Raw genomic sequence first — 71457 nt, forward strand, 5'->3', positions numbered from 1 at the left:
TTGTGATAATTTTGTGTTAATTTATGTAAATTAGTATTTTAATTTATTCATCTATGATTACTAACCTTTTTTAGTTGAAGCACTAATAGAAATGTGCTTTTACTAGCAGACTATAACAATATAAAGCCTATTTCTACTGTTTCCAATGGTAATTTGTGATAATTTCGTGTTAATTTATGCAAATTAGTATTTAAATTTATTCATCTGTGATTACTTACCTTTTTTTTAGTTGAAGCAATAATAGATATGTGCTTTTACTAGCAGACTTTAACAATATAAAGCCTACTTCTACTGCTTCCAATGGTAATTTGTGATAATTTGGCGGCCATTTTGTTTATGCTAATTATCTAAAATTGCTCAATACTGACAGAGATCCAGTAACTATTTTTTTCACTTTGGTTATCTTGACTAGCAAAATCCGGTTTAAAAAAAACTTAAGACCCTAACACAAGGTTCAGGACAAAAAGTGGATTTGGCTGCCGGACTACGCGTTGGATGCGCAGCCAACATGCTCAGGGGTTTTCCTTCGCGTATCGTTGGTGGTCCTGCAGACACTGCTGGCGAACGAAACTTGGCATACCCTTTCGCTGCATTAGAGTCCCAGCATGGCGGAAAACAAACACCCGATCCATATCACAACGCAATGTCAAGCGTCAGACGGCTCCATGCCTCTCGCTCCGTGTGAGCGGGTATATCATAATCATATTACATACCCAACAAATCATGACACGTCATCGATACCGCCAGACCTTCTGTCGCTGACACAAACAATTATTTGCTTACCGGCTTGAACTTTCTTTTATGCTCCCCGCTGAAGCTTTTAACAGAAACAGGAAGTATTATTCCTCTTATTATCGACATACCAAAACTATTTTTTCTAAGAAACAGCTACGGTTATTGATTTTAGCCACACTAATTCATTGAGGTGATGGTCTTGTCGCAAACGATTCTAAAGCATGTGCATTACAAGCTGCACGAATGTTAGGTAAGATATTGTAAGAGAGAGAGAGAGAGAGAGAGAGAGAGAGAGAGAGAGAGAGAGAGAGAGCCAGCCAGCCAGCCAGCCAGCCAGACAGACAGCAGGCAAACAGACAAACATAAGACAGACAGAAATTGGGACAGACAGACAGAGACAGACAGAGCTCGAGTGACAAACACGTCAAGAGATACACAGACCGACGTACAGACAGTCAGAGAGATATACCGACAGAAAGACAGACAGAAAGACAGTTTGACAGACAAGAGACAGACAGACAGACAGAACTTCCGTGAAATTTTCGTCGCAATAGCTACAACATAAGGAGAAAATATTAACTACAGTGACCCTACCAACAGGTCACGTAACTCAGTAAAGTTGGTTTTGTCTCAGCAGTCAGCTTTGATGCTATAATTTCTCGACAGTCTACATGGAAGCAGGATTAATAAACTGTCACATGTGGTTTGGCTTAACAAAATGAAGCAATGAAATGTTTCACCTCCTTGTACTTAGAAGCGTGTTTCTTGTTACCATTGATTAAAGACCCCCTCAACGTTGATAGGCGTCCATGTTTTATGAGAACGAGACACATGTCACATGTTTATACGTTTTAGACAAGGAGAAAGTTTTGCTTGATTTCTGTTTCACAGTAGCTATTTCTTCAACTCCGACCAAACACATGAGACAAAATATAAAATGTCCGTGGTATATGTCATCGTGTAATTTGTTGAACATGTCCACAATGACGTGTGCACATTTAGCCCCAGGACGCTGAGTTGGACTTGTGGGCCATTTCAAAATATCTTATAGTTTTCTTTGTACTTTGGGGTAAATAGTTTGCAACCCCTCAAGTTATAGTTACAAGTTATAGTTACGCCAACTTTAAGCCACGTCAAACGATTGCAATGCATGTTCATTTCGGGATTAGGTCTAGCGAATTCGTACTTCGTCCTATTGCGCAAGACGTTGAACTCGTTTACGGTGCGGAACGATGGATTCCAACAGTCGTCTTGCTCGCATATTTGCCCGGCGCATACCGGCTCCAGATGCTGAGTTAACTCTTCGCTGAGTTCGAAATAAATGGTATAGAAACAATACTATTATCCCTGCCCCCTTGGTGCCAAGTCCGGACGTGTAACTGTTTATTCAAAATTACTAGGTATGAGTCAATTGTCATTCTGATATCTGTCACGAATCGGTCTAAATTTGTTAACAGGGCTATTATTATGCGTTCTATTTCTGAGTGCGCAGTTATAGATTTGGCATGCTGACGGAAATAGCTGGTACACTCGAAATATGAATAAATACGAGCAAGGATGTACTTGCGCCCATATCACCCGCATGGTGCTTGATTAGTTCTATTTGGTAACCGAGATACCGTAGACAGTATCAATAACTGTACAGTAAAGTACGCCACTGCACTACATCCACACACCCGGCTATACATAAAACTGACCACAGCAATAGGTGAGTAATGCCGCCAATTCATTATCGATTGCATTATTCTTATAAAATCGTTGACCAGTCCAGCCTGAGTATACAGTATCCAATGTAGTAGAACAAGTCGGTCTACGAGCGTTACCTCTAACTGCTACAATACAGCCTGACTACAAATTTTCGGACACTGAAAATCTTAAAATTTTTCGATTTTATCTCCTCATTTTCAAAGCCGACTGAGCAAACACAATTATCGCAGTATATTTTTTCCAATAAAAAATGACAGTTTACATTTTCGCGTAGAAAGAGGGCAGGGAAGGGCGGCCATTTTGAATTTCAAGTACAACTCCGATACAAAAGTTTGCACACGACGACTTATTATATACTTGTATTCCTGGATGAGTGACCCGTGATTGTTTTCGCTTTAATCTAAAAGAGAATAGTTTAAAACTTTCATAGGCATGATCTTTCAATCAAATAGTCACTTTATCTCTGCCTTCTACCGGTGAGCTTGTTTTGACCCCGTGACTGATCAAGACATTTCAACGATAATTGTCGCCCCTTGACTTTAATCGTCGCGACAGCATGTCTGTTTGTCTGTATTGCGATTAGCTCTGTCAATGATATTAGAATTCTCTGTGATCTTACATTGGCACTGTGGGAATTATTAACGCACTTAACACGTTAAACGCACTGTCTGGGAAAAACAGCTGGCTAAAAATATTTGCTTTTGAACTGCAACAATTTTAAAATTCACAATCCATTACATTCAAAAATTGCATTTACTTATATACCATCACAAGCCGAGTCGTAGACTACCTGCCAAGCCAGGGGAACCCCTCCGTGGGTTTCATGGCTCATGTATTTCATTCAAAAGTCCTCTGTGTAACTTATATTTTTCCCGTTTTCCTATACGTGATCGCCAACCTAACTATGCTACCCCAATTACATTACGTCGGCACACAACAGAATGCTATTTCGCGCGCGCTGTTGAGTGGGCGACAAAATTTGAGAAATCCTGAGCAAAAAACTCCTCGTTCTGCGCATGTGTATGGAGGACAAACGTAAGCTCTCGGTTGACCCAGTTTCAACAGTTGATGGCTGGAGATCGAGTACTCCTCGTCCGGTATCTCGCTTCACCTTACAGCTAGGGTCACGAGCTGTGTGTGTGTGTGACACCATCCGAGAGCATTGCAACCAGTGTGGGTGGCATGTCCGAGGGAGAACTGACAAAGGCAATTCGATTTTGAGTGAAGAAGCAGGTGAGATTTTTAAGTTTCTGTAAAAAAATGGACTCAGGTTGTAGCAAATTGCCTGTACGTATGACATGTAGTTCATGGCGGGCCACCGTCGCTCTGTATTCACCTTACTGCCAAGGACATTTTGATCGCCAAACCCTGGTTGATTTACTTGGTGGATGGGGTTAGTTTTCAAACAGGATCCGGAACCAAGTGGTATTGTCAAACCATCGGGGGAAGCCATAATTCCATTTGATTTTTATGGGATGTCTATTTTTCTTGAGTATTCAAATTTCGATCTGAAATCAGGGAAGCAGGCAAGTCAAATGTGTCTGCATGTGATTTGTGATTTATATTTGTATCTACGATGCTATCTCTCGCAACAGTAAACTTTGGACAGAAATTTCGTAAGCGACCTTCATACACCTGTGCGCCGATGGCAAACGGTTCCTTCGGTGATTGTGATCGATCTTCAGCAGTCGACATCAAGATTTCGTATCGACATCTAGCATTTCATTCTACACTTTGTACCATCAATATAAGGCTTGCAACTCTCAGCTGGACCCATGTAACATGCTCACGGGTCCAGGGTCAGTTTTTATCATAAAATAAACGCTTTAATGGCCGCTTTTACGTCGTATACATGTCCCACGCTGAGCTGCAGACAACCTCCGGTTAATTAATATTTAAACTATGTTTGACATTAAAAGTTATTCAACTTGTTTACAAGTTGCGTATCATGTCGTATGTACGATATATAATACGTTTGGCGCCCTCGGTCGCTGTGTTTCCTATCTGAGAAAGTTCAACGAATCTGCAGCGCGACTACGCTGTCTTATTGGAGTATATGTGTTTTCCATGACTGCAAATTCTTGTTCTATCATATACCCGTGTCCGTCCATCAAGTTCATATTCAGGAGCCATTCCTGTGATATTACACAAAACCATATGATTAGGTTTCGCTGAACGCAGTGAATTAGTCAACGGCCGCCGCCGTCAGTGATATTTTAGCGAAGCTCTATCAATTGCTATATGCAAATATCAAAATATATGAAACACGAGACAAGAACCAGGGGAACTATCAGTTTGCACAATATAGCATGTAATTCGATGCTGTCCGATAACTTTTGTAACAGAGGGTCGATGTAAATGCTTAACGTGGGTCTTGGCTTTCTCTAAGGTTGTGCGTGCCTGGCTGTTGTCATGCCAGCGCTGTTCAGCTTTTTGGCGCCTGATTCTGTCAAGTGTCAGGGAAACAGCTCGCAATTAGTCTCGTCAACACTTGTTTCCTAGTCGCACTTGCCACTTTTACGGTAGCCCCATTCAGAGACTAGCCGGTAAGCTCGTGGTCGGTTGAAGCTTGAATAAAAGTCATCTGCTTTTCTCTTGAAATCGTGTTGTAAAAGCGTTGATGATCATTTAACCGTTCGTGGAGGAATCGTGTTAGGCAAATAATACCACGCAGCCCTGTTCTCATGAAAGCGATTACACCCACAATTTTAATAGCATCGGGTTCGATAACCGGGGTATTCACTTTAACATGAAAAAATCGGGGAAAATATCCAACGACGACAGAACAAGACAGCTTTAGCGGCGGTTAGGATCTATACTAAAGTATGACAGACAGACTCAAAACTTGATACCCTACGGTACTTTTTGAATTCCGATTCCCGCGCGGAAAATATCATTCGTGACAAAATTTCTCCAGAAAGGGGCAACGATGAGCGTACATGTTACCTATTGACTTGTTACAGCTTTTTACCTCGATAAAGATTTACACTGTTTGAATTTCTGCTTACCTAAGCTGTTTGACAACCCGAAATGCAATGCAAGAATACGTGCAAAAAAAAAGAATACGTGCTACCAGCTAGCATATTACCTCAAACATGAAGTAGTGTACTTATGTGTAACACGATTTGAACTAATTTGCTATAATTGGTATGTTGAAGTAACGTCGCTCATCTGCTTTTCTTCTTTTAATTATACTCTTGTTTTTGAATTACGAGTAATTTGTAATATTGCAACATTCAGCTGTCGGGGACCTAACACGTTTGAGAAATTTGAAAAATATGAAAATCGAATTATCCAAAATTAGTTCAAATCGTGTTATATTATTTTAAGCCCGGTTTTAAGACCATATTTTGTATTCACCAATTGTCCGCATGCTATAGTTAAAGAGTAATAAAAGCTGTTTGAGATCCGAAAAGTGGAACATATTGCAGTGGTGTATACAGCACTAGCTAGTGTCTACCTAAGCAAAGTTTATCCTAGGCCTTTCTATGGAATTCGAAGATTTAAAGTAGAACGAGCATCGAAATTGAAAGACCTGAAGCCCCACTAACTGTATCCTTTAGCATTATTTTTATGATTTTACTTTCAAGCTAAAATACGTTTGTGAGAATGTAGAATTGTAGAATTGATAGCGTTTACATTGAACACTCCGTTGAAATAGGTTCAGAATTGACTACTTAGAGACCGCCTCGAACGGTTTCACTTCGTTTCAACGTAAGTTGCCAGCTTTTTCGTATGTTTTTCTTTCTTTCAAAGACTGACTGACCATAAAGTGCGCCGGCTACATTATATTTGCAACATGCATCAACCTCGTATCGCAGGCTTACAGGCGTTCTGTTTTGTGGGTAGTTTGTAAAAGTGAACAGAAACTACACTTTTACAAACTACCCACAAAACAGAACGCCTGTGCGCGGGGTCCGTCAGACAAAATATCACGTGAACTCATCCCATCGATTTGACCATACAAAGCGTATACATTAAACGGCTTATCACTAAAATTAAACGTACGAAATATGGTTGAATCATAAACCAAAGGATTTGTGGTTGTCTGCTTGAGTAAGTCTCATCGAGTGAATCAATAAATATATACATTTTTTTTTACAAAATGTATCCCGCCTATTCTCTATAGCTTCGACGTGTAAAGCTGACGGGTGACCTGAATGTGACATCTGCTGTCGCTATGAGTTCAAGATAAAAGTTATCAGACAGTGTCCTCGGTCGGACCCTGCATGTATGTTATAAAACAAACAAATGAATTTGGAAAGATTAATGCTGGCAAATATTGAATTTGGAAAGATTAATGATGGCAAATATTATTATTTTAAGTACCTCTGAAAATTCTGCCTCTAAAAGCACTATCAAAGAAGTTTCCTTTGCAGGATCGAGTAGTGGGTTGCTGAGTTGTGGAGGTCACATCTCAATGTCGTGCTTGTGTTTTTTCTCTTTTCACTGTCTAGACTTGATGGAACCAACATGCCAAAGGTGGCCCTGGTGACCGGTTCCAGTGATCGTGAGGGCATTGGATTTGCCATCGCCAAGGCTCTGGCACGCACCGGATATGACGTCATTCTAAGCGGCTCCAGAGAGGACCACAAAGTCACGGACTTGGTGGAGGAAATCAGGAGGTGAAGTTGACCATGAGTATAGACTCTCATAGCCCTGTTTCGTTGTTTATCTGAGCTGGTTACTGCCTTTAAGCTTTACATATGACGAAAAAATCCTTGTTTGTCTTCCAAAGTCTACACCGTTAACGATTGTCGCTTACATCTGGTACAGAACTGATAATGTCAGTCTTCGACAATCATCTACCATTTCCCCAAAAGTCCCCCCTCTCTCTCTCTCTCTCTCTCTCTCTCTCTCTCTCTCTCTCTCTCTCTCTCTCTCTCTCCTCTCTCTCTCTCTCTCTCTCTCTCTCTCTCTCATAGTTTAGTATTTCAAAAGTAACTTCAATTAACTCAGACATGTATGACACACGGTCTGAATTTAACTTTTGTCAATGACGGCACATTTAAATACACACACACACACACACACACACCACACACACACACACACACACATACACACACATATATATATATATATATATATATATATATATATTATATAATATATATATATATATATATATATATGTATATATCACATGAACTGGCCCGTATCTCCACCTGTGTGACGTACATCAACACAGATAAGAAATCCATATTACCCCTGTTGTACGTCATCAACCGGAACTTTTTTTCCTGCAATGGTACCGTTCGTACGTGCACGTCGCGACACAGACCGCTGTGTCGTGATCGATGCGGTGCTCTCATGGCATTTTGACAAAAAGGTGACCCGGTAAATCAAGATATGGAAACATATAAGGCATGTCCAACGAAATTTCGAGTCTCTAAAGCTTTAGCTATTCCCAAGAATCGAATGAGGATACCGTCGATCGTTTTAAAGGCTCAGTAACGTCACGGCTCCAGTCGTAAGGCTCAATGTGGACGTCGTCGTACAGGCGATCGCCACTGCGCAAGCGACGTAGTACCTGGCAATCCCGGTTGGCGATAAACCCGAAAGATACACCTCAACGAAAGTTCAACTTAATGAATGAGTACGGTATAATCTTCGGGAAAGCCACATAGAAGGCACAAGCATAAAGTCATTCGACGAACAACGATAAATTTCCTTCGTCACACAAATTATTCCGTTGTTTCTCGATCGGAATCAAACCTGCAGCGTAAGGCTGTAGTGAAGACATTAGCTGTCGACCTTGTAGCCTTAACTCTGCACTGCAGCGCTGTAGAATCCGATGTATTTCGAAAGTTGACTCGGACAACACTCACAACAGAACAGAGTTCTCGTCAAGTAACAAAACTGGGATGTACCTACGGGCGATATATGTGTCACAGCAAACATCAAAGTCCGTAAGACGAAAACATTGACGACCGAGATGGCCACCGGCGGATACCGGTGACGGTAGTGCCCACTACAAGCGTATAAGCTGACACTCTGCGTGTCATTGATCTGAATCTTTCGGGCTCGTAAAGTCGTAAACTTGTGATATTTTAAAAGCCACAGCATCTCCAAGAATGATATCTACTGTTTCGATCGTGTCATTGCATTAACTTCAAAAATATAATTGTAAATATTCTAAATAACTCAAAATACTATTGTTATCCGTCGCTAGCGCGGAGAAAGCTATGTCCGCCGATGGCAGACTTGCCTTAGCATCGGCCCAGCGCGAGACAATGATTGACACGCGCACGTGACCGAATCCGTATGTCTGATTGGTGGAGATACCATTCGGTGTAACAAAATTTAGGCTTAATCGGATTTATGAATGAAAGTATACCTGTAAACATTTGCACATCTCCTGGGTGACGGACCGCTTTACTCATTAAATAAAACTAATCCGCGTAAATAAAACACAAAATCGCGATAAAAATCATGCACTTTGTTACATTAATTTTGATCCATCCACATCAAAGAAAAATGAGAGGACTGTTCATGTGATAAATATATAATCCCATGGTATTTTTCTCTGTTTGACTTCATCGTATACGAGTGTTTTTCGCGGAGCCGTACAACTTCGAGCCGAAGTATATATATATACATGGTTTTCTTTCGACTGCGCAATTGCGCAAAGTGCGCATTTCGAGCCACTTTTTGCCCTTTAAAAGTTACTGACAGCACGAAAATCGCGCACAAAATACAGCAAGCAATTTCACCCATATGATGATGACCCAAGCACATAGGGTAACCTGTTGTTTCTGCCCCTCCTAAAATTTCAACGTTCCGCACCACAAGTAAACTCACCAGTCGGACCACTGGATCGTTTCGTCTGCATGCCTTCACGAGGTACCTTAACGTTTGATTTGATTGTGTTGCAGAGATTATAAAGTCAAGACAAATTACATCAGAGCAGATCTCAGGAAAGAAGAAAATATTGAGTACCTCTGCCAAGAATGCAATCGTCAGTTTCCGAGCGGGATTGACATTCTTGTCAACAATGCAGGTAAGAGCTCATGACGTCAGAGCTGGAACTTGTCCAAGAGTCGTCTGCTTTTGAAACCGCGTTCGCGTATTTCATGTTCAGTTCTCGTAATTTTTACCATATATACTTTCTTGATATTTGTGGTATGGATTGTCGCATTTAGAAGATACTTGGAATGCTGAAAAGAGCAAAATATAGTACAAAGGAGATAGCAAGACGGTATTAGACTTGCACAGTTCAAAGTACGATGTGCGTCATGTTGTCTGCGCGACCAACTGCGCGCCATAATATCGATATGGAATCTGAACGGCTTGTCGTGTATAGGCCCACATAGTTTTGTGTCATACCTTAAAGTCTACTCGTCTATTAGCTAATCCCTTAGAATTGATTGTAACAGTTGGTATTTTCTTGAAACGAATCATCTGTTCACAAAATAGTGAGTTCCGCTTGACCCTTCCAAGGTATGGGTAGGTTTGGATATAATCCTGAGCTAAACTTGAAATGTTATCGAATAATGTCATGTACTGGCATTATTATTTTGATATTTTGAGAACAGGCAATTTTGAGACAGTGCTTATGATTTCGAGATCCGTTCGAAGTAACCAGGTTCGCTTCTTCGTCCTAAGCAACGTCCCCTTTGCTACCTTAATGCAATTAACTCTCTCTATGCGGAATCTTGATCAACGGAAGTCGACCGTACAGAAAGACGCAGTCGTTTGATGACCTACTTTTCAAGTGGAACGCCTTTTTCCCCTTGTAACCCTACCGTTTGTTTATTTAAGATTTTCCTCGAGCCCCGTCGCAGTAAAAGTGATACTTAGAATAACTTCACGGAACATATGTTATCTCACACCGCATAACAGTCAGTGTGTCGTTATTACGGTGATATCGGCCAGCATTAACGTCCGATATGCTACGAACCTTGTTGGGTGCTTGAGTGCCCAAATGTTAAGACAATTTTGTTTTGTTATTCGGAAAGATAATGTTTCTATGGCTGCCCTATTGGCGGATGCTTGTGTGTTATTTTAGAATACAAAGCCTTACAACATTTTCACAATCTGGTCGTCCAGAGTTATTAACCCGCCAAAAAGCTCTTGTCGGCCTCACCACATGACAAACTGACTCAAAATTCGGCCCAACTATGTAACTTACAACAGCAAAGCACTGAAAAGTGTGCCAACGCCACGAGGTGCGCCCAGCGAAATGTTCAAACTGCGCTGACCGGCAAAGACCGTAACGGCATAGGCGTCTGTCGACAGTCTGGGTTACAGGACGAGCTGAACATAGACAGAATGAACGATACGAATGAATTTATTCAGTATATATAAGGATATATAAGGGCATTAGCCATTAAGTACAAGATAAGGTACATATTCTGTGTCTCACCACTTTGACCTACTCATTTGCGTGACTATGCTGATAAAGGGTCTTCCTTTTTTGAAAAGCAAAATAGATAAATCTGCTTTGTTGATTTAATGGATACTCGTAACGTTTTTCGATGTCATAAGTTTCATGACAAGATTTATACATAACTGGAGGGTCACAGAAATATCTCTTGAATTTTTTCCCTGAAATCTCCATATATTTAATGGACAAATGAGACACACGTGGTACACCGCACCCTAAACTTGACCATCATTACTTACCAAACAATATCTTTTTTATCTTGGTGGTTTCACTCTTTCCCGCTGGCACTGTAGTACACGAATTGATAGTCTTAAGCGGCACAGTGCAGTCCTAAAAATCTTTTTACAAAGTCAATTAATCAACAATAGATGACCAACGTACCGTGTTCAGTTCTTCCATGATAGTTTGCATCTGTACATCTTAACATCTTTGTTTCAAAAAATTAGAGAAAAACTTTCGTTGGCAACACCTTGTAACCAAACCTCAGCAAACCAAAGGTTTCATAAAATTTGCTTTACTCTCTAAAAGTCCAAAACTGTATATTTTTCTCGGTTCTATTGTACTGAAGTCTATGACGTGTAGATGGAATTACTCAGGACCCTTGTGTCACTTTTAAAAGGTTCACCAATATTTCACAATCGTGACTTGTCGATTGAACAAAAGGAGCACATCGACCTGATTCAGCTTTCAGGGAGCTCTTATGAATAGATCGATTTCTGCCTAAAATGTGACGCAAAAAGTTATTTCCAACACATTCGATATCTTTATCTTCGTGGAATCGCGGCAGCATAACGCAAAATTGACATTATTTTACAATCATAAACTTTCATCGCAAAGTTTAGTGTATATTGTCACCTAGATTTGAAAAGGAAAAACGGCTTTGCTGGCTTGGTTAGAAAGTTTTCTGGGCAATAAGGGGCAACATCAAAAGTTCAATATAATAAATCTAACTTAATTGCTTAAGTTTGGCCCCAGACCCCCCCACCCCCCTTCTAACTTAAGTGACCTAAAATTGAAAAACATTGCGGACTCATACTCTCTACTATTTCTTTCAAACGACATACCAATGTACCATTGAATTAAATAAAAATCGAAAAAACCATTATAAAGTAACTAAATACTTTTATTGCAACCCAGAACACAATAACAACAACAACAACAATAAATTTGCACATAAGTCATAGACTCTCCACAGTCGCTATGCCTTGATTCAAGGATCAGGCAAAAATCTCTACTGGTCTTTTGCAAGAATGTCAAGACGCTGAGATTCCGGTCTCCGCGTGTTCCAGCTGATACACAAGGAAGAATCAAATGGCAGGATCTCTTCCAGACTAATAAAGTCACTAAGTGCTTGAACACAGCTTCACTTCGGAATCAGCGAACCAACATCAGCCCCTGCACAATACAAACAAATTAATATTATACAATAAATATTCAGAAATATGGTGCTTTCTAAAATGTATGAATAGCCATGGAAATATGAATTATGTTCCTTAACTTACAGTACAGTGTACTGGTAAGGAATATAATTCACAATTTCATAGCTATTAATTCATATTTTTCTCAGACATGTATCAAAATTTTGAAGGTTACATAGTAAAATTAGATATACTATGACACTGATATATCATCTAAGTACGTTTAGTGTTCGCCAGCACAGTTTGAATACTTGAAGGGTACAATGTATGTCCCCGCATGGACATGTGGGAAATAGAATTCAGGCATTTCCCTCACCAATGTACAGTTGAATTTTTTACAAGTCATTGAGCAAGTATTTAAAACTACTATTTATGTTGAAGCTAAATTTCCATGGAACTTTTCATGCAAGTTACTTTTACTGGCAATTTTAAACTTCACTACAATGTACAACCCTATGTTACAAATTTCAGAATCCTGAGGAAATCCAGAACACAGATTAACATTCAAATATGTCGTGTAATACTATGCCAGGGAACTGACAAAGTATAACTTACCTTGTGCCTGCTAGAAGCTTGAAATTTGACATGCTCTCTCTCACTTCTGGTTTCACTGGATCATTACAGTACTTCTTTTCTTGTATTTCTTCGCTCATAATATAGAGTGGCGGGTGGATTGTCTCTCAAAGTGTTGTGTTTCCTGTTTGTGTTTTCTTAAACCATAGTAGGTTTGACAGCTGAAAGAAAATATATATATATATTTGAATTAGTATCAATCATGTAAATATCTGCAATAAACACGTTCTTTTTTAAAAAACAAAGATGACAAGTTTTTCATACCTAAACTGACACTGCACTGCATCCACCAGTCTAAATTTGCACACCCAGTCATGATAACTTCTGGTTTCATTTGCATTTCTCTTTCTCTCTCTCTCTTGGTTTGAAGCTCATTCTGCCTCTCATTGTAATGAACCAGGAGTTCATGTCTTTCCCCATCAGTTTTGGATGATATTACATACATACAGCCTCGTGGACACAGCTTCACTTCAGAAAGAGATGGACAACCAACATCAGGACCTGAACAATTCAAACAAATAACAATTATATAATAAATGTTTCAGAAATATGATGCTTCCTGAAATATATCAATAGCCATGAAAATATGAATTGTATGATTTTTAATTGCACTATTAAGAAATACAATTCATATTTTCATGGCTATTCATGCATTTCATAAATCATCATATTTCTCAGACACGTACAAAACTTTTGAGGGTTGCATAACAAATTAGATATACTTTGACACTGGTATAACATCTGAGTAGGTTTAGTATTTTCCAGCACATTTTGAATATTAGTAGGGTATATGTACAATGTATATCCCATGGTAAATACATGTTGAATACATGCATTTTCCCTTACCAATGAACAAGTAAAATTTTAACAAGAGCAAGTATGAAGTTGAAGCTAATTTAAACTTTCATGAACCTTTTGCGTTGTTTACTTTTACAGGCAATTTTTATAATATACTTTTGTTACAAATTTCAGTAGCGTGGGAAATCAAGCACACAAATGAACATTAATTCAAATCTGAATGTAAACCTACACTACGCCATACAACTGAAAAAGTACAACTTACCTTGTGCCTGCTGTTTTAGGTGCTTGATATGATTGGTCACTTCAAAAAATGTCATGTAGTGACCACTATGGACGGCACTGAGAGTTGGGGTTGGTAGCTTGTTCCCCATACTCTTAAGGCAACTCATTAGAGTTGTAGCCTTGATAGGGTTTATTGAACAGTGAGTGCACATTGGAGAAGTACATTTGGTGAATTCCAACATATATGTTCTCCTCACACAATGTCTTTGGAGAAATATAGACTCTTTCGAAGCCTTTCCAGAGCTGGTGTCGCTCAGATTTCACGGATTCCCTTTTTGAATAGCTTTTCCACATTTTCATGATCACTGTATGGTGTGTTTGTTTTCCTGCAAGGCACAGGAACTGGTATTATAGGAAAACCATCGTGATCTTTTCTCCAAAACTTATTCAACATTGAAATGGCATTATCAAACACATCTGCATTTTTGTCAGTTTTTTCTGCCTCAGATAAATAACTCTGCTGACATGGAGGTTTACTTTCTCCAGGTAAAGTATTAGGGAGAGTTACAGACACCAACATTTTAGAAAGAGGGGACCATTCTGCATAACTGGTCGTCTATGACAGTTCTCAACTGTTGGAAACACAAAACCATCTGTTTCAAAAGTGCAGCCTTTTCTACAGCTGTCTGAAGCATACCTTTAGAAATAGTATTTAATCTAAGCTTAGAAACGTTTGCAAATTGTTTTTTAGATCAGATACTGCTGTGTAGATGGCGGTTTCATTTGTTGATACTGTTGTTGAACCCCTATTAGGGTAAAGTTGTATGTAGTCCGCCATGGTCTCCACGTATAGAAAATACGTCGCTGCTATGTCCCACAATGGGGACATGAACGATTGGCACCGACACATCGGGGTTAAAATTTCCGATGGACCGAGTTCTAAATCTGATAGGAAACTTTGAATCAATCGCAGTCGGCTCTCACTAGTAAATGCATCCTGTCGTGATTGATCAAAACGAACGCCACTGGTATTCGGGGCTTTTAGGGGTGTACCTTCCGCATTTTAAATGGGAGACCTTTCCTGACTACGCTCATCTGACTCACGATTACCAGTAGCCCTGCGTACGATGCTGTGTGTTCCGCTACAGCTAATTAATCGCCCCGCTCACCACATGAGCGGGGCGATTAGCTGTAGCGGAACACACAGCATCGTACGCAGGGCTAGATTACCAGCAACAGGTTCATCGGAAAAATATTTCAAAATACCGGTAGACTGTAGGCTCGACCTCCTGGGACAAAAACTCAACCAAAGACGATCATTTTTGAATTTGGCATGCCACAATTTCGTTGCGCTCTACTGTACATCAGCACGGGATTTTCCCTGTTGTTTTTTGATATTTAACTCCCAAATCTTGTTCGTTAGTTTCTGAAAGTCGTTCGTAGGGCATTTATACATTGTGTGAGGAGACATATGCGAGAAAATTCGAACTCACCAAATGTGCCTCACTGTCCAAACCCGCAGCCGCTCAGCGTTTCTCAAGGCTAAGTAATGTGTGCGCACGTGCACGTACACACCGGAAACCACCGCGTCCAAGACCCCCATTTTGTAGCGCACATCTCAAATCTCGTACGCTGAACTTCGACCGGGTGGCTGGATCGATTTTAGTGTACAAAAAGCAGCCTTGAAATCGTAAAATTGCCAAAAAGACGTTAAATCGTTTTTGACGGCACAGAAATTAATTTGGTCAAAAAGCCCCACCCCCAAACTTAAGCAATTAAGTTTTTTTTCAAACATCGATCTTTTGACGGCGTCCCTAAACCAGTCTCCATTACTTGATTAAGTTAGACTTTGATATTTGTAGACTGATAAAGTGTATATTTCCTGACCGTTTTCAGTGCACTTCCTCTTCTGAAGACAGCAATTTTCGTTTTGTCATAAATGACCTCCTTTTGCCACATTTTTACAGTTGTCGGATAGCTCGTTTAACAATCTTTGTAATCGTATCATTGTACACCTTATTAGTACAAGATCGTCCGCGAAAAGTAATAAAATCACATAATAATGGCTGAAATATAAACACCTGATGAATAATAATCTCGTTTCAATTCAGTTTCCATGCCGTTTACGAAAAGCAAAATAAAAGTTGAGATATTGTAGGATCTTGTTGTGAACCACAATTACAAGTTGAAAAATGGTTATACCAAGTGGTGTGCGAGCACAAGCTTAAACATTTGTATACATTGAAATTTAACAACAGAAGAGAGTGTCCATTCAGATCAGCTTTAAACTGTTTGTAGAAGAGTAGATAATGTTGAATTCTGTCGACTTCTTTCTCGAAATCTATAAATGCACAAAAGGGTTTACCTTTACTTTGCCACAAATAAAAGAGTATAATAGCATCCACTATGAAAATATTGTTTTGGTACTTCTGTTCGCTTTAAAAGCTAATTGTATATCATAAATTTCACAAAACCCTTGAACCAATTATCAACTTTCTTACGTACAATCGTAAAATAAATTTTACCAATAACAGGGAGATAATTCATACCGCTGTAATTCTCTTTATACATATGGGTAAGGTCATGCCTTTGACCCATTTATTTGTAAATATATCGGCAGAAAGAAATCTTTAAAACGCTTACACAGTGCATGTATAATGGGAAAACCCGACGATGCGTGTTTTACAAATATCACCTGAGAAACCAATCAATATCGGGAGCTTTGTTGTTGTAAGTTGTTTATTGAAATAGGCTACTCCCCAGTAGATAACAGTCAGTCTATGTTAATGTTATCTATCAGAAATTTAGCAGAAGCATAAAAATCAACAAAATCATTATCGGGTACAACAGATGGGCTGAAGAGACCAGAAAAGAGCAGTGAACCATGAATTTCGCTGGATGTTTTTCGATGGTTCAGTGAGTAATCTGTGAATGCCTTCCAAACTGCACGAATAGTTTTATCAATCGCGTCAACCGAAAAGTACACCAGCTTCTTTTGATTAAACTGTTTCTTTTTGTATTCAACCAATTCATGATACGACAGAATGTGAATGTGAAAGAAAGTCGTACCTTTACAAGGCATGGCCTGGTCTAGTTAACTATTTGCGGACTTTTTCTTCATCGTGACGTAGCTAGGAGGCTCTATCTCATATCTCACTCTCATATTTTCGGATTCGAATCATACCATATACGTATGCCCCTTTCAGGTTTTGGAGAAGTGTTTCCGATCGAGTCCTACCCAGCGGATCGATACAATGACCTCATTGCTGTGGTGCTGTCGGCTCCGTTCCATCTTATACGAATTCTGCTACCTGACATGAAGACCAAAGGTAAGACAGAGACGCAGGTATACTTTAGACAGACAGACAGACAGACAGACAGACAGACAGACAGACAGATACATACATACATACATACATACATACATACATACATACATACATACATACATACATACATACATACATACATACATACATACATACATACATACATACATACATACATACATACATACATACATACATACATACATACATACATACATACATACATACATACATACATACATACATACATACATACATTCCGATATATACATACAGACTCTATAGACGTAGACAACTACTGATAGTCGTCTGGGGATAGACAGACAGATACATGGGCAGACAGACGCACAAAAAATCGTCTTGCCGAAAAGGACAGAAACAGAAATAAACGGCACGGGTTTCGCTCGAAAAATCGGATGTACGCCTAGTATCATGACGTTTGAAAAATATATGTCTATATAATAGCTAGCCAACTTCGCCCCATACAACAGAATAAGCTCTCACATGGAGAAATACACTGAAAAGGTATGTGTCATCGATGACACAATTACTCGCTGAATATTAAAATAACGTGATTTGTACAAAATTGTTTCAGCTGGTACGACGATTACTGCCTAGCTGCAGTCTGTCATATTTTGGCTATATGAGCTAGCATGTACACAGAAACAATGCCAATGTATTAACGATTTCCGTTCGCTTTCAGGGTGGGGAAGAATTATCAACATCACCTCCGTTGGGGGCGTTAGACCCTCCCTCTTCATGAGCCCATACTGCGCAGCCAAACATGGTCTGAACGGACTTACAAAGGTAATGTTCCAACGGTTTGCATAGCTGGAAAGCTTTTGCCTCAGAAACCGCTCAAATGACGCATTTGACCTCAGAGCGATACCCCCTTCCTTTGCTCTTAATTTAAAAAACTACTAACACCCACACATCTATTTTAGGGTTGGCAGATTTGCTTTTTGCCAAGTCACCACAATTAGCACTCTTTTTTCACAGAGAAAACAATGAAATCCTAAGGGCAGAATACAGATATGTCCTTGTCAAACGTAATTTTAGATTTGACCTTTTTTTAATAAATAAAACTTGAAAAGCGAATGACTCAGCGAAACCAAAAATAGATGAGTGGGTCTTTAACTCATGCAGAAAACTAACATTATCAAAAAATACTTAAACGAAAACTACAGAAATAGCCTTAAACATCCTATATATTAATACCCGCTCATTTGATTTTTGCTTCGTCATTAGTCACTGAAGTTCGAGAACAAATTACTTTTTAACGGTAAATGTACATTAGTCTGATGTACAGGCAGAGTATATTTCAGTTTGTTGAACCGGGGTGACTCAGCAAAAGCTCAATGAACGAAACCAAAATTGATGAGTGGGTGTTACTTGGCTACACCAACCAAGACAGTGAAAGGGACATCGCTGGGAGACCCAATGTGGTGTTTCAGCACTTTCTAATGATATTATTAAGAACCTGCAGTATGGTTTGTGCGTGTTGATAGCCCTTTCATAACCCATTTACCTCCATTTTTAACTTTTAAAGCGTTATCTGCGACCGCAATGTGTCCTAAAATCATTTGTTTTTACCCTTATATATATATATATATATATATATATATATATATATATATATATATATATATATATATATATATATATATATATATATATATATATAGTACAGGTTTAACTTAGTGTCTGCATATATATATATATATATATATATATATATATATATATATATACACATATATAAGAGATGAATATCAGCATGATTCATCTCATATATATATATATATATATATATACATATATAAAGAGATGAATATCAGCATGATTCATCTCATATATATATATATATATATATATATATATATATATATATATATATATATATATATATATATAGGAGAGATAAGAGATGAATATCAACATGATTCAAAATCTTGTCTTATAAAATATTTTTTTCTGAACTTAATTACGCAGAACTGTCTGGCTGTCGGTATCAGTTGCCCTGTTAGACCATTGATACGTAACGCACGTCATATATATGAGCGGGTGGACATTTCTGTTCCTACATGCTATTTGCTTTCAGGTTTGATCAAGTGGATGGCTATGTCTGTTCTCGGCAAAGAGATCTTGGTGCGATAATTGTTTGTTCGCAACACTCTTCCCAGGGAAGCGGGAAAGGCATGTTTTGGGATAATATCTATACAATGTCATTTGAAACTGAAGTTCTACCAGTGACATTGAACTGGGAAATATAGTATTTCATACAAAGTATGGTTAAACCCTTTTTATAAAATCCATGCGAAATCTCACGACTATTTGCTTTTACTTCCCAACATGCACCACACACATGATACAAATCTTTCAGATATAAGGTACCCAAGATATTTTCAATTGCTTGTTGAATGCTAATATTCTGTACAAACTGTGCAACAAACTCTGTACAGTAAGTCACTTAATTGCGAATTAGAGGGAAACTGTTATGTGTTCTATCAATTTAAGACACGCTCCCATCTGAATGTGGATCACGCCACCAGGACCAGACAGGTTTCCATTACCTTTCACTACCATTCTATGAGATCATGATTTATGAACCATACAAGTATGGACAGGATGTGCGTAAATAAATATAGACATAGATCTAAATGACATGAATTATGTCTTTATGTATATTACGTACATTTACATGTAAATATATCTATACATAATTTTATCTATATACACAGAGATACAATGTATATATATACATATATATATGAAATATATATATATATATATATATATATATATATATATATATATATATATATATATATATATATATATATATATATGCAGATAAGTAGAATACATGACCTTTCTTCGCTTTACTTGCTATATCAATGTCTTTAGAGTCGGAATAGCTCTTCCTGTATATAGAATGTTAACTTTGAACAGTCTCATGTATTAGTCGAGGTCTGTTTTCTCGTGGGATTCTATCCAGCTCCTCTTTTCACTCAAGTTCTTTTGTCGTTCAAGCGATAAATGTCGACAGAGAATGATAGAAGAATCCCTTTGAGAATGGCCAGGCAGGAAACCCCGGTAGAATGGTCAGGCGGGAAACCGCAGTAGAATGGCCAGGCGGGAAACCCCGGTAGGATATTGCTTTATATGTAAGAGGAGTAGCAAGTTCTGTCATCGTCGATTACGCCAGGAGTCAAAATATGAGCGTGTAATCCTAATAAATTGACGTCGAGCAAAAGCAGAGCGTCAGAATTTCACAAATTTTGAGTAAGAAATAGTTACCACCAAGTGATCAATGTTCATACTATAACCCTATCCTTTACAAAGTATTTCAGGCATTTAGTTTCGCACTTATCGCTCAGCGTCCAACATTCACTCTCAGTGTAGACTCATCGCCCACGTCACATAATGCAACGTGTCCTGCGGGCAAGCCTCGTAATTTGTTGACATATCCACGATATAATGGGCGTTGCACGTCGCGTATGGTGGCAGATGGTATTTTTAGCTCCGATTTGAAACATATTTATAGCTGGCATCTGGTATTTTTAGTTCCTGTCCGAGAGTTGGATTGGTTTCCTCACTGCAACACTAGAATCCATAATTTGAGGATGAGCACTCCAAGGGTGTTCGTGCAGCATGATGTGGAATTGATCATAAACATTGGAGAGTCATATTTATTTGTTGTGAAGTGAGCTATAACCGACTCAACATGATGTACACTCACAAAGGGGTGAGACTACCTAGCTGTTTATAGCCATGCAAGCAGCATTTCCCTATGGTATTATCATATCTCGTGACTGTACCAGTCACCCCGCTCCCATGTCAAGAAAAACACCTCAGTGTGCATGGTTGATCGTGGTCAGTATTCATAAGGTTCACTGCAATTTGTAGGAAATGAGAAAACCTTCCGTCGTGCAAGGGTGATCACGGGAGGATGAGCAACAGACCGATGCTAAAAACCAAATTCAAATATTAGACGCGTGAGCGACAGTTTTTCATACATTATTGTTTTATTTCGGGTATTCTTGACGATGATATATCTAAACTGTGCTCCTTCCTGCCAACCCTGTGTGGTGATTTTCGCCTTGTCCCCAATTATCATCGGTCTAACTGCATGTATGATCTGAGGACAGTCCGCGGCGTTCCCGTTATTAGAACGCACGCGTGTTCTGTCCCAAATCGAAATCGTCTAATTTTACAGCACTAAAAAGACATCTGATTCATTTGTGAAACATTACTTAAATTGATCTCTCTATTTCCGTTCCTCTCATTCAACCCACTTACAGGCTGTTGCCAAGGAAACAGCGGAATACGGAATCACGTGCAACGCTATCATGCCGGGAGTTGTCAAAACTGGGCGTAAGTAATTGAAACTAAAACTACCAGTTAAACAAACACGTGTCTTATTTCTTTGTTCCGTATGCTGCGGATGAAACCGATCAGTTTGCAGCACGGGTGGCAAAGGTCATGTAGTATTACGCAGTGAAACCAGTTTACATATACATTGTAAAGCGTCATCCATAGCGTGTTGTGGGGAAGCCTTACTTTATGATATTTAAACTGTCTGATCAACGGACAGACGGACAGAAATAGAAAGATTGATAGGTTGATGGATGGATGTATGGTTGGATGGTTGAATCAATGTATTGATAAACAGACAGACAGACAGACAGACAGACAGACAGACAGACAGACAGATAGATAGATAGATAGATAGATAGATAGATAGATAGATAGATAGATAGATAGATAGATAGATATAGAGAGAGACAGCTAGATAGGTAGGTAGGTAGGTAGGTGGGTGGGTGGGAAGGTAGGTAGGTAGGTAGGTAGACGCATCGACGGACAAGCTGATCAACGGAGGGACGAGCAGGCAGACATACAGGCAGGCAGACAGACAGACAGATGGACAGGAAAGACCGGGGAAACGAAGAGAGCACAAGATTAATATTAAAGATAAGGAAAGACGACGACAGAAAAACGAATATCGACAACGAAATTGTGGAGAAAGAGCCAAAGAAACTAACATTATGTTTTTAGCTCTGTCAGTCATAACCGTTGTCTTGTGATCTCTAACACCAATCACATTTTATATGACAGTCTAGACAGCCCATTCTCGAGTGCCGTTCTAAAGTGTAGACCGCAAATTAAATCACAAATCAAATATTCGACCAAAATCATGGCACTGGGATTAGACATCTGAGTAGACGTGAAGGTTTCAATCAAGTTGCGTAAAGTGAGTAAATTTGTCACCAGAAAGAATGCGATATCAGGTATTTCCTGTGGCGAGTTTTGGCGCGCAGTTTACTGGTGTTCATAAATCTTACAATTTTACATGATCAAGAATGTTTTAAGGAAATGTATATTTCACGTTTTTCGAATGGTACCCACCGGTTTATCACTATAGGTACATCGAATATACAACAAAAATAGAAACAATAATCATCATCATGATCATTATCATCGTATCATCAACATCAACGTCATCATCTTCATCTTCATCACTATTATTTTGTAATTATTATTATTATTATTATATCATCATCATCATCGTTGTTATTGTTGCTGCTGTCGTTGATTCCTATGTCTGTTGTTTCAGTGACTAGGAGAGGCATGGAGATGCTGGCGGAAATCGAGGGAATTCCTACGGAGGAGATGGCGGTGAGGAAAGCAAATTGTTTATTGTTATGAAATACTCCCTCTATTGTGAACAACAACATTTAGCAAATATATAAAACGTTTCGTATTTGCAGGGAGTAGAGTTTCACCGATCTCGGCCTTATTTAAGAAACGTTAGCCAAAAAATTTTTGCGGCACCCAAACTTCGCACCCAGCAGGGCCGAGCTCTTGATTTCACCACATATCGAGTTGAGAACTTCTTTGGATAATTTTGTACAATACGGTGCACGTGCTGTCATTAATATTCCGAAGTAAATGACATTTTCATTGATAAACTCATGGAACAAATGTATATTAAAGCTACATGTACAGTTGTGTAGCTGTAGTTTCCAGTCATTGTTATTCTGTCTTTAGAATACAGTTTCTTGATTTACACCCAAATTGTGTCGAAATACCAAGTATACAAATTGTGAACGCAGTCTTTACGTGTGTGACGTCATTATCAACGACTAGAATTCTAGTCCAGGCTAGAATTCTTTCTCACCAATATCAGACAATTTTTTGCTCACGTGTTCACACACGTGAGCATATGTCGCAGCGATGTCTGTCTGTCTGTCTGTGTGTCTGTCCGTCTGTCTGTCTGTGTGCTCGATATCTCAAAAATGGCTCATCAGATCAGAATCAAATCTGGTACATAGATTCAGTTTGCAAATGGCAAGAACTGATTAGTTTTTGGTGGGCGTGCCTTGCTTACTTTTTGCTCATTTGCATAATTAATGATTTTAGAAAAAACAGATATATTGATAACGACTGCACACAATTTGATGAGATTTGCTACAAATGTTGATCACACCAAGAAATATCAGCTGTGAAAGATATTAAAGGGTGACATAAAAGGTAATGGATAATTTGCATATTTAATGAACTTTCCTAATTAGGGATATATATCTGATTTGACTTGATCAAAATTGACAAAACTTGGTATGTATATTGAAGATACTATGATTTAACATTATTGAAAGTCATTAAAGTATTCATCAAACTCTTAATTTGCATATTTAATGAACTTTTGAAGTTAGGGATATTTATTTAAATTGACTTGACCAAAAATGATGAAACTTGCTATGTACTGTAAAGATACTATGATATAACATTGTTGAAAGTAATTTAACTTTTTTACTTCAGCCAATTCCTTATTTGCATATTTAATAAACTTTCCTAATTAGATATATATATCTAAATTTACTTGACCAAAGTTGATGAAACTCACTATGTACATTGAAGATACTATGATATAAAATTATTGAAAATCATTAAGCAGTTTTACATCAGCCAATTCCTTATTTACATGTTTAATGAACTTCACTAATTAGGGATATATATCTGAATTGACTCGACCGAAGTTGATGAATCTTGCTACATATATTGAAGATACTATAAAACAACATTATTGAAAGTCATTCAACTTTTTTACTTCAGCCACTTCCTAATTTGCATATTAAATGAACTTTCCTAATTAGGTATATTTATCTATATTGACTAAACCAAATCTGATGAAACTTGCTATGTACATTAAAGATACTATGATACAACATTGAAAGTCATTAAGTATTTTTACTTTTGCCAATTCCTTATTTGCAAATTTAATGATGAACTTTCCTATATTAAGGATATTTATCTGTCTTGATTAGACCAAAGTTGACGAATTGCTTTGTACGTTAAAGATACTATGATAAGATATTATTAAAAGTAATTTAACATTTTTACTTCAGCCAATTCCTAATTTGCATATTTAATGAGAACATTTCAGTCAATTCCTTATTTGCATATTTTAATGAACTCTCCTGATTGGGGATATATACTTGGATGTAGAATCAATCTGTGGTGAATATTATTCATTTCGTTGATCATAACACTTTCAAAGAAGTTGCAAACATGTGGCAAAGGTTCATGTTTACACATAACTGCAATATAATGAAACACGTGAGCATTTTCAGTTCATATCTGGTTATAATACTTTGTAATTCGACACATTTTGAGAGAAGATTAAGAACATGAACTTGTTTTGTGAACATGAGAGAAAATGCCGAGAGAGTTTGACCGGTTGACCTCGCTGTTAATTTTATGCAGGAAATTACAATAACAATGCTTGGTCGAATGACGCAGTGCCTTGAGGGTGGGATCACCAGTGGTATATGGGGAGGAGTACCTTCCCGATGGTGATAAGTGGTGCAGATTACCGTCGCCTAGGTGACTGGCGTATACGCGTGCCAAAAGACACCTATGGTTGATTTCCTGTTGACCAGTCGGATGGCAGAGTTGCAAATACCTGGACTGAACCATTTGGTTTTTTGTGGGTGTCGGTGGTACTTTGACAATATAAGTAAAAATGCACATATATTGAGTTTATTGTCTTGTTTATGAGCGGGCAGTATTTCCAACAGCATAAATTATGTGCATTTGCCCTTGAAGGAATAAATAATTTTCGAATAAAACATCGCGAATGTAACTACATTCCTTAAGCTCGACGTACACTTAAGTGCCCCAAAGAACCATGAAATCGCCCGACTTTCGATTAAAGAGATGAGTTTTGCCAAACCGCGTATACAGAAAAAGTGGCAGATGACTTATTTTTAGAATCATAGACAGTATAGCGAGATGTAAAAAATGTGAAACAGGCTCCCCACCTAACTATCCTAAATGTTTTTGTGTCGAGTTTGTGTTTGATTCGTTTCGAAAATGTGTTCCTACATTCTTATCCGATTGTTTGTGTTAATGAAATGTTTGTTTCGCTTTGGATATTTGTAGAGAAGTTTGGATTAGTGTGTACGGTAATGTTTTGTTTGTGTGGGGAAAGCTTATGGCGAGACGCAGCCGGACCTATGTTGTTACAAAAGTTGATAGAGTCGCCCTTTGACGCTTGCGTTTCGAAACCCGAGTGTGGTTTCTCATCAGTCGCAGTGTAGATTCTTTCCTTAGTTTTGTGTTTGTGAAAATTTATTTTAATGCATTTTAGTGGTCTTGCTTTCCGATTAGCGAGGCAAGTATATTAATTTTGGTCACGTTGTGAGTCCGTTTGGTGGTTCGGTTTGTTTTTTTATATTTCTTTACTTCGGTAAATTTTGTTTTGACTGGTGTGTCTTTTAGATTTTTGCGGAGGTTTGTGAATTTTTAGGCAATAAGTACCACTGCGGGGTACGGATTTTATGTTTATTGGATCAAGATACTTACAAGTATCCTGTTGATGTGCTTGTTCTCGTACATTTTAATTAATAGTTCATTTACTTTGTTTACTGTTTGTTCTGGCTTGTTGTGTATAATACTGAGTGTTACGTAATTGCCTTCGCATTCGAGTACGTAATCGTTTGTGTTGACAATAACGAAAAACGACCCTTGTCGAAGGGTTATTTTCCCAAATTTGTCCAATGTTTGCAAGCTGGTTTATCGCGATTCTTTTGGCACGCGACATGTTTTGTTTCCTTGTTTGAAAGGGTATCTCTAGAAGTGCGAGTTTAGCAGCTTCAGATAGCTTTCAAGTTTTTGTTTTTTTGTTGTTCGTGGAGTCCAATTTGACTTTTCTTTGAATTGGTGTTGTTGCGATTGTTTGTGTCTCACGATGTAGCGTAGTCACATTATACGACTTTATTTGTTGAAATCCTGAGGTGGTTTTATTCTGTTTGGTTTTGTTGGTGTCCGAATGAATTTTAAGGCTTTTGCCTAGTACTATTTTTCGGAGTTTCATAGTTTGAGCGATGATAGGTTGTTGTTGAATTTCATGTTGTTGTCGGCTTTTCTTTGGAAATAGCTGATTTATTTCCACGGCCATGTTTTCTGTTACGTTACTGTGATTGTTTATTTTGTATTTAATGTTGTGTTTCAGTTGTTTGTTATGTGTACGATTTTTGTTATTTCTTTTAAGTGTTTGTGTGTTCTATGTCATCTTATCGTATTTTTTGGTAGTTCCCTTTTTGGAGTATTTGGTGGCCCTGAAAAGGCCGCTTGGTATGGTTTTTGTTAGCGCTTGGCGCGTTTGTTTTGGCGATAAGCCTAGCTTTTTATGCTTCTTTTCGCCGATTCGATGTGCTTGGTGAGTAGGTGTTTGCCGCCTTCTTGTCACTGTGTGTGCTTACATGGACAGTCTGCATAGCCCTTGAATGTGGTCTCGATTTTGATCAAACTTACAATTTAGGAGTATATATCAAAACTGATAAATGATTTATGTGATTACTGTAGCTATAGATAGGCTACATTCAGGACGGGCAGCGACGGGCAGTAATTAGTAGGCAAAACAGGTGGTTTTCACCGTGGGCAGAACTCGGTGCAATGATACTGAACATTAATAGTAAGCCTGTCACCTTGAATGCTGTAGGTGAAACAAGGACACACGATGGTACAAACAACACCACAAGTGAAACGTACACACAGAAATACACGCGTTCCTACGTTGTGCCCACCCGGGCCACGCGATTAAAATATGACTGATACTGCTGGATAGTGTTAATTGGGTCGGTAAACAGTCAATTAATAGTTTAATTGACTACCTGGGTGATTGGCAGGTCGTGTCCAACGACGCATATGCAAAGCAGGCCAAAAGACAAAAGCCCCCAAAGTTATTGACAGCTGGCCAGGGGTCACCATGAATACGTAATGAAGCTTCACTACGCAGAAACTGCGTAGTCAAGCCCTTCTTAACCGGTCAAACTCTCTCGGCATTTTCCGGCATGGAAACACAAATGATGACAGTAGAGTTGCAGCTAAGTCCCCGTGTGAGCTGCAGTCGATGCAGAATTTTGTGTACAATTTTTAAAACAAAGTAATATTGTATAGTGGCACTGCTTAGGATGATTTGAAGGCATGTCACATACAGCGCCCATGATCATGGTTAGGGGGTGTATCTGAATCAGTGCCTCTGATAGGGCTTTCACAATCTTGATAGCCAGAGTGCCAAATGTAAACAGCCAAACACCTTGCCATCCGAAACGACAGTTCAGTCGCATGTTCAAACTGAAAGAAAGAATGTCTGCTTGCATTCATCAACAGTTGGATTGCCACGCATTCATCGCACGTATCAACCACGAAGCGCGTCACCTCTGTAACCAGGTAACCACAAGAACTGACTCACACATTCCCATTTGAAACCTGTCAACTATCTTCAGTTCAAAATCTGAAACTTGGGTTTCTATATATGATGGCGAGAAGTGACAGTGAGCCGTGATTTTTTGCTAAAGACTCGGCCCGCACGCAACGTACGATTTTTGCCGTCCACAAGGTGTACTTTACCTCAAGCATGACTTTATATCAGGAAATATGAGTTTACGAAAATGGACACTTGTTTGGATTGTTTGCGCAAAGGCCACCCGCTAGCAAATACTCATATACCTGTAGGACTTTAGTTGATATTTCAAAATGTCAGGTCTGACGTCATCGCCGATATGACACGCGATTAAAATTAATCCTTCAATATTTTTTTTCCACAGAGAAACTTCCTCCACGATAAACACCCCACGAAACAATACGTACTACCGGAGGATGTGAGTATTTCGCCTAAATTTATCTTGGCATGAGATCAGTCAGATTCCTTCTCTGTGAAGCAAGTTTATTGAACCTGATGCAGAACTAGTGATCGAGATGTAGGTTTTTTTCATTACATCATTCGCGTCTACTTACGTGTCCGTGGGTGGTTACGATGGTAACATCCCTTCTTCGATAAGTTTATTTCGCAAACCATTATTAATTTTTCATCGAACAAATTGATTCATTGCGTTAGCTTGAATTCTTTTAACATAGTAACGTACAATAAAAAACGATCGGGCATCCTCATGGAAGATTCACCGTAGTGGGCTCTCTCTCTCTCTCTCTCTCTCTCTCTCTCTCTCTCTCTCTCTCTCTCTCTCTCTCTCTCTCTCTCTCTCTCTCTCTCTCTCTCTCTCTCTCTCTCTCTCTCTCATATCGGATCATTTTATACAGAACCCGTTATCATCTTATGCAGTTTATCATGGCAAATAATGGGATTTTATCATATTTCGGCTATGTCATTTCAAGGACCCTCCCAAAATGCATCTTCAAAAATAATTTCTATTGCTCCCAGCTGTAGGTTAAATACATGTAAATAAGAAGAAAAGTGAAGCATTATGGAGGCCAAGTTGGATTTTTGTCATTGAGGGATCTACTATATAACATTGCCCGGACCAAAAGTATAACAAATTATACATAAATTTGTAAAGTTTTGCTCCATACAGTGACTGCAAATCTTTCCCTCAGTGGCAATTTCGTTTCCATAATCACCTTTCATATTTCACATTTTTTGCACCCTCAGATATGGGACTTCCTAAAATACACAGTGAAGAAATAACTTCTGTTGCAATTAGTCCCAGCTATTATCCCTTGTTTTAGAGCCGCCACTAGTATCTGATATTGTTTCTTTCGTTTTTTTTCGCCAGATAGCTGAGTTTGCAGTGTTTCTGTGTTCGCAGTCAGCATCTCAACTAACCGGATCATGCTTGCCGATAGATGGCGGTCACACGTTGAACACACGTACTGATAGCGGGAGCAAACTCTGACTCAAGGACCCGGATGTATTTTTTGCCATTCATGTATAAACAGCGAAATTGTAATTGATCACCCATAATGCAACTGCCGAAATACTGTTTTTTTAAAGGAACACCATTCGATGACGATGTAAGTTCTATGTTTATGTACAGGGCGTTGGAAACTATGATGTCATCAAATCGCTGCAATCAAATAGCCCGGCTGTCGAGCATTTAAAAGTGGCGCGGGCATGTCGAAAATGGATAAACTTTCCACTAATAAAAGATTATTTACCTCAAAGAATTGAAAGTTTTATTTATAACGTAAAAATCGCCAATAGAGGAACCTCTTCTTGAAATATTGTTTCTCAGCATAATGGTTCGAAAAGGACCAATGAAATTGCACCAACCTATCACCTATGTGCTGCTGTTTATATCTCATGAGTTCTTTTTCAAATTTCACCACTGAATTTCTCCTTTGACTTCGGAGAGGACCGATAAACTTACAAACTCATGGGACCCATCTTATTGCTGTCCTTGCTTCTTAAGATTGTTTTAAAATTTCACTCCACGTTTATTTTGTACCTTACATGTCAAGACCTACCTACTACCAATACAATGGAACATCCCATCACAGCACCAGGGCATCGTAAACTTAATTTACACTTGTGTCGAGAGATCCCATGATATGCCACAAGTTTTCGCCTTCTGTTCAAAATTTTGAATTGTAACAGATGTCTATCTAGCTGATAGTATATATATATATATATATATATATATATATATATATATATATATATATATATATATATATATATATATATATATATATATATCGGCGCCCGGGACCGAGCACTGTTGACGCGAAGGATACATAGCAAAGCGTACTTTGCTGTGGCCACAGACAAATAGAGAAACAGTTTCTCTATTTGTCTGTACTGTGGCTATGGAAGCCACTCAGACGACAAAAAGTGACAGCAAGCCATATGCTCTAATGAGGCGGTTTGTAAAGAAATGGTCTCCATGCCGATTTTTTTCAGCTATCTAAATGCTCCAAGACACAAAAGACCCCCTATTCTTTAGATCATTGTCACACGAAACAACAAGTATGGCGAAGTCATCGGAAAACTGAAAGACCCGCCATCTCATTCCCTCAAGGAGTCATTATTTCAAGTTCACTTGGGTGGCCATGCGAGTTTTCAACCATGTCGAAGTCAACGTTGTCATAAGTTTTCATATGTCATAAGTTTTTGAAAATGTGTAAATATTTTATAGTTGCCCTCGTCAGAAAGGAAAAAAAATATTTTGAAGGCAGATGTCAAACATATTTGAAATTTAAAATGACCAACGTAGATCGTTTTGTTTAAATGTCCACTGCTTCGTACCACATACATGTATCAAGTGGACTGTAAAAATGACTTTTTCTATACGGCTTCTCATTGGTGACAGATTCCAGGAGAGGAGAGTGTTATAACGACATTTTCTTTGCATTTCCCAATGCGAGTCAACCATAGCACCGGCTTACAAACACAGCCATTATCAGCGGGTAACCCACATGAGCTGGGGTAAAGCCTACAACAGCTACCAATTCTCGATCAAAAGGGTCAATATATCAATTATGATGAGCAAAATAATACGCTCATGACATCTTAATGTGTTGTGAAGCAAGACGAGAAGGAAATCAAAGTGAAGGTCAAGCGCTCAAGGTCAGTGCGCATCACTAAACTTGAAGGTGTGGAAACAGAATCCTTGATCATGATGAATATCAATTACCCGGCAGGTACCAGAGTTTTATTTTGTAATTTTTCTACGAATGAAGTTTCCTTCGGACGGCCCGTGAGCACGGCTGGCACGTGTGACAACTGAAGACGGGCGATGTAACAAAGGAGAACTTGGAGTAACGGTGACTCTGCATCAGACGTTTATCTTTATGAGGTATGTTTTACAATGTCTGTGCAAATGGCAAACGGATTCTCACAGGGATTTATCTGTGTTCAGATCGAGTGACTGAAAACAAATTTTGACCACTACACCACATTTATCATAATATAAGATTGCGATCCTCGCCATATGAACTCGAAAAGTAACGTCGAAGGTAGACGATTATTGCTTTCAAGTAACAATAATGAGAAATATCCGAGTATGTGGGGAAAATTAGACTGGGAGAGAATTGCATTGCGTCCACCATGTGACTGTCTTGGAATGCGAGGTATATGAGAAGAAATTTATTATTTGTACTTCAAAACTGAAAGTTGTAAACCTTTGCTCAAATCTTCCTTCGTTCTCTTTCATAATCAAGAATAGAAACCAGGATACCCCGATCAAAATACATCACACCAATATTTAAAATTCAAATCGGTCTCTCAGTTCATGATAAAGTTACATTTATGCGGAAAATTAATTTTTCGGTTATCATAAACACAAGAATGGTGAACGGTCCATTCGCTTCACAGTGTTGAAAATGAATCCACACAAACAACAGCGGCTGAAATGTTGTACAAATAAGACAGAACGGCCCCGGCCCCTGGAGGTAGATTTTTGTACTCTAAAAACTTCACAATTTCTTTCCCGTCTATCCCACGTTGGGAGTAAAAATTAATTTTTTACTGTCGTGTCCCTATGAAAATCGCATACATATTTGCATATATGCTTATTTAATTCAAATTTTCGTGGTGATGTCCTGACTTTCGTTTTTTTATTATGCACGATAATAGTTCATTTAAAGTTCAAAATTTCTCATGCACATTACTTTAAGTGTATAGGAGAATATATATATATATATATATATATATATATATATATATATATATATTATATATATATATATATATATATATATATATAATCATGAATACATGGTTTCTCGTTCAGAAAGTGTTACTGCGTGTTCAACTTTTGGTTACCGAAACACATGTACTCGTGTATATCCTTGTGAAGTAGACACAACTCTACAGACAGTTCACCGTGACAAGTGCCCGGGGACACACATGGCCAATGACTGTAAACGCTGGTGTTTTGTGAATGAAAAGTCGAGATACCAGGCGAATTTTTTAAGTAGCCGTCGTGTTGCCGAGGCAGGTCGAGTTGACGGCCAACGCCCAGGAGGGAAACGTCTTCACGTCGAAGATAACATCTCCGTAGGTATTGATGAAAAGGTTGACTAGTAAGATACCGATGATGTTCATGAAAAATCCAACTTTCACCTGAAATGAGACACACAAAGACGTATAAACCGACAAAGGCCCTCATGAATTCGAAGAGCTAAATAGTTGCTTTAACTTAATATTTGTTCGCCGTGTGAGGGTCGGATGGACTTTTTCAGTATGCGACGCATGTAAGCCGTCTATTTACTCACGCATTCTGGTATTTTATCTGTCTTGCCTGGTGGCACGCTTCCGTACAGTGGTGCTTGAAGGAATTATTCCAGCAATTCAAAACGTTGTTTCCGCCCACTGTGCAACGCAAATGTTGATGTAGCTTATCCCGTAAGGAGACAAGTCCCAGTCGCTTACGAAGGTGACACAAATTTTCTGCTCCGTACAATTTACAATGTACCTTCTATAAACGTGCACAGTAAAGGGGCCGCTCCACTCTCACGCCTATATGGTACAACAATTACACACAGATCCAGAGTCCAAAGTACGGGCCTGCATTCTTTAATCCAGAATTTAACATTGAAATTTAGAACACTGAAGAGGAAGTCCTCGATACCTGGTTCCCATATTATTGCGTGTTGACATTAGCTATTTACATCCTATAAGTCCTTTTTTAAATTCATCGCAATACACTGGTGTAATATGAACGACTGTTAGGAGTTTCCCAAAGGAAAACGCCATAGAATATAGACGGCACACTCGTACTGTCATACAAGCTGACGATGAAAGTCACTAGTAAGCATTACCGCTTCGCGGGGTTTGAAATACTGTATTAAAAAGGACACACCCGTTGACATGGATATGCCATGCATACAAACACTCCTCCCTCTTGTACATGGTAAATGGATAGTCATTCGAGGCGGGCGGCCGCAGGTCGCCGTTTACTTGGAAACGGCGACCTGCGGCCGCCCGCCTCGAATGACTATCCAAGCAACGTTACGATAACCTGTTGATACAACCGTCCTATGCCATATATTGCATAAATGAAAGGCACTTTACATTCACCGTATTCTTAGAGGTGGCGGAGTCTTTCAACGAGATGTGAATTTCAATTCATAGACGTGTGACTTCCTTTCTGTACTCTTGCACTGTATGTAAAGTAATCTTGCTAGAGTTTTGACAAAGACATCTGAGTTTCATGATGATTAATATTCAAAGATGGTAGAGCAATAAAGCACACGTAGCGACGGTGTACCACAAGATTTGATCGGTTCACGTTACATATGAAGGAGCAATAGATAATATGGGTGGAACTGGTCAAAACCGAGTATTATACTCGTCGCTAAGGTGGGTATTGCTGTTATATCATCACAGTATATTGAAGTTCTCGAGTGAAACTTTTAAAAACGGATTTTTTTCTAGCAGAGAGCTCGTGCGTGTTCCAACTGTGTCACATCGCGAATAAAGCATAGTTATTTCAAGTCGCGACAATCAGATCGCTGTATTTACGCCACCTATCTACTGGTATGATATAATAAGCATTATATCATGCCAGTATATTGATGGCGCAAATGCAGAGAGATCTGATTGGTCGAGACATGAAAAGAACCGTGATATATTCGCGATATACCGAGATTGGCACACGCAAGAGCAAGAGCAAAATCCTCTTTTTTATTTTGATGGTCTATTCCAGAATTTCAATATACTGTTATTATATAATAGTCATAAATCACACCCAGCGACGGTATACCACTGGATTTTGACCTGTCCACTTCATATACGTTCTCGCTCTCGCTCGACTCGTGCATATACGTAGTGAACTGGTCAAAATCTCGTGGTATACCGTCGCTGGCTTAAATATTCCACTGAGATGCCAAGTCACTAACCAGGTCAGGCACTGTCAACTGGCCATATGAAAACACGATGGCGTTCGGTGGTGTAGCTACGGGCAACATGAAGGCGTAGGAGCAGACAATCGTTGACGGTATCATCAGATACAGAGGGTTGACACAGATACTCTCTCCCTATACCAAGACAAACAAACAGTTATGTTCAAACACGACTTGGTACCAATGAACAAATACTTTATCCCTGTACCCAGACAAACAAGCCGTTACGTTCAACATACTCTTGCAGCTTGCTTTACATGATTTACAACGAAACTGACACAAAGTCACGTGACAAGATGGTGTTTTCTATACCACCGACTGACCATACGTACTCGAAGTAGGTTATGTTTGTCCGTATAAATGACATTTGCAACATGAGAAGGTGTTAGATCGGTCGATGGGACATCTACTATCTTTGAGTAGCATAATCATACCAATATTTCTGAACGATTCGTTCGTAAAGCTGTACTCTATACACCAACTGATGCCTGTGTAACTATTTCGAGGAGTTGACTTGCTGCTTGCAAAACGGGCCAAAAAACTTACCAGTTGACCTAGAATTGGCAGGAATATTGTGGCGATCGCCACGTTACTTGTCACTTCAGTGAAGAAACACACCGTGGTGGTGGCGATAAGTATGATGACCTCTGCCGGCAGGGAGTCTAGGACGGCCAGCTGATCACCGATCCACTGTGACAGACCCGAGACCTGCGTCAGATCAAATAATAACAAAAGATAAGTTTAATAGTCTGTCTGAGGGCGTGGTCATAGAAAACATACATGCAATTCTAAGGCAGCGTTCACAAAAAACTGTTAAGGGGGCTGGAGGAATTCAGGGGTGGGGGATTCGAAAATTTTGGGGGTAGTAGAGGGGGGACTTGAAAATTTTGCTCTACCTGTAAGGGGGGACTTGAAAATTTTTGGTTCCCTTTTGTGTTTTACATTTCCAAGTCCAATTTTTTGTAGGTAATTCAATGAAAAATAAACACCATTTTTATGTCATCCAAATGTTGTAATGTTAGTAATAATTTAACAGAATCTAGAACAATTTTGTCACATTTCATGACTTTTATCTTGAAAAAATCTAAACGTGTTATTTGTCGTAAAAAAACAAACTTGAGCCTAGTAACAGGGCAGAAGCTGCAACTGTTTATGATTTCTGCAATATTTCTATGCAATATAACAACTACAGTTTCTTGCAATCTCCCTACAGCATGCTCAAACACACAACATAGGCTGTGATAGTAAGCTGAATACTGGACAATTCAACATACTGTAAGGAGTAGAACAAGAACGCAGTTGTAAAACTGAACAAAATATTGTCAAAATTATCAAAGTTAATACAGCTACTGCCTACGGGTAGTGTCACTATCATTAAGGGACTGGTCAGTTTCTTCGGCCTGGGGGGACCGGTGGATTACTTTTTGCCGACGTCAAAAAGTGGCTGACCCCCCCCCTATTCCAAATGTTGAAAACAGGGTGAACCCCCCCCCCCGGCGCGCGACATAGGTAAAACAAAAGGTGGACGTAAATTTTACATTTTACATATATTTATATTTTAAATAGTCATTCTATGTTTTAATGAAATTGTTGACATGTCAGTTGTAAGATAGGAATTTCAAAGTGTCAATCTTAAAGTTTGAATACAGTATATTTTGAATGAGCTGTATTTTGAATGAGCTGTGAATGTATTTCACACTTTCTATGCTTAACCAGATGTCCTGAACTGTTGTACAGAAATGGATGTCAATCATTAATATCAAAGAGGAAAAAGCAGTGAATCAAAAACTTTGATGGGTGTTAAGACTTGCCAACCATCCAATAAATCTCCTGAGGAACCATAGAGAGCTTTTTTAGCCAAATCTGATGTGTACAGTGTCTGAGAGGACCTTTTCTTGTAACATTGAAACCATAAAAGCACAGCTAATAATGACAAAAACTGCCCTTTTTTACTGTTATTTTGTTCATAAAAAAGCATCTTTCTACAGAAAACCTGTGACACAAAGGAAAATAATTGCATCAATGAGAAGGAAAGATATCTTGTCATTTTTCTATCTCTAAAATAAGTCACTGTATCAAATATATATTGTGAAATATTTGTGCATGTTGCTTTCTCATACTGAATTTTCATAGAGAGAACAGAAAAGTATCAGGAATTTGTCATCCTTTTCATATGAAATGCAGATTTCATAATGGTACACTTTCACTTAGCAAACATCAAGATATCTCTGATTTATTAAAGTATGGCGCCCGAAGGGCGCGCCGAAAAACACGAAACATCCTGATATCTCTGATATATATGCCTTGTATATTAAAGTCATGCACCTGAAGGGCATGCTAAAAAATGTCTGATATATTAAAGTAACGAGCTTGAAGAGCACGTTGAAAAATATTGAACATACAGATATTTCTGATGTATGTATGCTTGGTATGTTAAAGTTGGGCGTGCTGAAAAATATGACCGATTATTACAGTTACGCGCCCGAAGGGCGCGCCGAAAAATACAACGGAATGATGAAATTTGTGGCTGACACTAGCATTTTAGGCAATGATGAGCCTGTGTCAAAATTCAAAAACACACTGACCCCCCCTATTGGGCATTTCAAAATCATTGTGACCCCCCTATCATCAAAGTCAAAAACAGGGTGACCCCCCCATGAATCCACCGCCCCCCCAGGCTGAAGAAACTGACCAGTCCCTAATGCTCTGCTACTGCAGTGTCACTGTTACTCAATACGTGAGCAGTGACAGAGATAGCTCTTACTCTGATGTACATCGTAGTTGAAGAAGAGTTTGGGTCAAATGACGCTCATGACAGTGAAACATACTTGTAAACAAGATCAGGCCAGAGAGCAACACATGGAAGAACACATGGAAATTTTTGGAATTCTTGCATATGAGAATATCAAATATTAAAGAAAAAAGATGGGGTCACCATGCTTGATTTTCTAAATTTTCACATGCTTGTCATAAAATGATACAGAAGTAAAACTTTGAACAGTAAAGACTAAATGAAAAAAATATGTGACCAAATGGAATTATTTATTTTTTTAATCAAATTTGCAATTATTACACCCAAAATTTCAGAGATTAAAACATTTATTTGATGGAATATTTTAACCTGCCAGTATTGTCAATTTTGAGTAGCATCTAATTCATATATGTCATGTAGTTTTGAAACAAATTTTTGGTTGGTCACTGTGCTCAGTTTTTTTACAATATGGCAATTTGCTAGAATTAACAATTTGCCTACTCTCTCATGATCGTCATTTTGTGTGCTCTTCGGCAGGAGCAATTGACCTGGCCAGAGCTGGATTAACTCAAGTTGACTTTTAGACCTTTTAATCTTAAAAATTCGCCGATGCATTTAAAGAACTTGCCTTGGAAATATGACTATACAAAGTGCTAATACAGGTAATTTTGAACACCTGTGAGCAGAACGGCGCAATACATGTTTATTTTTTCTGCACTCACATCCTTTACAAATATGCGGGCCTTGGGGGACTTGAAAATTTTTGACCATATAGAGGGGCATTTGAAATTTTTTAGGGTACTTAGGGGGATCTGAAAAAAATAAGATTTCAATCGCGATTCCTCCTGCCCCCCCCCTCCCCAAATCGTTATTTGTGAACGCAGCCTAGAGAAAGGTTTGTTCTTTTCGCCGATGGCAGCGTGACGAAAGCTGAAACACATGTCTACGCATGTTACATATCTACCGAACGATGAATTTTGTTGTCAGATATGCTTCCAGGTCTCCTTATCACGTGACGTCGCTATATATCGTGAAGTCGCGCTCAACGCTCGTTCAGCGAAAATAAAGTGTCTGTGTGTATATAAGTGCGCATCAAGTGTCAAATTCAGCGGAGGGAATGTGAATTCTGTGTAGTACAGCAGTGAAAGGCTAAATTATGTACTTGCCTATCACCCTTGATTCTTCTAGAGCATAAATTAGGTTAAGCTAGTCCGCGCCTCGAAACTTAAAGACTTGAGGTTTGCTAAAACTTTTCTCTACGAAACTTTCAACCATTCTCTTTACAAAACAAGAATACAAATCTGGGGTCACCTTGCAAAGTTTTGGTACTAGAGAAACAAATTATCTGACATTGATCGATATTGAAATTCAAAATAGCCACCGTTCCTATGTTAAGCCTATTAGCAAAAAAATTATTTTCAAAAAACTAACTGGATCGAAAGTTTATTTACTCCATAAGCTTCAAAATGAATCCCCACAAGTGGTAGACCAAAAAAAAGGATTTGTAAATGTTTCAGACTCCGATTATCTGTCCTCGAGGCGCATTATACTTTTAACCCTTTGAGCGCCAAAGTCTATTTTTGTCCCCTTCAAAAAATAAAGCCCGGTCAATTTTTACCAAATTTTTACCAAAATTTTGAAAAAAACTGTGGCAAATGAAATGTGATGTCCATTTGGTGTAAAATAATAAAAATAATTACAGAAAAATTCGTAAAAATTGCTAAAATTTTGCACTAAAATTTTGGCAGGAGAAAATTACAGCACTCAAAGGGTTAATATGCAAAGCTACTTCTCTTACCTGGCATCCCTCCGCGAGTGCAAATCCACCACCAAGAAGTAAGACAATGCCCCATGGAAGACCATGATGAACTGTTTTCCAGTCCAATAACGCCTTCCTTGGTCCAATAGGAGACTTATCTGTGTGATGGAGACACGTTTTCGTTGTTTGTTCTATACTTCAGGCAAACCTACATGTCACTGTAATTTCATACCTATTCTTGCATAATAGTCGCCATAAAAACAGTGAAAGCTAAGTGTAGGGTAGTCTCGGTTACCCAGACTGCTGTGCGGGGCTCTCTCCCGGCGGTCGCCGGAAGAGAGCCCCGCACAGCAGTCTGTCACTCACCCGGGAGAAATTTGCACGTCTTTCCTACTTTCAACGCTTTTTTAAATGACCCTTTCATCTAGGGTCTTTGCTCATGGCATTGTCTCTAGTAGACTTATAGTCTGAGCTGCGACGGAGCAAATATCAAATGAAAGAGAGCAATAAGTGTCTAGGGTTGCCGAGATTCATGTACTGTTACAGTACAGAATGGCAGGACAAGATACGAGGTGCGTATATTGCTATAGAAGAATCACAAAGCCCTCATCACAGAATATCAAACAAACATTGATCAACTATAATATCGTGACTCATGCAGAAATCGATTAAGGCTAGAGAAAAACAAAAATTGTTCTTCTGATTTTTAAAATTCTTTTTACGAACCAGCAAAATCTCCCACTAGTTACATTGTTACTGATGAATTGGAGTCTAGATTTTACAAATTGTCCACAATAATAGAGGCATTACATATACAGGCAGTGTTGACAGAACAAATTCTGCGCATTTCCACATGTTCAAAGAAAAAATATACTTTAATAATTGTACACAACCAAAATGCCGTATGAAAACTTGCAATGCGCAAATATATATTTGTTGCAATTGAATAAACGATTCCACATTGGCTAACGTAGAAGCGGCAAACAGTTTAAGATATTCTTCCTGGCCTAAAACATGCGAAATTAAGATGTTATCACATGGTAAAACAATGCAATGTGGCTTTGCTGCCAAAGTAATGTCTTAGAAGAGTCGGCTTTTGTGGAAATCTTCACTTAATCCTTTTGGTCAGAAATCCATGAGATGGGTATAACTTGATATATATTAACTACTTTCAAGTTTAAATGGCTTACCACATTTTCTTCTGCAGCATAGAAAGTTTGGTTTTTCTGCGGGAAAGATAAACAGCAGCACCGCGATAAAAATGGCCGCTGTTGCGTCGGACACATACCTGTGGGCGAAAAATAAACATACAGTGTTGTCGCTGTCCGGTGGATTTATCTATTGGCTCTCATACATACTATGGAATCTCGCCTATCGCGAGATCGGCTTGGTGGTTTCAAAAACGTCTTCATTGGGGCGATGGTCGAATTTGACACAATCATGTTTACCATGGTGATGGCACATGACGCCCTCACATGTTACAGTCTCGCTGCTACCTCCGTTGTCAAGGTGATGATTTATAAACTTCAAGAACTAGAGTTTCGGAACATTTGATAATCTTATATCTGTTAACAGAAGACGGAATGTTGTCATCCAAATTAAACATTTGCTTGTACATGTATGACTATAATTTCTATACCTACCCATCTTCGAATAGGTTGCCCCATCCATATCCGGATATGTCCCTGGACATCCACAGAATAGCCAGCACAGTGAAGTGAATCAAGACAGAGCCCTCTGCCCAGCTGTGGGGAGATGTACATTTCGTTAAATTACACTATTCTGGAACTTTACTAGATATGGTAACATTGGTCCATATCTATCAACACTGCATTGACTATAAGGCGACAAAAGTTTTGTCGGTTGGCTTATATATGACGCAACAACACATTTTGAGCGGACTTGCCTCTACAATGTTATTAATCTGCATTGCGAATGAATTTTGAATTTGCAATTAAGTTGTTGCCATGCGATTGGGTGCTCTTGCAAAATCGTTCCCGTCATCCATGGTGCTTTACAGCCATCATTATTTAAGTAATCGATCTTCGAGTACTTTCTCGGCTTCAATAAAACTGTTATAAATATCATCATACCAGGTCTCATTTAAGTCCACTGCATGTATATCAAATAAAATCATGAAAAAGTGTACTTAGTTTATGATTCCATTGTATCATTAGCTGAAGTGAATAGTGTCGATATCATAACTTCGAATCGAGTGATTCGTTACGTGTAGTGCCATCGCGTGGAACATTCAACAAGGCATACGGGAAGAGAGTTTTCTCTGTCTGTGCACCTTCTCTATGAAACTCCTGAAATTCGTAATTCTAGTTCTGTTAACTGTTTTAAGCGCAATTGAAAGATTAATCTTTTTAAAGCACTATTACTAATGTATTGGAAGGGTCACCATTTTGTCAGTGACCGTTGATGCGAGTTTTATTTTAACGTTTTCTGCTGTTTACTATTTAGAATTTTAATTATTTTTATACTTTCACTGTTTTTACTAAGTAGAATCTTTCATCATTTTTAACCATGTACACTTTTTACTTTATTTGATTATTTTTACACTCTAAATTTCTTGTCTTGCTTTGCTGGTATTTTATCGATTTGAATGTGTAAAGCGCACTGAGAGGTATGTGTAGTGTGTTTTTAAATAAATAATTATTATTATCATGATTAACTTGCCTCATTGGACCCAAAGCTCTGTACTGTTCTCTGATAATGGCCTTGGCTCCTCCTTCGCCACCCTTACCACAGGGACAACCCGTACAGCAGTTGCCGCGGCACCTGGATACAATTCACATGACGGAAAAAAATGTTAACATTTTTTAAAGGTCAATGGCTTTGGACGATCTTTGATGGTATTTTCATTATTTTTGTTGCATAAAACAAGTACACGTGATTATTTTTGACCCTGCGGCAACTTTCGATCACGGACGAATAATGTGTAGCGCAAGAGCTAGATTTTGCTCGGTGTAGAGAATTGCAAATGGTAAAACGCAAATTATTACAATGCGATAACAATAATAGTAAAAACATGTAATTTAAATAATCTATCAATCAATTAAATCACTGCGCTGAATTTATTAGCTGATTGTTTAATTACCAAATATAATGTTTCGTATCTCTATCATGATTATGAAGAATTTCCGTTTTATTCGATTTTGAGAGAAAGTGTGCACTGTCGTGTCTTGGATGCTTACCCTAGATACCAGAATTGCAGCCAGAGCCAGGCAAACAACTCAAAAATCACCATTCCAGGGAATGCATAGATGAACCAGGAAGCGAAGTCGACGCCAGTCTTCGATCCGTAACGCCTGGATATCGAAGAGAGACGAGCGTTGGTGATCAGCTTGAAAGTTGAAGGTGCAGAAATAGGTGCTGGAAAGATTCAGTGCCCTGTTCCTAGAGTTTACCGTCAGTCACAGCAAATGATTATATTTATTAAACAGCTTATCTTGCAGTATTGAAGATTTGCCTCTTGTTTTGCGGCTTCCTACAACTCGCCCTGCCTTGGAAATCGTGGGTAGGTTGTCCAGGTGAAAGCAGCTAAACTAAATTAAAAAGACAAGTCGGAAATATATATTTTTGATGACAGAACTCACCCTTCAATAACCCCAGTTAATATAAGATTTGTACCGGTACCGATGAGGGTGGCTGTGCCGCCGATGTTCGCAGCGTACGCCACGCACAGAATCAGGGCTTTGCTCATCTTCTTGTCTGATTCTGAAAGGTCATCGAACGCGATACGCTGAGGAGCTTCCTTCTTGGAAATTTCAGTAGACCTACTGGGAAAAACACACCAAATAAATTGTAGAGAATAAAAGGTACAATCTCGGCATCTGTTGGTACATTGTTGTTTCATTCGATTGAATCGAGTAAAAACAAACAAATGTAATTTTCTAGTGACCTTTATAGAGTGCATGGACAATAACTATTGGAATTTTTATGGCGAGGCAGTGTGTGGAATGGAATTTCCGGGCCTGACCTATTATTTGCTCATAGTGTTATTGAACGTGTTTAAAGCGTGCCTGGTTGAGTATAATTTATTAAAGCAAAGCACTGAGTAAAAACACAAAGTAAAGAAAAAATCATTATAGATATCTTTAGTTACATACTGTCGAAAATACTGAGGAATTCTGGGATCAGGCTCAGGGTCATATAATAAGGAGCATGTGACTGACTGCGAAGGGTGCGCTTTACGACTGTGTTAAAACCAAAAGCGGGTTTGACCCAGTCGCCTTCAGATGCAACCTCGTTCATCAAGCAAAGGCAGCAAAATATGAAACAGGTCAAGTATAGATTATACATGGTGGACTGAAACACGGTTTCCATGGAAAGTTATCAACATTTGTCGAGGACGCCATCAGTACCCCATAGCTAGTATACAGAGCAGTTTACTACTGATTGTTTTCAAAAGTGAAAGTATATATTTACTTCGGATCGCCGTTTGCTTTCACCGATGGGACAGCATTTTCTTCATCTTTTGTGTGGATGTCCACTGTGTTCACGTCACTGTCTATCGTCGTATTTTGTTCACCTTCCTGGTCTTCTAGTTGTTCCTCTGTCTTAGATGCGTCCATTACAAAAGCCTGAATTCAGAAAAGCAGTTCACTGTACCTTTTAGCATGTCATAGTACACGAGTAGAAAATATCATGAAAAAATACGAGAAATGGACACTTTCTCGCTTTGTGCGAGAATGCTGCGAGATTTCATCCCCCCCCCCCCCGCACTCAATAGGCGAGAATTTATTTTCTCGCCATGAATCTGCGAGAAACAAAATTCTCGCAATAAAACAGCGAGAATTCGCTTTTCTCGCTGACAATATGCAAAATGCCAAAACAAGCAAAAACAAATTCTCGCTGATTGATTGCGAGAATTCTCGCAAGATGGTGTCCATTTCTCGCTATTTTCTCGCAATATTTTCTACTAGTGGTAGTGCTGTCACAATCTATTGGTTGGTCACTTAGTCAATCTGTCTTTTCTTAAATTCGATTAAACGTTAATCACTGCTCCGATTTGTTCAATATAAAGATCGTAATAATTTAGAGGGAGATGACCCCTACCAGATTATCTGTACCGTCGCCCTCATCGTCGTGAGAGTCACTGGGTTTCACCAGCTGGGATAGCACTGCCTGGGCGATCGGCGTCATCATGGCCGTTGTCGCCGTGTTGCTGATGAACATGGATAAGAACGCTGTTGGAATCATGAACCCTAACATCAACCTATAAACAAATAAACAAACAAACAAAACTGAATACATCAGTAAGATAAAAAATCACAAATGGCTGCGGGACTTTATCTAACGGGATACACATATTCTGTGCAGTGAAAGGTCATTCATCAGTAAACAATTATGCAAAAATCTAAAAAGCGGCACCTTCCATCTCAAGTAAATAGATAAACAAATCAAATAGTTTCACCTCACACGGGTAGTAAAATTGACATGTGATCATTCAGCTAAACTGGATATGCAAGGTTATTTTCTCCTTATAAATAGCGCCATCACTAACAACCACTTTATGAGCAACAGCGACAAAAGTGATGCCGGAAGAGGTCAAAGGTTGAGTTGAAGGAGGAGGTCAAAGGTTGAGTTGAAGGAAGAGGTCAAAGGTTGAGTTGAAGGAGACTTCAATATTTATTTACAAATAAAGTCGCAATGGAAATTAATTTTGATCTTACCACCGAACGCTTGATCCAACAACCAATAGAACTCGAAGTGCTATTCTTTTGTGTAAATTACAATGTTCGATAGCTACTGCTACGATGAGGCCTCCTATGAACAGAGCATTGGTGTCTTTCAGGTACACTATGGCTGTGCTACCTGCGGTCATCACCCCCATCAAGGGAAAGAGGACCAAAGGGAGTAGAGCTGTCACCGGCAGAGGGAGTGCCTCCGTAACCCAGTACACTCCCATGACGATGAGAACATACGCGGCACGTGACTCCTGGGGAATGGACATATACAATGTGATATATGTATGTATGTGTGTTAATAAATCATATCAGATTGCTCCTCTGATAATAAAAGGTCATTCAACTTAGGTTACACATAAAAGGAAAACGCCCCGGCAATGCTAGGCTCTGCCATCAAGAAAATTCAACTTGATTGCGTTCCTACATATTGTTGAGATTCTGTAATCATAAAATAAACGTAATAAATATGCTTAAGAACCATGCAACACCAAAATAAATTAAAACGCATATGTGTAAGTTTAACAATGGGATAAGAAATTTCAAGGAAATAATTTTTATGTCTAAACTCGAAAAAAATCTAGACTATAGTTTTAAAAGTAGGTTTTAGTTGACGCTGATTCCGCAAATGTGTTCCTCCAATATGTTTAATCATAATTTTGTCATTCATGAGCATATATTCTTATCTCTTTTCTATTTGTTTTGGACATTGTCTTGAACATATTATTTATGGCAGAAAAATGTAACACTCTAGGCTGACGGATAAAGACTTAAAGCTAGTTAGTGTAATCTGAACACTTTTGAACTATTTATCTGCACAACTTGGTTTAAGATTTGACAACTGTAAGATCCAAAAACTACTGCAATTCATCTGGTAGCAGTTGATGTTCACTTTTCGAATATTGACCCCGGCTTTCAAACTGTTGGGAAATTTGTCTTAGGTAGGAAAAATTTGTGTCAAATTCTGAATGTTATCAGGAAGATCAAACAAAAGACTGTGAGAAGTGTTGGTGTGTGGTGATAAGTTTTATCAGAGGCATCTTGAAATGTGCTTTCAGTCGTAAAATGTCTGTGAATTCGACTCCATTTGGCGTCCAATCTTCTCTGTCGTATTTGCTACACAATCATGTCAACGCAAATCGGACAGTTTGTCCAGGACTCTATAATGTGTCTGTTTTCGTCACATCTTCGAGTGTTATTATAGTCAAGGTCGAAGGTATATGTCTACATCGGTAAGGAACGTTTCCAAGAAACCATTCCCTTACACCGATATGTATAATAGTTTAAGGGCAAAGGTCGATTTTGAAAGATGTATGTAATATTATGTGAAGGTATCGTTTGGATCGAAATTAATAAGTGCAGAATGGCAGTCTATTTGGTTTGATTTGTTTTCATTGCACAATAACGTGATACGTAATTCTGGAAATCACAAACGGATAAATAAATGTATCTCGCCATTTACGAAGGCGAACGTATCGCTGTGTCTGTCTTTCTGCCTGACCATCCGTCTGTCCTTTTGCCTGACTGTCTGTCTTTCTGCCTGTCGAACATCTCTAAAGTGAAAGAAAGCGATGGTTTGATCTAGGTTTCATTGGTCTTGTGGAATTCGACATAATCGCATGATATGACAGCCTACAGTAACTCTTTGATCATTATTGTTCTCTTTTCAATCTATACAGGATAAAGGGTTGTGGTGTTTTAGTTTCTCACAAACATCGTTGCTCTTGGAGAGGGCTTGGAAAAAAATCAAGAGACTCTGTACGTTTGGAGGGACTTAAAAATACTACGGAACTAAAAGAGGACCTTGAAAAATGCTGTTGAATGCAAGTATCATAATAGACAACTCTTGAACAAAAAACATGTCACACAACAATAAAGTTTAACAGCAACATTTCTTATTTGTGTTTTTATTGTACACACAATTTAACTTACGTACTTTCTCACCACAACGTTTCTCTGATGTAGTCGAAAACAACAGGTTTATTTTTGTTGGAATCACAGTGACAAGGTAAAGTCGAATCAGACGTTATGTAGTACTGTCGTCAGCAAATATGCAAATATACAGATACATGTACCATATGCTTACATATATATATATATATATATATATATATATATATATATATATATATATATATTACTATAAGGATTGAAAGCGCCCTCATGAAAACCAGGGAAAGACAGACATTAATTACAGGACATTCAAATAGCACGCTGGTTAGACTTTGTGGATATCTGTTCATCATGTACAGCTTTTTGGCGGCAAGAGAGGAGAAGTCACCATGTGTTCAGTGTTTTTTCTCTAATAATCACTGTTCAGCATCTTTACGAGACATCACAAAATGAATTAATGATCATGACCATTAATTCATTTTCGCGATGGTTTCATGTGTATCATGTCTAAAACCGGGGTTGAAAATATGCATGGTCACCAATTCATTCAGTATATTCAACATGTCAAACAATATAAGTAGTATCTAGCATCAAATAAAATTCACGAAAAATGGCCGACTTTGTCCCTTAAAGTTGAATGTACAAACGATGTGTTGGCGGGCATCCAAGAACATTGCTGCCGACGCGAAAAGCTTCTGATAGACTCTCGAGATGACATGCGCAATCAGTGAAATGACACAAAGGTCATGTGATAAACTGACTTCTCATATAACTGACTAACATTGCAATAAAGTTTATTTTATGAGAAGTGTTGTATAATAAAACACACTTATCGAAATTGGAATGCTGTTCAAATTTTTCTTGAATTTGAATTGGCCCGACGTTTTCATGCAACTCCTTAGTCAGCGTACCTTGAACATGTCAACATTGACGCAGACTATTTTAATCGATTGATGTAACTTTGAGCCAATGACAGCAATTCGAATGGTATCTTGTCACAGAAAAATGCACAGAAACGCAATTTGGTTTTGACGAGAAAATTAGGTTTTACGTCATGTTATGTCTCAGTTTTGAATCTCATACGGAAATACTATTATTTTCTCATGATCTATCTGAATGTAGTATCTGAGATTCTCACCATTGGAAACACTTAAAATCGTTTAACTCGCAGTGCACGGTTGTACTTATTTAACAGGTGTTAAAACGTATGAATTTTTTTCAGGCCGGGGAATTTAAAATGGATTCAAGCGCGTGTTTTCTTTGTAAGGAGTGACCTTTTGGAAATACTGCCCTCTGGCAAGGTCGGTTTTTGAACGATGTTTACGACATTCACAGCAATCAATAACGACAAAAATACGGATAATATATATGTTGTGGTATATGAAAATTTATGATGCACTGTATGGTTCTACGGTTGTTGACTTTGGTCTGTACACGGTTCAAAGCTAGGATATAATGTTGTTGTCAAAACGGCTTTAATGCAGCGGACCCATTATTGCACATCATGCGCTGCATTAAAGCCGTTTTGACAACAACATTATATCCTAGCTTTGATTACAGTTAAACTGTAATGGCAAATCTAAATGCCTGATGAACTTCACAATCCCTTGGAAGATGTATACGAAAGGGACGATAAAAACATTCACGATCACTACCAAAACAGACACACCGGAGCATTACAAGTTACTGTCGCACTGTTTACTCTCTAGGTTCGGCAGATCGTCCATGTAGCCGACACGAACACGAAGTGTCTGTTACCGGCTACCAAAAACTATGAAAAATAGTAAAGAATGAGCTACAAAATCACTATCAGTTTTAAGTTGCAGGTAGAATAAGTCTGTGCCTTTGTAAAAAATACTATAAAAATAGTAGAAAGTGAAGAACCAGCTGAAAGTTCGTTGAGGAGACCTTGACCGCATATCATTTGCATCTCATTGTCGGCTACATGGACTGTGTGCCCTAGGTTCGATTGTTTTCAGTCATCTCGTACATATCACACGGCAGTTTATACCCTTTGGTTGTACTACTATCTTATCGGGACTGTCGCAGACAGCTGCTAAAGTTGCGATTGTGGCGATAGCCTAGCTGTAAAATTAAAAGTCCAGAGTAGCTAACGTCAAAAGTTCGACCTTGAAATGTTTCTTATGCAAGCGACAGAACCTGCCGTGTTTGACGTTTCAGATACGAAACGATCCCAACTCCATAAGTCACACTACCGTGACACGAGTGGTTAAAGATGAGACTAGGGTCAAAAGAGGCCGGAAATTTGTGTTGAATATTATATTAATAAATTTCAGCATGATGTTTCTCAAGCAGGATTGTGCATGCTTCCTAGCATAAAAACAGTGGACCGTCATTTATCCATGCAACGATCGGGAGCAACGGCCGGGGATGTGAAAGCGTCACCCGATCCGTGCGTCACTATTTTCCGAAAATGGGTTACTCCTGACACGTTCGCTTAGACTGATGTTTACGTTCACCTTGCCGTGTTTATTTGGGACACCTGGCGTGGCAAAACTTCTGAAATTGAAATAAGGGCAATCAATCCAGTCTACACTTTACAACTTCTCCCAACATCTATACTCACCGTTCCTTCGATGACTAGCGGCAGGGGCAGGGCCAGAAGCGGCGCCAGAATTACGATCAATGTTGCATGATATGCCCATAGCTCCAGCAGCACCTGTTTCGCTGTGTAAGCCATCTTGAGGAATATTTGGCACGCAACACACACAAGACACCGTAATAAAACCGTGTCTAATCTTTTCATCTTCAGCAAACAAAACTGTTCGTATCAGTTGGTGTGATCCACTTATGGCGGCAATAACTTGACAAATATTAACCATTCTGCGGGCAATTCTCCTATGCAGGCGTTGCTCGGTTTTGCCAGTGATGATAAAGCGGTAATTTGTTGCCTCGATAAAAATAACTGTAAAAAAGAGCGACCAAATACATCATTACTGCGCATGATATCAGGATTTTAATATTATATCGCTCAAGATGAAAAAAACATGAGAAAGAGACCGTGACAGAGACGTACACGTGAATTATATTGTTACTAACTAGTGGTGTAAAACTTAAACAGTTTTTCAACGATAAGAGGTTAATATCCGTTTGTCTACAAAGGTCACCATAATTCCTGTGGTGGAAAGAAAGTAAAATTGCAGGACTTTGTTAATACACTGCTTTAGGATAATTACCTGTTGGTAAACTTAATTAAAGGGACCTCATATATACATTACATGTGCCATTCTTTTGCCATTTCAATGTAATTGTTGTTACATCCTGCGAACTGACACAATTCCCCTGGACTGAAGAATGAATTCAGTGTGTTTGGTCGCTGTATTATGATTCATCCACGAGAGATCTAAAAACGCTATCGTGAGACTGCGCATGCTTGTTCAAGTGAGTGTGAATTTCATTTGAACTATATTTGACAAATTATCACCTTTTCAGCACCTATCTCTCTCGCACTGTGGTATTTTATTGTCAAAATAACAGTAGTATTTTAAGTTTTATATTACATTTTACATAATATTTACAACCGTAAGACCAATAAACAAAAGTGTTTTTCATGAAGTACGATTAATATCAACCCGCACTTTTAACAAAAACGTGTGTTTTCGAACATCGCCAGAAGAGCATATTGAAATTCGAAAACTATACTTAGATCATCAAAAATAATTTAATTGTGGTAGTGAACGATAGGAGCATTCGCACCGCTGGTCGGAACAAAACAAAATTCAACCACTTAAAGGGCGCTTGAAAAGGGACTTTGGTATGTTGCCTTTATGAATTTTAGGTTCAGTTTGCGATCTTATTTAGCCTTGCCGGCTAATTGATATAAGGTTTGCAGGCTAGTTAATGTTCATCTCAACATGCAGATTTCTGTTGATTCAAAAAAGAAACGTCGATATACTGCCTTGTGTCGGTAACAGCGATGACTTGCTACTATCGCTTTCATGTGACAATGATAATATGTAAATTCACTAGGATCGTGCTGCATATGACTGGTGATCGATGAAAAATAAAATTCCGGGCAGTACGGAAATCATTTCCCGGATGTCTCTAAAAAATCGTTGAGGGCGTCATATGAATAAATGCCAATGCCGTTAATCTATTTCTAAGGGCCACAAGTCTCAGACCGGAGGGCACCTGTAGCCTGGAAACTAATGTTCTACTTTTGGAGGAAGTTAATGGTCTTTGATGCTGCCCTATTCCTCTGTTGACCGAAATTTATTGAAAAATCAGGAATGGAATGTTAATCAGTGGTAACATCATAGTACTGAAACGAATTTGGAAATTATCTAACGATCTTTCGGACTCAAAATGTGCTCAGGTTTACTTATGGCGATACTGATTCATTGGAAAGTTACTCTTCGCTATCGCTACGGTAGGAGCGTTAGTTTCAGGCAATTCTGGTCATTAAATGATGTTATCTTTTGAAGCAGACATCAGTCAATTTTCCTACACATATGCATCTTGATTTCAACATGTTTTGTGATATCGTCACAGATTGTGATAAGCGTTCAGGACGAAGTTCTTCGATCTCGACATGTGCTGAGTGTGTGTCATCAGATACAAACTCGTGAGTACAGTGATCATCACGAGATATGTTAATCAGACAGGAGTCATTTCTCTCTTTTCAAGCATAGCAAACATCTGATTGACGTTGTAAGTTTAAGGCGACTCAAAGATAATATATCTAAGTGTTATCCAAGATGTATCTTTTTCCCTGTTCTGGAAATACCAAGCTGCCCTAAGACCGTTGTCATGGAGACCGACATCTTGTTAGCTGTCTTCATCTCATCTTGACTATATACAGTACAGTTACACGTTACAACTTTACAGTTGATGAAGGATTCACAAAATCAAAAACTGAGATACTTGGGTTGATGTCTATCGTATCATCAATTGCTCACGATTCATATTTACTATTCTGAGAATGACGATTATGATGTCATCTAGCAGATAATTATACACACAGAAGTAGTAAATGTGGAGAGCTGTAAGGCACGGTTTCAGTTCATTACACTGACTTGCATGTAGAAATGTAAAAAAAAGTTGTACTGTTGTCATTTTCCTTGAACTCTAACCCCACATCTCTGTAAGGGATGCTGTGTTGAAAAATACATTGTTATATTGAAACTGGAAGCGAAGAAAAACTATCAAAACCAAAGTGTCGTCTTTCGTCTTAGCAATGAAAAAGTATGTTATAATTAGGGTGGCGCTAAAATACAAAAAATAAGCATTTCAGAAATTAAAAATAAATAATTAAGTTGATCAGTAAGCTTCAAATTTTGCTTGATAAACTTAAACCTAAAACGTTTAGTAAAACGAGTTATTTTTGCTGCAGGAGGTATGTTTGGAGTAAATTAATTCACTATCCTGTATTGTAAATTTCTTTATTTTGTTATTGTTTTAGTAGGATAGGTCCTGTATGTCCAGTGACGTAATGCTCTCAACGGCACAATTAAGTTGTTTCACGCTGCCTATCACCATGCCATCCGTAGAATTCTTAGAATTACAGATTCCCTGATAGAGTGGCACACAGCGACACGTCTGTATTGTTTGTGGGTCAATCTGCCGGATTCTTCAAGTGCTTTCAGTCGTTGAGAATGTGCAAGCCCTGGGATAGTTATCTTTCCTACATTGGAGAAAAAGAGAGTCGCAGATATATACAAAAAATCAGGGGTACATACACACTGTGGCAAGACAAGAATACATAGAGACGGGCCCATGCAAACCATGAGAAAGGTTAATTTTGTAACTTGGTTTTGGACTGGCCTGACTTCAAATTACTTTGCACTTGACACTACTGGCGTATTTACGCCAGGAAACAGGGGCGTGTAATGACATTGTTTATTTTCCATGTGAGAATTTTTTTCGGTCGAGAACTTCTTGTTGCAGGACTACCAAGTAGCGCACAAGGGAAAACAAGACACTAGACGTTACGTTTGATCTGGGATGTGAATAAATACAGCGAAAAATCTGATGACTCTGGCAAACATACTGTCAACTTATGTGCTCATCACTAATGGTTACTATAGGCTGGATATTTTTGCTCCGTTGCATCTTCCATCTCCTCAGAATTCGCAAGCTCGGTCCAATTTGTTATACTCATCACCTGGCTAGCTGTATCGTCTACGTTTCCTACCGTAGTGATGACGTCATGTACATCATTCGTGGTGCTGGCATGGTTTGGCTCCTGCAATGCAATGTTAAACATACGAACTAAGTACACGAAACTGTGAAAATTTAATGTACACTATAAAGAGAAGCCGACACATTTGGCGGCCATCTATATTTGCAGATGATTACTGGTACAGAGACTCATGTTTAAAAGATGAATAGTAGTAAGATATAGATATGTTGATCTTGACTTAGAACAAAGTTGTAGTTTCGGTAGCTCATTTTGATCAGAATATTGAAATTTGGTATGGGCCTTCGGAGACCTTCGCCACGCACCTGAGGAGTAGTGTGAACGAGACATTTAGGAGTAATTTATGTTTTTGGTTCGGTGGAAAAGAAAGCCATTAGAATTAATCTGATGGTTATGCCCGAAGAAAAAGACATTTAGTACTAGCTTCGCTCAAGGCTACTATTATACAATCCCGTCGGTAATTATTTTGTCAATCACTGTAGCTGCACCATTGCTCACCAAAATTTCCTCGTCCCTGTTCGCTGGTGTGATTTCCCGAGAGAGGGCGACGACTATATGTTCTGCAACTTGAACGATGACCCTGGTCATGGCGCGACTGTACAGTGACACAGACGAAAGCGACGTGACGGCCATACACCCGAACATCGACCTTGAACAAAAACATAAAACGTTGTCTTTGATTCAGTGAATCTATTCGATAGTTTGATAGTCTCTAACATTTCACAACGGAGTGAATCACCGTGATAGTCGGCAAAGGTACAGGACAAGGCAAAATAACCGTGCCTCTTTTAATCGCCGAGGGTTTTAAGGGGACTGGCCCGCCCTTGAATGCTTGCAAAAAGGTATTCACCCTATGCATTCTTTGTTTCCTTGAATGTGCCTACCTAATATAAGCCACGAAATGACCCGATCTATCTCGCTCTATGAATAATTCATACGGAGTCCTAGTTTTATCACCATTAATTTACCATTGTTATCCAAAAGCAAAGACTTTTATGGATAATGTATTTCAAATCCTTTTGACAGTAGCTGGAACTTTTGATGATTTTTTTTCACTTTTTTTTTCACTTCTGTCACTTGCGTGCGTGAGTAAGACGTGTCGCCTCAGTGTGCTCCTTTTTTCAGTTTTTTGACAGTTCAAAGAAGAGAGTTTGGATTGTTTTCTGAAGATTCCAAGTTTTAAACGTATGGAGTCTGTGTGGACGGGATCTGTCTTCTGCCTCCTGCTCCAGTTGACTGTAAATTAGACAATTTTTCTTTCTAACGAAGTAGACTTGGAGAGACGAACGGTAGGAGCTAATTTGCATGAATGGCGAACCAGTCTCAACGAAGTCGAACTTGCTGCATGGAAACTGACATCTCTGACAGCAGCAAAGAGAGAGATGATTACCAATTTAGTTCAATGGATGAAGATTTGTATCAATCGAAACACACGAAAGTTGCATTGAACAACTATGACAGGATACCGAGAGAAAATTGGGTCTCAAAATTTCGAGCCATGTTGAATGGGAATACTGAAGAAATTCATGAATTACGTAACGATCTTTTCAATCTTGCACGTCAAACTGCAAATTGTCCAGATGGTGTACTTGCACGACGGGTCAACAGACGAAATGCAAAGTTATCTGTTCCAGATAAATTGCTGGAAGATTGCTTTGATTTATGCAAGTTCCTTGATGAAGATAATCCAGCAATTATTGCGCCTTTACTGAAACAAACACGAGTGTCGGTAAGTCAAGTGACACAACATTCTGATGCTGAAGATGATGAATTATCTGACGAGGAAGTTACTGAAAATAGTACCGACAGCAATCTCAAAGATATTACAGCAACTATTATGGCTGATGTATTGGCGTTGAAACAACAATATGAACAAGATATAAGCCAACTTCATAAAGAAATTGACATCTTGCAAAAGAGCACAAGCAAACTCAGAGCTGACCTAGATTCCACGAACTCTGTTGTCACTTCCCTGTCCAAGGATATAGATGCGTTGCGTGCACAGTCATCAACATTTGATGCACATTCAAGAACTCAATTAAAGCTTCTAAACCAAACAGTAAAATGTCTTGAAGACGATGTTTCGAAGCAATCTGATGCACATGAACAAATCAACATTAAACTGAAAAATATTGAACGCAGCCAAAAGTCAAAAGGAATCACCTAAGACCAGACCCAGACCAATCACGAAGTGCTTGTTGGTCGAATCGAGAATCGTATGCAGACATTGTATGTGGTATAAATCGCCTATCGATCTATCATCTTCAGCCTGTACAACCAGAAATGGCGAAAAGAATTTCTCAAACACTGATCAAAATACCATTGCAAAATCAAAACCAGCTGAACAATTGACAGGACATTATGCTCTTCTGGAGGGACCTAACTCGACTGATCGAGAAATAACTGTAAGTACAACTACCCCTACAGTAAACATGCCATCGACGTCTTCACTACAAGCTGCTAATTCGAATGCACAGGAAACTACAACTGATAGTGACCCGATGCCTGCCTCATTGCCACACGTCTCCGATGATTTGTCATGTAACGCTCTTCATAGCGGCCCGATTGACTTTGAATTTGAGGGAGTACCTTACTCAAAGCGCCCGAAAATAAAACGAATTTACGTTGGTGGTATCAAAGAAGGTACCACACATGATCAGATCGCACGTCATCTTGGGAAAATTGATATTCATTTTACATCAATCAAAGTCATATCTAGTAAGCGGAAAGGTACTGTCGCTGCAAAAATTAATGTGCTTATAGAATATGTTCAGCGTGCTTTGGACAGAGATTCATGGCCTCAAATGTCTTCAGTAGACTCTGGATGGGTGAGCAGAAATTTGCAGACCATATAAAACAACGTCATCAAGGTCAAAACTTCGCTCGTATTCCTGAACTCAATGATGATTAATTTAAAGTATCCTCACACATTTATTTGCCTGTTTGCTGCTGCTGATGGTGCAAGACTGTTCTAATATTGAAAATTTAAGATTTGCGTGTTGGAACGTCAGAGGGGTGATGTCAACGGTTCCCTATCTCGAAAATTTGCTCGATAGAATCGATGTATGTGTTATCACTGAACACTGGCTTTTCCCTCATACCCTACCCTTTTTGGATTCAATTAACAACGATTTTTCTGCTTTTGGCGTATCGGATAGGGTTTATGAGCTGAATCCTAGCAACTTCTCAATCCGTGGACAAGGAGGGGTCGCTTTCCTATACAGACAGTCGTTGATTCCACAAATTGAACATATAGACCTAAATGATGACCGCATCATTGGCTTGAAACTTACCTGTGAAAACAATGTGGATTTATTTGTCTTTGGTGCATATTTACCTCCTGTGAATTACACGGTGGATTCGTACATGGAATACATAAAACTGCTTGAAGATGTTTATCACACGTATAGTCCTGTCGGGCATGTTATTATGATGGGAGATTTCAATGCTAACCTATTTGGTCAACGCAGGAAAATTAGACCAACCACAACAAGAGAAAAATGCTTTCAACAATTTGTTGACGAAAGCTGTTTGCAGCCTGCTAACCTACTTTCAATTTGCTCCGGCCCTGTTGAGACATTTTGTTCAGCAGATGGCCAGAACCAATCAACTATTGATTTTATATTATTGCCACGTGACATTGTTGACACAATCGTCGAATGCAAAGTACTCGGTGACGATGCGCTAAATTTGTCTGATCATTATCCCATTACTTGCACCCTGAGAATTCCTTCTCGTACGTTTCAATGCCCTCTGCCCAAGGTACGACTGGCATGGTCAAAACTAGAAACAAATGTTATTGAACAGACGTATGGTGCTTCATTGGCTAATAACTTAAACTTCCTATCTATGAACCAGCCGTTATCATGTCCAGCTGACATTGAACAGTATGCAAATATTTTGATTAACACAATGCGTGACACTGCCAATGAAAATGTACCACCCTCTCAATTCAAGCCATTTTTGAAACCTTATTGGACCCAGATCAAAGCGCTTCATCAAAAATCTTGGAATTGCCGTAAGCGGTGGATAGAGTCTGGAAGGCCACGAGGGATGGAACATGAAACATTTCGTTTATACAAAGACGCTAAACGAGAATTTCGCCGAGAACTGAGGAAGAAACAGAAAGAAAATGACAAGAAAAAGTATGACTTCATCGAAACTGCGTTGGAACTCGATCAATCTACATTTTGGCACTGTGTTAATGTTCGCAGGAAACAAAAAACGTTACCAACCCTGTACTCAAAATTGACGATCGCAAAATCTGCGATCCTAAAGATGTTGTGGACTCATTTGCTAAGTTTTATAAGAATTTATATGAACCTTTAGAAGATCGCTCCTTCTCAAATGACTTTAAACTAACTATTGATGACGACATTGACAGATTAGCCATAGAAAGTACCTTGAACTGTGAGTATGTTTTGTCATCCAACTTTACACTTGATGAAATTACCTCTGCTATACAAAAACTAAAGCGTGGAAAAGCTGGAGGCCCAGATTCCATCACATATGAGCACATTATTTTCGGTGGACCTACGCTACAAAAATGTCTGCTACATCTGTTTAATGCAATGATAGATATTGAATATATCCCTTGTACTTTCAAATGTGCTTATCTCATCCCGATTTTCAAAGGTGCAACAAAGACAAGTATGATATTAATAATTACCGGGGGATCTCGCTTACGCCATCATTACAAAAGCTCTTTGAATTATGCATCTTTCAACGTTTACAACCATGGCTTTTGAAAAGACTCACTCCCCACCCACTTCAAGCAGGCTACCAACCTGGTCTAAGTAATATCACTACAGCGAAACCATCCTTCATCACATTGAACGCCATAGCAAGGTGTACATGTGCAGTCTAGACATTCACAAAGCCTTCGATTCTCTGTAGTGGAATTGCCTTTTCACAAAGTTATATGTTAATGTAGGAATTAACTCGAAACTTTGGAGGATATTACGTACTATGTTTCATGGTCAACATTGCAAAATTGTCGTGGGTACATGTACTTCAGAAAACTTCCCAATACTGCAGGGAATTCGACAGGGTAGTGTACTCTCTACTGCATTATTCCTTATTTTCATCAATGATTTATTTACTGAGCTTGAGTCCAGTAAAGTCGGTTGTTTTATCGGTTCATCGTTTGTAGGCGCACCTGCACTTGCTGATGATATTTCAATTTTGACACCTACTCGTTCCAGTTGCCAAAAACATGTTAATATTGTTAGTAATTTTTGTTCCCTTTGGAGACTGAAACTCTCAACAAGTAAGAGCCGTCTTATTATTTTCGGAGAAAAGAAATCTGAACACAAAAGTAGACCTATGCATTGTGCGTGTTTTCTAAATAACAAGGCAATACAAGAAACTGACTTCATTACCACTGTTGGCATGCAATTCAATAGTACTTTGTCATCTTTAGATAGGACAGTTTCTGCATGTAAAAAAGCCAGATCCATTATTATTCTCTGCGTAGCTCTGGTGTTGGACCAAATGGGATTAATCCTATCATTGGTGCAGAGGTTTGGAAAAAAATGTGTATGCCTGCAGCTTTCCACACATGTGAACTTTGGACAGTCTCTGATACTGAAATGTTAATGTTAGAACGGTGCCAGCGCGATATGCTGCAAAAATAATACAAGGTTTACCGACAAGAACTTCGTCGGACGTTGCTATAAGTACGATTGGCCTGTACTCAATGGAAGCACACTTAGATTTATGTAAATTAAGATTTTTTGGAACATTGTGTCGTCTTAGTAACTCTGCTTTGTGCAAAAAGGTCTTCCTAAATCGTCTTTTTGAATTCAAACTATCAGTCATTGAAAGTCAAAGAGGCTTTATTCCTGATGTGTTACGTATTTTAGCAAAGTATGACCTGTTATGTTTTCTGGAAGAATTCTATTTGTCAGGATTCTTTCCTAACAAAGTAACTTGGAAATTAAAGCTGCAAGCAGCGTTGGCGGGGCCCAAGCGGATAACACGGTTGTAAGATCTTGCACTAATGATACTATGTGCAAAATTTGATCTTGGAAAAGTATGATTTTGAACATCATCTCATAGTTACTGTACGTGTCAGTGAGAATTGCATGTTTTAACGTAAAATCCAATATGGCGGCCAAATATGAAGGATGTAGCACTTGTGGTTACTGATTTATGGACATATACTCATATTTAAGGTCAAAGGTCAGCGAGGTCACGTGACATTATGTCAAAAAAATTGTATTGCTAAGTTATCCCTATATACAAAAATCAGACCTCTAGCTCTATTGGCTGGCTCAGAATTAGATATGCGCATAATTAATGAGGCACAGGATGTGGTGTCATAAGGTCTCCCATCATACCAAATATGAAGGCTGTAGCACTTGTGGTTACTGAGTATGGACATATACATTCAAGGTCAAAGGTCATCGAGGTCACGTGACATTATGTCAAAAAAATTGTATTGCTAAGTTATCCCTATATACCAAAAATCAGACCTTTAGCTCTATTGGCTGGCTGAGAATTAGATATGCGCATAATTAATGAGGTACAGGATGTGGCGTCATAAGGTTTCCCATCATACCAAATATGAAGGCTGTAGCACTTTTGGTTACTGAGTTATGGACATATACGTATATTCAAGGTCAAGGTCATCCAGGTCACGTGATATTTTGTCAAAAAATTGTATTGCTAAGTTATCCCTATATACCAAAAATAAGACCTCTAGCTCTATTGGCTGGCTCAGAATTAGATATGCGCATAATTAATGAGGTACAGGATGTGGTGTCATAAGGTCTCCCATCATACCAAATATGAAGGATGTAGCACTTGTGGTTCCAAAGTTATGGACGTATATGTATATTTGAGGTCAAAGGTCATCGAAGTCATGTGACATTTTGTTAAAAAAATTGTTTTTCGTAGTTATCCCTATATACCAAAAATCTGACCTCTTGCTCTATTAGATTGCCCAGAATTAGATATGACTCTTACATAGGCCAGAATAAGCCATTTGTATAGCTTAGCTGCAGAGGTATAGGGAGGTCAAAGGTCATTGAAAAATCAAAAAATAATACTTTAATAATTTTCTTCTCAAAAACTGCCTGGTTAATTTCCTTGAAATTTATTATATAGCATCTAGTAGTGTGGCCTATAAGTTTGCGAAAAGATTTTGGTGTTAGTTCTTGAGAGTTTTTGAATGATTAAATTGCGATTTTTCGAAAATTCAATGTGGCGGCCAAATCATGTGACCGATCCAAATGTCTTTCGCAAACTTAAAAGAGATCACTCTAAGGATGACATGAGTAAAATTTCAGTTAAATCGGTGTGTTTGTTCTGGAGAAGAAGATTTTTAATGATTAAATTGCGATTTTCGTAAAATCCAAGATGGCGGCCAAATCATGTGACTGATCCAAACGTCTTTCGCAAACTTGAAGAGATCACTCTAAGGACGACATGAGCAAAATTTCAGTTAAATTGGTGTTTTGTGTTCTGGAGAAGAAGATTTTTAATGATTAAATTGCGATTTTCGTAAAATCCAAGATGGCGGCCAAATCATGTGACTGATCCAAACGTCTTTCGCAAACTTGAAAGAGATCACTCTAAGGACGACATGAGCAAAATTTCAGTTAAATCGGTGTGTTTGTTCTGGAGGAGAACATTTTTAATGATTAAATTGCGATTTTCGTAAAATCCAAGATGGCGGCCAAATCATGTGACCAATCCGAACGTCTCTCAGCAAACTTGAAAGAGATCACTCTAAGGAAGACATGAGTAAAATTTCAGTTAAATCGGTGTGTTGGTTCTGGAGAAGAAGATTTTTAATGATCAAATTGCGATTTCGTAAAATCCAAGATGGCGGCCAAACCACGTGACCAATCCAAACGTCTTTCGCAAACTTGAAAGAGATCATTCTAAGGATGACATGAGTAAAATTTCAGTTAAATCGGTGTGTTGGTTCTGGAGAAGAAGATTTTTAATGATTAAATTGCGATTTTCGTAAAATCCAAGATGGCGGCCAAATCACGTGACCGATCCAAACGTCTTTCGCAAACTTGAAACAGATCACTCTAAGGATGACATGAGTAAAATTTCAGTTAATCGGTGGGTTGGTTCTGGAGAAGTAGATTTTTAATGATTAAATTGCGATTTTCGTAAAATCCAAGATGGCGGCCAAATCATGTGACCGATCCAAACGTCTTTCGCAAACTTGAAAGAGATCACTCTAAGGATGACATGAGTAAAATTTCAGTTTAATCGGTGTGTTGGTTCTGGAGAAGAAGATTTTTAATGATTAAATTGCGATTTTCGTAAAATCAAAGATGGCGGCCAAATCACGTGACCGATCAAAACGTCTTTCGCAAACTTGAAAGAGATCACTCTAAGGATGACATGAGTAAAATTTCAGGTTAAATCGGTGTGTTGGTTCTGGAGAAGAAGATTTTTAATGATTAAATTGCGATTTTCGTAAAATCCAAGATGGCGGCCAAATCACGTGACCGATCCAAACGTCTTTCGCAAACTTGAAAGAGATCACTCTAAGGATGACATGAGTAAAATTTCAGCTAAATCTGTATGTTGGTTCTGGAGAAGAAGATTTTTAAAATTAAATCGGTATTTTTCGAAAATCCAATATGGCCGCCAGGTCACGTGACCAATCGAAATTTGTATACCCAGGTGCACGAGATCTCATAGGTACCTATTAGCCCTGCAAGTTTCAGAAGTTTGCGGTAAGCGGTGTTTGAGTTCTAGGTCGACAAAAAAAGAGCGGAAGAAGAAGAAGAAGTAGAAGAAGAAGAAGAAGAAAGTTGAACTCCTATAAAACCAATAGGGGCCCAGCCGGTTGGCTTGGGCCCCTAATTAATAGTTAAAGACACTGTGTATGAAAGAGAAAATGTCTTGCGGAAGGGTAGACTTGAAAGTAAAAGGGAATTTGATTTCTTTCATACGTGCATCCAAAAATTGAACCACTTTTCTTATTGCGCTTTGCAAAATTGTTTCCTTTCTTCAAAGATACTGCGATGTATATTTTACAGATTCTTGCAAATTTCGAAATAATACATTGTCCAAAATGTGAGGAAGACACGAATAATTTGCTTATCCATTCTGCTGTAGCCTGCACAGAAACAGAACAACAAAGGATCGATCTTTGTCTAAGTTGATTAACAACACAAGTGTGCACTTTACAGTTTTCCTTAATGACCTCAGTGATGATTATTTTGTTTCAGCAATGCTTGGAAACGAATATATCATTAACGATTTCAGCTCTGAGGAAAGTACGTTTCTCGTAAAAACTTCCCTGGAATTTTTTCAGACAATATTTTTGCGTTAATTAGTTTCATTTTTCTCTCTGATATAACTGTTATGACTCTTAAAATGTAAATTTTATGTTGCTGTAACTCTTCTTTTCAAAGGAGGAAATAAAGAAACAACAACAACAACAACTGCCTAACATACACCCGAACATCGACCTTGAACAAAAACATAAAACGTTGTCTTTGATTCAGTGAATCTATTCGATAGTTTGATAGTCTCTAACATTTCACAACGGAGTGAATCACCGTGATAGTCGGCAAAGGTACAGGACAAGGCAAAATAACCGTGCCTCTTTTAATCGCCGAGGGTTTTAAGGGGACTGACCAGCCCTTGAATGCTTGCAAAAAGGTATTCACCCTATGCATTCTTTGTTTCCTTGAATGTGCCTACCTAATATAAGCAAGGCATGAAATGACCCGATCTCCCTCTGTGAATAATTCATACGGAGTCCTAGTTTTATCACCATTAATTTACCATTGTTATCCAAAAGCAAAGACTTTTATGGATAATGTATTTCAAATCCTTTTGACAGTAGCTGGAACTTTTGATGATTTTTTTTCACTATTTTTGTTTTTAATGTCAACTACAGTTTCTTGTTCTGCTCCCAAAACCACGTTGAGATAGACAGTGTTCAGCTTGTCAACTCAGCCCGTACATGCGTCGGCTGCATTTTATTGTTGACAAGTGAATTCTGGTCCGGAGTGGAAGTCAATTGCTAACAATAATAATGTATTCTACACACATAGATGCCGTGTTGTCAAGCTAAATATTAGTCGTTCGAAGAAGCTTTTTGAATTGGAACAAGAGAGTGTTAACATTTTAGTCGTTTTTTCACAAATGAAAGAGTCCCCATTGGTTTAAATATAGCTTTTCTGCTTTCCCGTTTATTATTGTCACTTACTCACCACCTCGATCGGGCTCTGAAAAAATTCAAGAGAACAAGCGCCATCCTGTTGTGCCGACTCCATGTCTCTATGGCAATAGCAATCAAGAAACAACATACGAGCAAAGACATTGTGTCTGTAAAGTACTGCATGGCAATTCTGTTGTCAACCGTCGTGACATCTCTTGGAGGAAACGACACTAGTGGTATCATGGTGATGGCAGACCTGGGTAGGACTTCAAATTCCGAGTAGACTGCCATTACTACAAGTATATAACCATGATAAGAATCCTGAAATTTAAAATGAAATTATTTTGTAGGCATTGTTCTAGAGAACTGTCCGAAACGCACAGTAACCTACTACAGTGTTGCAGTTATGCACTTTATATCTTATTGTGAAGAGCGACTCAATAGTAGTTATTCATTTACGCAAATTGTATGCGCGCGTATTGTTTATAGATTAGCCAATCTGACTGCAATGATGACTAATTATCAATGAAGAGTATTTATGTTCCCGGGATAGTGCACTAATTAGCATTTTAAAGTGTGTTTGAGTACAGTCACTCTGTGTGAGCATCGAAGACACTGTTCAAAATAAATGTAGAAACGAAAACAATTTGAAGTCAAGCAATCAGAACTATTTAAATTACAAATATATAGACTGTGTGGAGGGGCTGGATAATAACGGTCCAATATAGCAGTACGGGGTAATATAAGTGTGTTGATATATTTAGATTTCCTTAAGTTGCCTACAGTTCGGTTGTAATAATGGGTGTGGCATATGCTAACGATGGAAACAGGGATGCTTGACATTGACCAATAGAGTTATAAAAACTCTTTTTTGAAAGTGTTGCCCTTTCCGATGATAGATATCTGTTACCTTATTCAGGTTCACCGTTTACGGCAACAGTTCTAAATGCCTGGTTCTCGCATTGGTGATTGTTGACATTGACTGTTCATATGATTTTAATCTTTTCTTGTTCTTTGGAAGTTGTGTTCAGTCATTTAATTTGTTTAGAGATCAAGCTGATAAATAACCTGCCCCTTTAATGCTTCTTTATAATACGCTGTCGTCTTCATTTTACATGCATTGATGATTTAAAAGTTAACGGCTCATTTTCCCGGGCGAAGCTCTAGTATTGTAAGAAGATACATAGCGCCCTCCGATGGTGACCCTAGAATCGGTCTCCTGCAGCTACAATTGAGTATCAGGGACTTTGTCTGCTTTGTAACTGACTGAGCGAAACCGAACAAATCACTCAGAGCCCCAAGGGACGGTAACTTAAATAAATTTCCATTGAAGTTTCGTTTACGAATCAGGGAAAGGTTGATTGGTCTTCCCCACCGCCCGCCCCCTACTCCTTTATATTGAAATACTTTATATACTCCGTATTCCACTCACTATTTTCACACATACCCGTATACTCTGCAAGATTATTGTCATTGTTGACAATCTAATTTGTGTCCGGACCCGAACTCGATTGTCAACAATTGATACATCTCTCTCATTGCGCAGATAAGCCAAATACTTGGTGTTTGAGGTTGTTTTATAGGGCGCGCAAACAAAATATGGGTGATGAACGGTGAAGTGCTGGGCGATGTTACTGTTGCTCAAGTGGTTAATCATAACGTAACGTTAAATGTTGCTGAATAGATCATATAGAGGAAGGAACGTACCTGTGTCTGCATGACAATGGTTATCGGAAAGAACAGCAACGGCGTGAGTATGACTACGAGTGCTTTGGTAAGGAACAATAATTCCATGGAAAATTCCTTTGACATCAATCCCATTTTTGGCAGTTGCGGATTGACTCAACAACTCACGATTTAAGGGTGTATTCTGCAACAGCCGGTCATCCCGATATCGCAGGGTGAACATGATGAAGGGGGCGTGTATTATGACCATCGGCCGATGATGATGCAATTCTGAAATTCCTAAAAAATTCCTGTCTCAAATCAGACAGAATTGCTGTCGTCACCTCGATCGTTCAGAACGAAAACGAAACAAAAGATGCACTTTAAACGAAGGTCATCAAATCGACATCCCGGTGTACTATTCAGGCTAATTGCTACGAAGAAATGTGAGTCGTCTCGCAAATGCTAAGTTGATAAAATCTCAGAGAACAGAACTTGTTCAGCTTACAGGTTTTCCAATTATAGTCTTTCTCTTCTTCGATGACCGAGTAACTAGATGACATGGCGAGAGTAATAAATAATGGCAAAAATGGGCAATGGGCAAAATCAATATATGATCAACTTTTTTCAGAAAATACCATGCCAGGACACTGCGTCCGTCCGTCCATGGTTAACCGTTAACCAATCAATACACAGGACCATTGTATTTCTTTTCATGGGTAAACGACAATGTTGAAGGGCGAGGTCGCTCTTTGGGGGATCTAAATGCCCAATGTTTTGGATACCATTCGAAGCCATGAACAGATCACTTTGATACATTATCATGGTTTAATGGGTGTTTGGCGTAAGCTGGTAGTGAACTTTTTCGTTAGACAAGCTGTCAATGTTTAACATTGTTGATGTTTCTGTTAGATGAAAGAATTGTTGTAACCCAATGTTGATTGACAAGAAAGAAAGGGGCGTGACTTCTCGCCCAGCGTAATACTCGTTTGACTTTCGCAGACGTAGTATCTCGAATCGCCAAAGTATTTACTTCCCTATAAGAGATCAAGTCCGTTGCAACTACATGTGCTTTATCACAAATTGACAAGCTTACAGACGCCGTCGCAAAGGTACAGCTTCTCTTACAGGGTCCTGGCGTGTATTGGTGTTAGTCTCGGCTACTGCCTTATCGTGTCTGGTTAAAGATCATCACCGGTATTGTCAGAGCATGGAATTTTAGACAATAAATTAAAGGTGTGGCTTCAATCATGCGGGTGTAGAAATGTCTGTCCCCAGGGGTAGGGGCGGGGTTATGGGTGTCTTGGTCTCAGCACAGAGTTATTATCATATCATAGTCAACGTATTCAAATAAAATAAATCATAGCAAGAAGAAACCTGTGCTGAGACTAAGACACCCCTACCCCTGCCCCTACCCATGGGGACGTACATTTCTGCAACCGCCTATTCTTCAATCATACAATGGATACGAATTTAAGATACAAGAATTCATTCAATCATGAATGTCAATGTTGCACTTGTAATGATCATGCTAGTTGCAATTTACATGCCACTTGTAATTATTCATAATTTGCACGTTACAAAACCATTACGCGGAATAATCACATTCGTTAACATTAACTTCACTATTCTTAATAAACTTAAACATATCGTTTTGACAATGATCGATTTGGTGTCTTATATAAGATGCATTTGGGTTTGGCGTCTTTGAGGACGCCTGATCAGTATGGTGGTTAATTATATTTTATGCAAATTAATTTGTGATCGATATTCTGGGGTTTCAACAACATTTCCATACTCCAATGTAATTCACCTGTCTCTTGTTTTGTCGATATTGTGTCGAAATAACATCTGATATAACAAGTCTTGTTTTAATTGTCAATACTGTAGCATTTGATGTCCCGTCAACATGAAGTGAAAGACCGCTAAGTGTACCAACCTTTACATAACATTGGGGAATAGGTTACCTCCATAACAACCGTTTCGGCTCAAAATATTACTTGTTGACATTTCTTCGGAAAGATAATGATTCAAATTTTGTCCTTTGACCTCTTCGACGACAGTCACAAACACAGGTGTACCCAAACTCCCTGACCCACCCGATGATACTGAGTGTCAAACGTGCAATTAATAATGATCCGGGTCATGGCCCTACCTATAGACTGATGTATCTATCTGTAATGCTTATGGGCATGTAGTCGAGGTGTACCTCGAGTGATCGACTGGACTATGATACCTACTTTGACATGTACGTACTCCTCCCAGGGGCATAACCTATGAACCTTTGTCACCAGAGACAACGAATACGTCGTTCCGCGGCGTCCGTCGTCTGTGAAATCAAATTCACGAGCAAGGGGCAATTTACAGTCAATATTGCCCGTAACGTAAAGCAGACCCTGTTTTAAACATGTTAAACCATTGCACAAATGTGATCCCTTCTCCTTTTTCTCGGGAGCACTTATCCAGGAGTTCCCGCAAATACTTAGCAATTAAACTCATCTTTGGCTCCAGTACTAATTTCAACTCTCGCAAACGGCAGCTTCAGTATTCAGAGAAACAATTTGTAGAAAGAGTGGATCACTGTTTTAGAATTGATCATCTAAAGCAATATTGCAGAAATGACTAATTCAGTCGTGTAAAAACAGTAGCCTTGTGAAACCGATGGCAAATTTATTAGTTTTTGAATAAAAACAAGATGTCCAACTACGGAGCGCCAAATGTTTCAAAATATTTATCGATTCAGTGCAAAAATAAACTGTTTTTCTCAATTGAAATAAAAATTCGGTCTCATTAGGAAGGAAATAAGTAAGAAGAGTATAATTAAAAAACAAAAGACAGAACAAAATGTAATTTAATACTTCATTTTAACTCGAGAAAAATCTTTTAAGCGTAATTAGGAAATAAACAATTTTCAACGATTTGAAAAAGTCATACATCCATACTTATCGACATACACGTATAATGGTTCGCGAAAAAGGTGCAATGAGTGCTGATTTTACAAAAAGAAAAAAGAAAAATATGTTATACAGTGATACGTCAACAAAATTCACAAGAAAATCACTAAAATCACTACTACCACTCGGAAAAATAGTACAAAAAATAAAACGTGAACACAATACAGAAAATAATTGTAAAAGAATCAGACAAAAAAAGCCATGCATACATAAAATTATTTATGTACTTAAGAAAATTAAAAGCACTACGTCTCATAATAAACGTATTATAGTCAAAAAGATAATATGAATCACCAGCCGCTTTGACAGTAAAGAGAGAAAATCGGTGAAAAAATTCGGCAGTGATGGCTCTAGACAAAAGTGGATCTCATCTACAAAAAAAATAAAATAAAATAAATAAAAAACGAAAAAAAATAAAAATGCCATGAACAGAGATACAAAAAAACCGCGTGGGCCTGTGGAAAGAAAAATAAATGAGGACTCGCCACAGCAAAAAAAAAAAGAAAAAAAGAAAAAAAAGAAAAATACGAGCACTCGTCGCAGAAAAAAAAACAACAAGCCCGAAATTACAATTATTTTATTCAAAAAACTCATGGTTCACGTTTCCTTCGATCGATGAATCCCAACAGCGGGGAATCCGATCACCACATACTCCAATGTTTGACGAAATATTAATTGAGCATTTCAGTGATAACGTGACATCTTGAAACCTAGCTCTGTTTGGCTTGGCCCTGCTCTACTTGAAACCATACTTGATGAAATGAAGTGGGCAATATCACCTAAAGAACGTCCAAGTTAACAGTGAATAGTTCCAGAGAGTCAAGTTAACTGAGCCAATTTCAGGCAGTCCACAGGTCAGATCACGAGCGAGACGTACAACCCATGACCCTTCATAGCAACACTGCGAACATATCGATGCCTTAGGCGCGGTATGGCAGGGAGCCCACTGCAGGCCTTCCACCGAGCCGCACTGTCATCGCCGTTTGGCCTACATCATGATTTCTACACAGTTTTATACGTATGGTTCGATACATCGGGTTCAAATACCATGATAATAAACCACCTCGTTGTTTGCTAATTCCTCGTCTATCCTCAAAGATCACCCAAATCATGATAAAATGAATAGTTTTGAAGAAATCTGCCGCGTGTTTAGAGAATGTCCATCGCTTTCCGTGTTCGACAAGACGAGCGACGCAACTGTACAAGCCTTACGACTACGAGTATGGCGAGAGTGTCCGGCCTTCCCAACGCCAGACACTCTCAATATACTCGCAGGGCTAGACCGGCACATACACGACATGTCGATCCCCATTGCAGAAATCTTTATATCCACACAGTCCAATATATATGGAGCTACGATATTTGTGCAGTAGCCAATACATAGCTCTGGGCGGCAGGGCAGGGCTGTGAGTTACCGGCGTTATACGGCCTGGCCGTATAACGCCGGTGTTATACGGCCTGGCCGTATCCGGTAACTCACTGCCCGGCCTTGCTGCGGTTCCGTAGCCCTACCACTCCCTTTGCTGGGCTTATGATGAACAACAAAATAGATGCTTTGCGAAATCGCGAAATAACGAAATGAAAACATTTCCACAACACCCAAATTTTTCTTCAATAAAATCTAATATTTAAATAATGTCCATGACCGCAGCAGTTGGTTTACTGGGTTTAATGAACGGATTAGGTATGTAATGGAATATTTTGAAGTGACTTCAATCACGGTCGAACTACAAAGTGATACATGGCGAAATCATGGGCCGCCATGAAAATATCAGTATGAACACGTACTCCCACAGTCACTACAGTACCTGTTTAGTCAGGGGAGTTGTGAAGCTTCACAAATCTCTCTCGAAATAAAGCCATAACATTTTGGAATTGAGGTTTTTAATCTTCAAACACTAGCTGTCGAAACGCAGCCATCTGTTGGCGGTGAGCGTACGTGCGTAGAGCTCTATGCGGTGGCAGGGTTGACCTTTGATCCGCAAAGCTCTGCATGCATGGCAGGGCACAGGCGACCCAATAAGTATTACTGAGTTTTTCACACTGTTTTCTCTATCATTTTCTCTTCTTTCTTCATGCTCTGAATGATCGGAATGAATAAAATAAATGGTTTATATAACCTAACCTAGCCTCTGTGACTCTTTATTTATTTTACACTCCATTACATGGACGTAGATCTCTCATACACACATGCTGTAATTAATTAGTCAACACAACTAATTATGCTAATCCGTGGACTTATCAGACGTTGGTCAACATCGGAAAGATAGGTTTAAGTATTCCATTCCTATCTTTCGCGATGTTGATCAACCCATAAAATCCCTGATAAGTCCACGGATTAGCATATTTAGTTGTGTTGACTAATTAATTACAGCATGTGTGTATGAGAGATATACGTCCTTGTAATGGAGTGTAAAATAAATAAAGAGTCACAGAGGCTAGGTTAGGTTATATAAACCATTTATTTTATTTATTCCGATCATTCAGAGCATGAAGAAAGAAGAGAAAATGATAGAGAAAACAGTGTGAAAAACTCAGTAATACTTATTGGGTCGCCTGTGCTCTGCCATGCATGCAGAGCTTTGCGGATCAAAGGTCAACCCTGCCACCGCATAGCTACGCACGCACGCTACCCGCCAACAGATGGCTGCGTTTCGACAGCTAGTGTTTGAAGATTAAAAACCTCAATTCCAAATGTTATGGCTTTATTTCGAGAGAGATTTGTGAAGCTTCACAAACAGGTACTGTAGTGACTGTGGGAGTACGTGTTCATACTGATATTTTCATGGCGGCCCATGATTTCGCCATGTATCACTTTGTAGTTCGACCGTGATTGAAGTCACTTCAAAATATTCCATTACATACCTAATCCGTTCATTAAACCCAGTAAACCAACTGCTGCGGTCACGGACATTATTTAAATATTAGATTTTATTGAAGAAAAAATTTGGGGTTGTGGAAATGTTGTCATTTCGTTATTTCGCGATTTCGCAAAGCATCTATTTCGTTGTTCATCATAAGCCCTTTGCTGGTTGTGTTGAGCTACAGTGTACAGAGAAATGGCGGCTGCTTGATCAGTGTTTGTCAAGTCGGGCGCGTTCGCGTTCTACAGGTACTAGTGAAAACGTTGCCTCGAATTTAAACGGAGTGTTTCAGCCCGAGTATTTTTGCCTTTGCCACACTCCGTTTAGAGGCTAAACCCACGGGGTACGTGTGTGGTTCGATACATAGCGGCCGTTGCTAGCTTTGCATGGCAGGGCTGTGTACTTGTTAGCGGCGTTATACGGGAGGCTGTGTCACGCCGGTAACACACAGCCCTGCCGTGCAGAACTAGGCCGCAGCGTGCTGCGTGGTATGCAATTTTACTATGCATACCCACACGGCGGCCACTGTGTATCGAACCACACGTAACCGTCGGCTAGCGGCAAGCCACCGTTTTGTTGGGGTTTGGGCACAGACTGTCTATGATTTGGGAGAGGCGACCCTACACTTTACAGCGCGCAGCGAGGGGATCGCTGGTTGCCGGCGTGTAGGCGTAAGCCTACTGTACTAGCGACGGGACGGCCGGCCGCTGGCTTACCACCTCGACTGTACATTGGAGCGAGGGGACCGCTGGCAGCCGACGAACCACCACGAGTGTTTTGTCCACTTTTAACCAAAACTGGTAACTGTTTAATATAGAATGGGACGTGTCGGTAACTTGGACGTCCATGAGATGATATTGAAGACTAAAAGCCGAGAGTTATCGCTGAAATACCCCAAATATCATGTACCATATCATGTCCAACATCCGAGTGTGATGCTCCAAAACCCTCTGGCATTAAACTGTAACAATCATGACGTTGACAATTATTCAATTTTCATGTTGGGCTTTTTCTGCGGGGTGTCCCACTCTGTTTTCTTTTCTCGAACGGGCCTCTTTTTTTTCTATTGAGTTTTTTTTTTTTTTTTTTTTTTTTTTTTGGTAACCTCGTTTTTTTGTTTTTGTAACCTCGCTTTGGTTTTTTTCCCAAGCTGACCTCGTTTTGGTTTCTTTACGGCGCGATCTCGGTCGACTTTTCAATTGTGATTCTCTTTCTTTTTTTAGTCAGACCTGACGGTGGTTCGTTTTGTTT

At 38.8% G+C, this 71457-nt stretch overlaps 2 protein-coding genes and 1 long non-coding RNA gene across 6 annotated transcripts; 1 reads left to right on the top strand and 2 right to left on the bottom strand.

The window, feature by feature from the left end:
• The first annotated feature begins 2311 nt into the window (after positions 1 to 2311).
• On the top strand, positions 2312 to 29642 carry LOC139145405 (D-beta-hydroxybutyrate dehydrogenase-like). Of its 3 annotated transcripts, XM_070716550.1 has the most exons (10): positions 2312 to 2443; positions 3561 to 3675; positions 6900 to 7067; positions 9321 to 9445; positions 17052 to 17174; positions 17878 to 17981; positions 21479 to 21551; positions 22792 to 22853; positions 28289 to 28342; positions 29252 to 29642. In XM_070716550.1, exons 3-10 carry the CDS (start codon positions 6916 to 6918, stop codon positions 29369 to 29371), a joined length of 813 nt encoding a protein of 270 aa, XP_070572651.1. In that variant the 5' UTR covers positions 2312 to 2443; positions 3561 to 3675; positions 6900 to 6915; the 3' UTR covers positions 29372 to 29642. The 3 variants fall into 3 exon arrangements, with proteins under 3 accessions (XP_070572651.1, XP_070572652.1, XP_070572650.1); XM_070716551.1 differs by lacking the exon at positions 3561 to 3675; XM_070716549.1 differs by lacking the exon at positions 2312 to 2443 and having other exon boundaries at positions 3487 to 3675.
• LOC139145404 (uncharacterized) lies at positions 11944 to 14738 on the bottom strand. Its single transcript, XR_011554916.1, has 4 exons — positions 13886 to 14738; positions 13087 to 13323; positions 12805 to 12983; positions 11944 to 12226 (listed from the first exon to the last, which is right to left on the bottom strand). It is a non-coding gene; the product is annotated as an uncharacterized lncRNA (long non-coding RNA).
• A 2534-nt stretch (positions 29643 to 32176) lies between the features above and the next one.
• LOC139145406 (Na(+)/citrate cotransporter-like) lies at positions 32177 to 49705 on the bottom strand. 2 transcript variants are annotated; one of them, XM_070716553.1, is made up of 14 exons: positions 49617 to 49705; positions 49007 to 49345; positions 44515 to 44780; positions 43898 to 44057; positions 43268 to 43422; positions 42436 to 42615; positions 42034 to 42147; positions 41516 to 41617; positions 40477 to 40578; positions 40024 to 40121; positions 38873 to 38991; positions 34869 to 35030; positions 34320 to 34457; positions 32177 to 32541 (listed from the first exon to the last, which is right to left on the bottom strand). In XM_070716553.1, exons 2-14 carry the CDS (start codon positions 49184 to 49186, stop codon positions 32389 to 32391), a joined length of 1929 nt encoding a protein of 642 aa, XP_070572654.1. In that variant the 5' UTR covers positions 49187 to 49345; positions 49617 to 49705; the 3' UTR covers positions 32177 to 32388. The 2 variants fall into 2 exon arrangements, with proteins under 2 accessions (XP_070572654.1, XP_070572653.1); XM_070716552.1 differs by having other exon boundaries at positions 32178 to 32541; positions 42436 to 42618; positions 49617 to 49703.
• Between the last annotated feature and the right edge of the window lie 21752 nt (positions 49706 to 71457).

This window comes from Ptychodera flava, chromosome 12 (assembly GCF_041260155.1).
Source record: "Ptychodera flava strain L36383 chromosome 12, AS_Pfla_20210202, whole genome shotgun sequence".
NCBI classification, from domain to species: Eukaryota; Metazoa; Hemichordata; class Enteropneusta; family Ptychoderidae; genus Ptychodera; species Ptychodera flava.

Bases quoted from the DNA above. Each gene is read 5' to 3' on its own strand.
- LOC139145405 (XM_070716550.1), top strand. From the start codon at position 6,916: ATGCCAAAGGTGGCCCTGGTGACCGGTTCCAGTGATCGTGAGGGCATT. The intron at 9,446-17,051 runs GTAAGAGCTCAT...TGCCCCTTTCAG, and splicing joins CATTCTTGTCAACAATGCAG to GTTTTGGAGAAGTGTTTCCG. The intron at 28,343-29,251 runs GTGAGTATTTCG...TTTTTTCGCCAG, and splicing joins AATACGTACTACCGGAGGAT to ATAGCTGAGTTTGCAGTGTT.
- LOC139145406 (XM_070716552.1), bottom strand. From the start codon at position 49,186: ATGAAAAGATTAGACACGGTTTTATTACGGTGTCTTGTGTGTGTTGCG. The intron at 42,148-42,435 runs GTGAGTTCTGTC...TTCGATATCCAG, and splicing joins TTAACTGGGGTTATTGAAGG to GCGTTACGGATCGAAGACTG. The intron at 38,992-40,023 runs GTAAGCCATTTA...TCCATCACACAG, and splicing joins ATGCTGCAGAAGAAAATGTG to ATAAGTCTCCTATTGGACCA.